Source organism: Aedes albopictus, chromosome 1, assembly GCF_035046485.1.
Source record: "Aedes albopictus strain Foshan chromosome 1, AalbF5, whole genome shotgun sequence".
In the NCBI taxonomy this organism is placed as follows: domain Eukaryota; kingdom Metazoa; phylum Arthropoda; class Insecta; order Diptera; family Culicidae; genus Aedes; species Aedes albopictus.
The window spans coordinates 42,288,605-42,360,278 of NC_085136.1; the positions used below are offsets into that span (position 1 = coordinate 42,288,605).

General features: G+C 39.8%; 5 protein-coding genes across 5 annotated transcripts in view; 4 read left to right on the forward strand and 1 right to left on the reverse strand.

Moving 5' to 3' along the window:
- Nucleotides 1-1,367, forward strand: part of LOC115256596 (uncharacterized) — an 11,964-nt gene extending 10,597 nt beyond the window's left edge. The window contains exons 3-5 of the mRNA XM_029855402.2: nt 401-806; nt 873-1,057; nt 1,212-1,367. Of these exons, the coding sequence (XP_029711262.1) occupies nt 401-806; nt 873-1,057; nt 1,212-1,263 (643 nt within the window). The 3' untranslated portion in view covers nt 1,264-1,367. The remainder of the gene's footprint in view (nt 1-400; nt 807-872; nt 1,058-1,211) is intronic.
- A 5,751-nt stretch (nt 1,368-7,118) lies between these two features.
- Nucleotides 7,119-19,959, forward strand: LOC109406599 (transmembrane protein 135). The gene is made up of 6 exons (XM_019679692.3): nt 7,119-7,508; nt 7,587-7,717; nt 7,779-7,902; nt 7,965-8,240; nt 19,208-19,516; nt 19,581-19,959. Exons 1-6 carry the CDS (start codon nt 7,152-7,154, stop codon nt 19,830-19,832), a joined length of 1,449 nt encoding a protein of 482 aa, XP_019535237.3. The 5' UTR covers nt 7,119-7,151; the 3' UTR covers nt 19,833-19,959.
- Nucleotides 19,960-20,216: 257 nt separating this feature from the next.
- LOC109406600 (uncharacterized) lies at nt 20,217-25,173 on the forward strand. Its single transcript, XM_062844411.1, has 4 exons — nt 20,217-20,544; nt 20,604-20,746; nt 20,808-21,195; nt 24,904-25,173. Exons 1-4 carry the CDS (start codon nt 20,395-20,397, stop codon nt 25,171-25,173), a joined length of 951 nt encoding a protein of 316 aa, XP_062700395.1. The 5' UTR covers nt 20,217-20,394.
- A 577-nt stretch (nt 25,174-25,750) lies between these two features.
- On the forward strand, nt 25,751-26,910 carry LOC109402650 (mitochondrial transcription rescue factor 1). Its single transcript, XM_029855326.2, has 2 exons — nt 25,751-26,261; nt 26,532-26,910. Exons 1-2 carry the CDS (start codon nt 25,873-25,875, stop codon nt 26,788-26,790), a joined length of 648 nt encoding a protein of 215 aa, XP_029711186.1. The 5' UTR covers nt 25,751-25,872; the 3' UTR covers nt 26,791-26,910.
- A 38,370-nt stretch (nt 26,911-65,280) lies between these two features.
- On the reverse strand, nt 65,281-65,889 carry LOC109402619 (uncharacterized). The gene is made up of 2 exons (XM_019675318.3): nt 65,739-65,889; nt 65,281-65,669 (listed from the first exon to the last, which is right to left on the reverse strand). Exons 1-2 carry the CDS (start codon nt 65,743-65,745, stop codon nt 65,383-65,385), a joined length of 294 nt encoding a protein of 97 aa, XP_019530863.3. The 5' UTR covers nt 65,746-65,889; the 3' UTR covers nt 65,281-65,382.
- Nucleotides 65,890-71,674: the final 5,785 nt, after the last annotated feature.

Sequence of the window (71,674 nt, forward strand, 5' to 3'; positions counted from 1 at the left end):
TAGAATCTTCTAGTCGGGTAGCTTCTAGAAGAATGTTTAATGCAAACATATCTTGACACCATTCACCTATAGCAATGATCAAGTCCCATTCAGGAATGATTTTATGCGTTTGGCCATTTTACCCCATCTTGGCATTTTGGGCTCTGTTCCCCTACCTTAAACTGATTACTTGACACCTGGTATGGGATGGGATTGGTGTTAAACACCCTTATTACCGACGCTCCATACACTAGGCGCCCCTCCGCCTTTTGCCGAAATTGAAAAAAAAAACCCTCCCTTGGCACCACTTCTGTACACGGGCCTGTTGTTACTAGTGATTGGCATTCAAATTATTTGTAGAACCATTTCAACATTTTTTAAGGAGCTCAATAAATCCAATTTATGTTCCCTTCCCTTCAAGGTTCTTCGCTCCGCTGAAGAAAAACCTCAACCCCCAGTCGGAACAGGACCGTAAGCCCTGCTATCACCGCCACGCCTGCCAAAGCTACATCCTCGAGGGTATGCGAACCTGCTTCACGTTCGGCCTACTGCTGGAACTGATCCGGAAGCTGATCAATGTCGCCCCAAGACTGAGCAAGGAACCTGTGGATGCCATACTGGAAGCATTGGCCCGACTCCGGCTGAGGTTCGTCGCTTTCCTCACGCTATACAATGGACTGTTCCGATTGACAACGTGTGCACTGGCTCGCCATAGGGGAGAAGTGGTCCAGAGCGATAGCACTCTGGCGGGTTGTGTCAGTGGGCTGAGTTATGCGCTGTCACCAAACTATAACATATTCAATCTGGGCGTGGCAGCTGTCATACAGGTTGGTGAAATTTCAGTAACAGAATTAAAGAGGCGGGAACTGACTTTGATTATGATTATCTTTTAGAATGCTTGGAACTACCTCGTCGAAAAGTACGCCAAAGTGAATTGGCTGCAGCAGTTTAACAAACTTTCCTTCAGTTCGGTCGTGTGGGTGTTTCTGATGAACTACAACATGTACGCCCGGGCCTACTATCCCTACGCTATGTCGAAGTTCGCGATGAAATTCACCGATATCTGTTCCGGATCACAGTGAGTATCCTACAAGTGTGAGGAAAGGTATAACCCAAGTAACAGAACTAGCTGAATAATAGTTTCTTAAGCTAAAGTTTGCTTAAGAACTGTTCCTTTCCCTTAGAGCTAAAATGTTTGTTGGGAATGTTCCTAATGTTTTCTTTATTTTCAGAGCACAAATCGCTGCCGAATGTCTGGGAAAGGTTGCCATGGGGTTCAGTTGAGAAGCTGAGAAATTAGTTTCCAGCTTATGCCTAAATTTTGTTAACTATTTGTGGTTGTGATAGTTTATATATGGGTCAATTATTATGTAATAAACAAAAAAAAATTGAAATTAAACTACTGGAATGCTTATTTGCTTCGAACAGATATAATTTAGGAGCAGGGATGGAAAATGTCACAAAAAAAGTAATTCGTAATTTGCTAATTTCACAGCACTTGGAGGAAATGTAAATCGACGACATCATAGATTATCCATATCTAATCAGCATTATCATCAGCAATTTACACAGAAAGTGGTGTAAATTGAAAAATGTCGTGACATTTTTATCATGAAATTCCGTTACATTTTCCATCACTGTCTAGTAGTTATTGCATCGCTATCCGTTAAAATCCTTACCAGCTGCTTTGTTGGTTTTGAGCTGGTGAATAGCATCCTTAACTTCCCTCAGCGTGGGAGTTGGTTCATTTCCATCCTCCGCTGCACTGGCGTCGTCGCTCCTTCCGTTGCCGTGGGCTCCCGTGCCTACGTTCTCCACGCCGTTCAGGTGCTGATCGAAGTGCTGCTTCCACCTTTCGATCACCTCACGTCCGTCCGTCAAGAGGCCTCCGTCTTTATCCTTGCATATTTCGGCTCGCGGCACGAAGCCGTTGCGGGATGCGTTGAGCTTCTGATAGAACTTCCGTGTTTCTTGGGAACGGCACAGCAGTTCCATTTCTTCACACTTCGCTTCTTCCAGGCGGCGCTTTTTCTCCCGAAAGAGGCGGGTCTGCTGTTTCCGCTTCTGTTTATAACGTTCCACGTTCTGTCGAGTCCCTTGCTGCAGCATTACCGCCCTCGCTGCATTCTTCTCCTCCAAAACCGTACTGCACACTTCGTCGAACCATTCGTTCCGTCGATTCCGTTCCACGTACCCGATGGTGATCTCGGCTGCGTCGTTGATGGCACCTTTAGTTGTAGTCCAGCAGTCCTCTAGAGGGGCCTCATCGAGCTTGCCCTCGTCTGGCAACGCTGCCTCGAGATTCTGCGCGTATGCTGAGGCGACATCCGATTGCTTCAGTCGCTCTAGATTGTACCGTGGCGGTCGTCGGTACTGTACATTGTTGATGACGGAGAGTTTTGGGCGCAGTTTGACCCTCACCAGATAGTGGTCGGAGTCGACGTTGGCGCCACGATAGGTCCTGACGTCGATAATGTCGGAGAAATGCCGTCCGTCAATCAAACGTGGTCGATTTGAGATTCCGTCTGCTGTGGTGATCTCCAGGTGTAACGATAATGGAGGCTGTGTTGGAAAATGTGCTACGTATGGCCATATTTTTGGAGGCGGCGAAATCAATGAGTCGTAGGCCATTTTCGTTCGTCTGCTGGTGGGCGCTGAACTTACCAATCGTCGGTCTGAATTCCTCTTCCTGGCCTACCTGAGCGTTCAAATATCCTATGATGATCTTGACGTCGTTGCTTGGGCAGCGATCGTACTCGCGTTCGAGCTGCGCGTTAAATGCGTTCTTGTCATCATCAGCACTTCCGGAGTGTGAGCTGTGCACGTTTATCATGCTGAACTTGAAGAATCGGTCCTTGATCCTCAACCTGCACATTCTTTCGTCACCCATCACTATGAAAGCTGTTCCCAGCTCGCGTGTGTTGCCGCAGCTCTGGTAGATGGTATGATTACCTCTAAACGTTCGCACCATGGATCCTGTCCAACACACCTCCTGCAGCGCTACGATGCCGAACCCGCGGTCCTTCAGTAGATCGGCGAGTATGCGGGTGCTCCCAATGAAGTTGAGCGATCGGCAGTTCCACGTACCGAGTTTCCAATCGCAAGTCCTTTTTGTTCGCTGGGGTCGTTGCCGTTGGTCTCGATTCGTATTATTCTGGATTTTCCGCTACAATGGTTTTTTACGGCTGGCTCGTAGGGCCTGACACCAACCGCCTACTTTCCGGAGGACCATAGTGCACAGTTGAGCTTTGAGTCCTTCCCTGGCACTCGGACGTAGATCAGCCGCCCCTAACATGGGGATCAGACGCTGTTGTGAGCCGCTCCTCCTGGAGAACAGACGCTCAGGTTTGCCGAAGCAAACCTCCCCCCCCCCCTTCCCTGTCAGCCAACGACCAAAGTTACCACCGGGGTTGGTTACCCGATCTTCCCTAAGGTTGCTCATAGTTTCCGGCCGGTACCACGTGGAGGTAGGGATAGGAGTTGCTGGGCAGAGGCTAGTGGATCACAATGGGATCTGAATTGCACAGCATACCCAGCCTTTACCGTGCGAGATCCTTGTTTAGAAAACGGATGTCGACCATGTTTGCCCATTGGACATATCTTGCAATCAGCCATGCTACCTCCAACGATGTAACTAGTCCTTTGGCCAGGGGGCGTTATGCATATGACAGAACAACTAATCCCCTTGATAAAAACATTTTGGTTTTAAAAATCCACCCTCTGCGTCAAAAGCTATAGGCAATACTATACAAAAAAGTTGTCCACATCCTTTCAGGGTTAATTTTTGTCAAGAAGCTCTTAGAATCTCAAATGTCATTTAAAGACATTATAGGAATATTCCAGGGCAGCCAAACTATGTAGCTTGCAGTTTAGAACTTATTTATTTATTTTTACCATTAAAATTGCCCCTTCATTGCTACCATTAAGCTGTCAACTTCAAATGGCATCAGGTATCAGGTATCAGAAGGCCGGCTCCAGAGGCACGTTATCCTCCATTTGGGACATTTGTGCCATCGCCATACATATGAGCCTATTTCATCATTTACCTGAGGGAGAATGGGACAAGGGATGGGAATTGGGAAAGGGAAAGGTGATGAAATAGGAAGGGGTGCCCTAGAAGAGGGAATGAGCGCATAAGCGCAACGAGAGCTCATAGCTCATACCACAACGGGGTTAATCAGTGCCCTGAAAAGGACACTGTAAAACGCATAAGCGTAAAAAGAGCCTATAGCTCATTGGAGGTAGCTTGCGACGTCATGCGACTTTCAATATGACATAGAAAGGCACGTCATCAAAAGCATCCTCAATATTCAAGAAATCATCCAAGCAAAAACTACGTTTGAGCGAGTGCTCTCTTGAAAACGTATACAACTTTATGTAAAAGAGTCACTGTGGACATCCCAAATTGGGAGACATGCGAGTTCACATGAACAGGCATGTTAGCCAGACGAATATCACAGATGTGATAATCGACAATGCGTTTAGAGCATTTCAGAAAGAACGACGTAACCAGATAAATCTGGAACTTATTCCTTCTTAAATACCCAATAGAAAACTACAAGAGTTCAAAACATGTTTGAAAAACTCAAATCCCTCTGGAGAAAAATAGGATAAAGCCCCATTTGCTCCAGGAGATTTGAAGTAAGCAGAGCTTTTTAGTGCTCACTAAATCGATTCTATAGCTACAATCCTCGGGGTAGAAGCTAAAGATTCGTAGCTATACAAAATACTGGTTTATCCGAAGATATTTAGAACTTGAACAGGTCCGAGTTCCATTCAGGAATACCTCTTGCGGTCCGCACAGACCGCAGAGGACAAGCTTCTTTCAAAGCAGTAGCTATGGTATACCACAATGAAGGGCGTTGTAATAACAAAACCATAATGAAACTCTCTTGGAGTAGCGATGGAAGCGAGTTATCCATAAAATGTGATCGCAACCAATTATTTCAGGTTCCCTAGCTTGTTGAGCAGGGACGCCTGAATACGCAAAGTTTGCGAAGGAACACTCCAAAGTGCAAAAAGGTCAAATGGAGAGTCCTCATCTGACACATGCCAATCAGTCAACTCATGACAAATTCTGCTCATGCAGAGTTGGGTTAGGTGCAATTCTATGTTAAGTTAACCATGAACTGTACTACCTAAGTAATCCATCCAACTGAAGCACCTCAAATTAATGTTTGAGCTACTTCAGATGCCAAATATCAGCGAAAAGATGCTGAAAACAAGAGCTTGCTTGAAGGCATCCATAAGGAAAGGTTGAAACATAATGTTAACGTTATTCTAAAATAGAGCATGCTCGAGGCACGACAGTTCATCTATAATGAAAAAAGCAAAGCTGGGTTCACAAGATAACCTAAACAGAAGTTACCCTACGAAATTGAACTTTTTGAAGTAGATCCACTTGGGCTACATACGCTTTTTACGCTGAAAATTGATCTGAGGTTTCCTTGCCGTAGCCACTACCCAAACTACCCAAGTAACAATTTTAATTTTATCAAAGTTTTTTAGCGATTCAAAAATCCTAAACATAAAACCATTGATGCCGACTTGAAAATGCTCTCGAGTTCTTGTATGCCTCAATAAGCCCACGTTCTGGCTAGTTGGCCCAGTCTTATTAGGGTCTACAGGACTTCGTATGCAAACCGGCTTAGGATTTCGGGTTGTATCATAGTTTTATCAATCTTCTAAATAAAACCATCTTCTGACTTGTCAAATCATTGTTTTGATTATTTTTCACTCTCAATGTTCGATCGTCAGAATAAATTATGCTTGGTTGTTTATCCAGCCATCAATTGGAAAGATGCAGATATGGAATTCAGATTTGTTTTCCTATTTAGTACGTGTCAGAAGACATGCCACGGAAAATTTGTGGTGAATGTGACTGTGATAATGACAAAAACTAAGTGCGCCACACAAACTATGCATAATTTGGAAGTTAAATGCATTTAATTTACTCGGTGGAATTGGGTGCAAAAAAGGTTTTTTCAACACAGCGGAGTTTAAAAGACATTATGTAATTTTTCTGACAAAATAAAATGACGGAAACGTGTTGTATGGTTTAATTTGATCTTAAGCTGTACGTGAAATCATAAAATTGAGTAATATTTTTTTCTGTATTTACATGAATTATCCCGGCTAGGCGACATATTTTTCTGATAAAACTCTGTGTTCCTGATGATTCCTCCAATAGGGCTAACCCTCCTGAGGTAGTCATAACTGAGCTCATGATAGAACTAGCGGTTTTATCACAGCATTTTTTTGGTTTATGTTACGGCCACGAAATCTTTTGATGGTTTTATGCATTGCCTCACAGTTTTGTGCATTTGTTTACAAAAAAAATCTCTCCGTCAACAAGCGCAAATGCAAGTTTTATTGAAATGGTATATTATAAGTGATAAAACCAATTCATGTCTACTTGCAAGTCTTTAACTGAAGATGTTTATAGCAGAAGTTCTATGATAGTTTTATGGAACGCCAAAGGTTCAAAGTAAAAAACTACCACATAAAACTAATTTAGAACAACTAGCTTTTTGACATGCTCGTATAAAACCAGGATAAAACATGAATAAACCTTCAAGGCATGCTGATTGTTACTTGGGTAGACAGGATTACACTCTTCACAATCACAGCACAAAAAGGAAACATCAACGACGAACCAAATCGTGGTCAATTGAAAAACGCCAATGGCGAAAACGCATTAGGCGAACCCATATAGGCAGTAATGTAAGCTAATTAACAACATTTGAATAACCCCGCCCTTATTTAGCCTCAAACTTGAGACTTAAGAAGGGCAACTGATTATCTCGGAGAAACGCAAGGTCCACTGCACCATTGCTCCGGTTAGCGCAGTAAGGGCGTAATACTGTGGAGGACGCCCTAATTCTCCACAGGCTCCGTTTGTGGTTAGGTTTTTATTAGACCCCCCTAACCATTCATTCTTTGGCACGGTAAGCATAAAGCCGCATAACACCATGAATTAGGGGTCACCTGTTTAGTGGACTCTTACCACTGGATCAGGCGGTCCGTAGTGTTATTCTTAGCCAATTATGACAATTGCTACCGACACTACACAGCTATCTAGGCTGATCGGGAAATTAGAGTTTAGAACTTATTTATTTATTTTTACCATTAAAATTGCCCCTTCATTGCTACCATTAAGCTGTCAACTTCAAATGGCATACATGAAGGCGCTAAATTCAACTCAATTCTATGCTTGTTCTAAACTGGCTCCCTTATTGCGAAAGTTCTTGCTCCAGTTGAACCCGAATGCAAATCAGTCCTCTACGCCGTCGTCGTCGTCGTCGTTACTCAATCCCCAAAAAATCCATTTCGTTGCGTCAGTTCCATCCGATCGGCGCGACGAACCACACACCATGGCTCACCTCAGCAAGTACTTCTACGAAGCGACGGCCGGCAAAACCTGCCGTGACCTTTACCATCCACAGTACGCATCCTGTTGGAAGGCACTGGCGGTGAACGTGTGCAGTCTGCTGCCCGGCAGCTACAAGCTGTTCTTCCCCCTGTTGGCGGTGATTATCACGAATCACGAAATGTTTGGTTTGAGGATTGTGACCCGTGTATGATTGATTTTTGTTGATTCCCGGTAGATTCCTCCACTGGTGAAGGGCGGCGGGTACACGCGTCAGTACTGGCGGGATCATACCCTCAGCTATAGTGAGATTTCCTTCAAGACGTATCTGATCGCGGTGATGGGACTCAGCATGCATTGCTGCATCTAGTGAGTTGGCTTTTATCCGATTTGAAAACCATTTCTCCGCTACAAGTTGAGTGTTTTACAGTCACATTTTCGGACGCCACAAGTACTACTTCATGGGAGCAACCGGGTTCATCAGTGCAACTATAATTGCGCCATTCCTGTCGCATCCCCATCTGCGCTTGCAGGGAATAACCTACTTCAATATGGTGAGTTTGTCAGGCTCGGGAACAAATAAGAATCGAAATAAATCAAACAATTTGGTTCACAGATGTTGGAGGTCATCCTGAAGAAGAGCGAAATCCGGCTGGTTCAAGTTCTGCGTGAATCGAAACTGTTCGGAACGCTGTTGTTCATGATTTTCAACACCAGGATTATGGAACTGTTGCAGCACGGAGCGGTAAATCAGTTTTGGATGATGTATCCGGCGAAGATTCGGGAGGTGGATCGGAACTCGGAGGATAATAGTCGCGTCATGGGGCGGATCTATCCACGTGGGTATAAGGCGTGCTCGCACGATAGGTCCTGCGATGCGTACATTTTGGATGTGAGTAGATATTTATAATTTCAACCTTTTACTATAAAGATTTCCGCGGACTCAAAGTTTAAATTTGGTTCAATTCTGGCTCTGTCGAACTTGATTCTCCAAAAAGTTACTTATGTATTGTTTATGAACTTGGAAGTACATGTACAAGCTTTTGACTTCTCTTCAAAACGACATTTAAGTCGAAAACAGGTTCAGAATGAACTAACGTTGAACTTTAGAGCAGAGTTCAATCAAATAAACCAAACTTGAATGTTGAACTTTTGCGTGCCTCTAAAGCTCAAATATAGTTCATTTGAACATGATCCAACAACTTGAAATGTTCCGTCCCGAACTTGTTTCGAACTTATTTTGAACTTACTACTCAAAGTTCGGATAAATATACACCGTACCAAAAGTGAACTTCACTTGAACTTCGGCGACAGCGGAGCTGGGGAGAAGTTCTCATTCAATTAAATCACTCGGAAATCGAACGCAGCAGCTACAGCTTGAATTAACTTCACAAGTACTTTGTTTCACTATAATATTTTAACGTACTTACTTGCAATCAACGCAAAACATACATATTGTGTGGTTCAAAGGCTGCCACGCCGCGGACAACTGGTAGAACACGATTCCGCCGGAGTTGTTTTCGGCTGCGGATAAAAGTCTTCCATGTTTTCAATCCCGTCGCGCGCCAGCGCGCCGGTAATCGACGCGGTATAGTCACTGAAAACTTATAAACTTTTCTGAATTATTGACACTGGTACTAATTTATTGCTTCACACTTGCTTAAATTACGAACCAAAACAAACTGAAAATGTCAAATTGTGTAAGTTCACAAAAAGTTCCACGTGAACTTCTTTCGAACCTTCGGCTTCAGTTTCAGAGAAAGTTCACACGTGAACCTGATTGAGCTCTACTAAATGATATCATCACATTGAGTAAAATCCCACAGTGCCTAACAACACATGCATGGAGTAGTTAGGCACCGGCTTTCAACGAGGAGAACCCGAGTTCAAATCTCAATAAGTAAAAACCATCAAAAAATATTTCAAGGTATTAGTCAATATGGATTCCACATGTACTAATGTGTCTTAATAACAAATTACTTTTGAGGACTAAGCGCATTTTTTTTTTCATTTTTTAAGCTTATTTTAAGCTGAATAGCGTTCCTTTCCGCGACACAAGTGTACTTTTTGTGAACTCAAGTACGGTTAATTACTTAAGAACTGAGCTGAATTGAATGCTATTCATCTTCCTTCGAATAGCTGATTACGCCCGAACATGCTATTTTATCCGAACTTTTGGTTGCTTGGGCACGCTCCGCAGAAATCGATGCACATGCCGGCGGCATGATGTTGCAATATCCGTTCGAGCGCTAGTTGCTACGTACAGAATAGCTTCGATCAAGCTGCGTTAGTTCACGCTACTTTCCAAGGGTTTGCTAACTTCCGTAGTTTTGCTATATCCAGTCTTCATGGGGGTCCTTGCACCTTTGGCATTTTTTATTTCAAATTTCTCTGCTAGCTTCTCGATATATCATTTCAACATTAAACTGTAGTTTTCTTCATTCTGCTGAGCTTCCAATCCGAGAAAATACGATAAATTCCCGAGGTCGCTTAACATGAAGAACTTTTTCAGATTATAATGAACAGCTTGAACTTCAGCTTCGGTTTCCTCTCCAATAAGTATATCATCTACATATACATACAACGAGGTAGGTGGTCCTCTAACCAGTGGTCTTGATAAATAAACAGAAGCCCATCTTGCTCTAGTGGAAATCGATTTTTACTAGGACATTACGTAGCCGCATGATTCCAACATCTTGCAAATTGCTCAAGGTCATATATACTCCTCCTCAAACTGCAAACCAGATGCTCTTGGCCCTTGACAACATGTCCAGGCGGTATGTATGCCTCTAGGAGTTTCTTGTTCCATATCCTGATCGTCAGCATTTTCCGCTGCTTCTTCTCCTGAAAAACTCTTGAAACTTTCATCATTTTGCTGGACACATCATCTCGCCCATCCAGTTCCTCACATTTGAAATCAATGGTAAATTTGTTCAACTTAACATACAGTAGTGTATCAAACAATTGTCCGTACAACAAATTGTTTGTCAAAAGAATTTTTCTTTCAAATGTTAATATCTTTTTTATACGTCAATCAAAAACGCTGAAATTTTAACCAATCATGAATCATACCGTATGCGTGATAATGTTTGCACCATCGTTAAATAAAATTCCAGTTTGACTTGTGAAGACAATGTATTGGTTTTATTTGCAAGCATTTAAGCTATAACTCATATCCTAGTAGGCTGTGAATAAAAAGTGTTGATTTTCTTAGTTTTACACTTGTATAATGACTAAGTGGCAACCTAGCTCGTGATTTGTCCACGCGCAAATGTCGAAAAGTATCCGTGGTAGTGTCAAAGCCAAGATTAACAATTTTTGAATTTATTTTTTTATTTTGACATTGCCTAATGGTGTAGACATTGACACACAAACAAAAGTTATAATAACTATTGATTCTGGAATTTGGTACGGATCGATAGTTTTTCGGAAATCGAAAAAAACGGAGGTTGCGTTCGGGCAAATTCAAGACTTTCTTATATGGCGCTACTCGTAGCTCCTGGATGCCATTGGTAATAATGTAAGTTTTTTTTCTATGGTCGAAGGATCATAAGGCCACCGTAATTTTCCTTTTCGATATGCCATGCCGTTAAGTCGCTGATTTCGCGTTTCTTTGCCATTTTTCTCATTGAGCGCATATAATTCACCCAAATCTTATTTTTGGTGGCAGCGATAGCTTTCTTAATCCATGTTAACCTTGGACGACCAGTGGACACCTTCGGGAATAGTTGCCCTTGCTTTCTTTCGGTCTAAGACTGTTTTACGGTTCTCCTGAACAGCCCTGAAATGTCTTTTTTAACATTTGCGCGTGGACAAGTCCCGACTACTGCTGCTACCCCTTCATGGTGCAAATTTTAAACTTAAGAAATCGGATTTTTTTTACCCGCAACCTACTGTGATATGAGTTAGAGCTTACGTACATGCAATAAAAACCAAGACATTGTGTGTATAGGTGATATGGGTACCATATTTGTATGATGGTGCAAACATTATCACGCATACGGTATATTGGTGCTCCATTGGTGAAATTTTGAGCGGGATCGAATAAATTTTCTGAAAGTTATAGAACCTCTAGTAAAACTTATAAGATTTTTAAACACATTTATAAAACATTATATCTCAATATGTACTCGATGAAACTTCTTTATTTTTTTGTATTAGAGCCTAAACCTAAGGCTTTCATATGCAGCTACGTTTGATGTTTTATATTCACTACAAAAAATATGAAAAATGTGCTCATGTAGTTGACGATATATAAAAAATTATCATATTTTGCACATATAATCTGCCAAACGTTTTTCACCAATAAAACATAAAAGTGCATTAACTGAACGAAAAATGCATAGAACCTACTCTTCATATGTAGTTTAGTAGGTCCTGTATAAAAATATTACATTAAGAGAGTTCAAAAAAATTGAAAACACTTGGCACTTTTATTGATCAAAATATGATAAATTTCCAAATAATTCTCTGAACATATACAGATTTGTCATATTTTTTGTAGTGAATATAAAACCTCAAACGAAGCTGCATATGAAAGCCTTAGGTTTAGGCTGTAACTCAAAAAAGAATGAAAAAGTTTCATCGAGAACATATTGAGATATAATGTTTTAACACTTAAAATACCAAAGGTCCAAAAAAAGTCGGAAGTCCAACTTTGGCAAGGCATTTCTCGACCGTTTTTCAACCGATTTTCTCCAGTTAGCCTAGTGGTTAAGGCTATGGATCGCCAATCCGGAGACGGCGGGTTCGATTCCCGTTCCAGTCGGGAAAATTTTCTCGACTCCCTGGGCATAGTGTATAATTGTGCAATTAAGAACACTAAGTTGAAGCGAGGCAGGCCTAGTTCCAATGCGAACGTCGAGCCACAAAGAAGAAGAAGAAGAAGAAGACATTGTTTTATGCAAAGTAGTCAACAAAACTAAACTTAAAACGATAGTATGTAGTTTTTTGGCCTTGAATTGTTCGTAACCGTTTGGGGGACATATTTGAAAAATAATAGTGACGTTTTTGTTACACTCAAATTTTGATTCACTCAAAAACCAACAAAAGTACCACATTTTCACACAAAGTTTTTAACAACTGAAAATGGCTTACAATGCATTGAAGTTTTTTGCCTTGAAATTATCCGTGAATGAGTACTGGACATATATGATGATGTTTTCATGACACTCTTAATTTATTTTACTCAAAAAATTACAAAAATATCATAATTTTCATACAAAATAGTCAATAAAACAAAATTTAAAGCCATAACATGTACTTGATTGGCTTTAATTTTTCCGTTAGAATATACTGGACATGTTTTTGATAAAATGTGGTGAGGATGTTTACATTACACTAAGATTTTGTATCATCTAAAAATGTACGAAAATACCACATTTTTGCACAAAAAGCCAATAAGTTAAATCAACGACATGTAGTTTTTTTTTTTTACTTTGAATTTATCGTTGTATCTTAGAGGATTTATTTGAACAATACTACTAGTGATGTTTTTATTACACACATCTTTAATTTTACTCAAAATATTAGGAAAATACTTCTTCACACACAAAGTAATCGACAAATAATAAATGGAGGCAATGCATTGTAGTTTATTACCATGAAATTTCTTGTAAGCTCACCAAATGATACGAGTTCCAGTACTCTTGAGACGAAATTGTCAACTTCTATTTACGTCTGCATGCAGTAACAATCACCAAAAATGCAGGGAAAGATTTTCAAAGTTTAGGCTAGGTTATGTGTCCTTATTTGAGAGATTTTCAGCCCGGAACCTGTCCATCGCTTACTTTTTAGAAGTTTGTCGAGTGTTTATTTCTTTCGAACATGAGCATCTACTACTTGATTCTAGTAAGAACTGTCAAACAAAAAATGAGTTTGAAGTCCTTTTGAGGCAACAAAACTCACAAACGGGTGGATCGATCAGGAACACTCTTGCATGGTTTGATTCGTATTCATGGTGACTGTGTTTATAAGTAGTAAAAGTCAAGAAAATCAATTAAAAAAGTAGGAAAATTGTGAAATTACTGATTTTTTATGATTTGGGAAGAAATTCGACACGATCGAAATAAAACCAATCTAGAGTGCGGTGCCTCGATTGTGCGATATCTGCCAGAAAACCATTTGCCAGAATACTATTTGCCCGAATTTCTGGCAAATGGTACTTTCGGGCAAATTGAAATTTTCCCCATTTTCTAAGAATTAATTTAAACTAAAGATGTGATTGTGAGAATTTGGTGGATATATTTCAGTCCATTAATATAAAAAATGTCGTCAGTTTCAGTCTTTTACAATAATCCAATATGTTCACTACTAGGATGATCTCTTGGTTTGTTTCGATAAAGGACGACTAGGGCTAGAACAACGAAAACAACTGGAAATGATTCAAAGGTTATTGAATAAATTTCAACTAAAATTAGCTAAAATTTAGGAAAGAGAAAATCAATGAAGAGAAATCGTTCACTGCAGATACGCCTGTATGATACTAAGCGCGAGACTTCGATGTTACTAGGCTATAAGACTTATAGTATAAGTGCGTAGGCGCACAATATTACGGCCCATATAGCCGAGGCGGTAAACGCACGGGTATTCAGCATGACCATGCTGAGGGTGACGGGTTCGATTCCCGGTCGGTCCAGGATCTTTTCGTAAAGGAAATTTCCTTGACTTCCTTGGGCATAGAGTATCTTCGTGCCTGCCACACGATATACACATGCAAAATGGTCATTGGCAGAGGAAGCTCTCAGTTAAAAACTGTGGAAGTGCTCATAGAACACTAAGCTGAGAAGCAGGCTTTGTCCCAGTGAGGACGTTACGCCAAGAAGAGGAGAGGAGGAACTGGCTTTAAGAATCATCTCCGAACGTTCACCCTCGATCCAGTTCTTCTGCTTCTGTCATTCATCTAGCTATTCACCTTTGAATAAGTTTTACGTGAGGTCTTTACCCGGTCTGGCTTAAAAAGCAGTCACTTGTGTTTCGTACTCTTCTGATAAGCTGCTGAACAGTATCGTAACAAACTACTGGTCGTCCAGTACCAGCGATGCCAGATGGTTTTCTGTATCACTCGTTCAAAAACGTACAAAATTTGGGTAAAAAATCTGTATTCCATACAAATGAAAAATCTGTAGGGTAAAAGCTCCCTTAGTGGAGGTAGTACCAATAGTGGTGGTAGTGGCAATTTAGCACTATTTTGACCAAAAAGCTTGCAAATGGCAATTTTAATAGATGCATCATACCTAATTAATAACATTAATTCAGTTTTGTGTTCAGGATTTGGCGGAAAACCTATTTTAAATAATTATTTTCCTTAACCTTTTTGCTCCTTTGCACCTATAGTGGTGGTAGTGTTCCTATAGTGGTGGGTCCCATAAGAGTTCAATGGGATGCGCCACTATAGGAACCAATGTTAAATTTTACCTCCATAATAGGAACCATGTACCTATAGTTTGTGCAAGTGATTTATTAGCAAAAACTGAAATAAACAATGCTTTTTACATTTTTCTTAGCAAATTTAAGTGAAAAACTATCGATTAACGTTTTCAGACCTTTTATTTTGTGGTATTATCAATTTTATTCAATTATTTTAGTACAAGGAGCTACTAATAGCACCACTATTGGTACATTTACCCTATTTCATATAAACGCAATCTGTACAGATGCTCAAAAATCTGTATAATACAGATAAATCTGTATACATGGCATCCCTGTCCAGTACTTCTCCGGCGCCAAATCGTTCAGATTTTTTTTAATAAAAAAGGTAAGGTAAGGTGCTTCTCCATACGCAACTCTAAAATCTTCCGCATCACGGAGACCTTCTTGCCCACGATCCGCTTGAGATGGAATTTTTCCAGGCTTCTCCTGCTGGCTTCGCCTTTCCAATGTAAACAAGTTGATTGTCTATAACGGCCAATCCGATATGATTGCCAACGCAAGTTCGTCTTTGTTCTTCCACGTTTCAGTAACTGGTTCCGGTTTTTCCTCCTTCAGAAACTGGTTCCGGTTTTTCCTCTTTGACGGCCGGACGCTCCAATTGTCATAGTGGAATCCGTTAAGCCTTCGGAACGATAGCAACTCCTTTGTCATGGTTGAACTATCTTGGAATTTTCTCCAAATGCAATGACAGCTTCAGTGATCCACGAAAGGGCCCATAACCTATTGAAACTTGACCAGTAGGTGTTGCGGGTATAAATATGTGTTACAGTTATAAGACACAATAATTGTTCAATGTGCTGTAAATCGAATCCCACTCCCAACAAACTCGTAAAATGTGAGTTCTTCCTTCGGAAGGGAAGTAAAGCGTGGGTCCCGAGATGAACTAGCCTAGGGCTAAAAATCTCGTTAAGACAGATAAAAAAAAAAATGTGCTGTAAGTTTATTATTCGTGCGTTTTTTGTCTTGTATGTTTTATTTTAACTTGTATACAGGGTGTTAGATTCCTGAGTGCAAACTTTGTCAAGGATGATAGAGGACCATAAATGGTGAAAAAAATGTTCTACGCATATGGTCAAATCTCAACCGTTACGTAGTTATTGAACTTCCCATGTTTTTGACTCTTATTACCTTAACTGGCTATAACTTGAAAATGGTCAAATTTATCGCAATTTTTTTACCCTTATTCGAAAGATTATTGATTTTTTTTATCAAATGGCATCTTTGAATCGATTGGTATAGTTAAACAACCAAATTTTCTAGAGCAAAATAGCTAAAAATAGTGTGTTTTAATTTGTTTTTGTAAATTATCTTCGAAACATGCTTGATAAATTAAAATTCTTTCTTTGGCAAAGTTGTGGCTCCTGTTACACTCTACAATTCGTTCTTTGACACCAAACTTCTAGCTCTTTTCGTTTTCTTGCAATTTTGATTTAAATGTGCGGCACAGTGCGCAAAAAAGTGCTTACCATAACAGTAGCAAATTTTTGATCTGAAATGCGATGTTTGAATCGAAATTGCAAGAAAACGATAAGAGATAGAAGTTTGATGTCAAAAACCGAACTGTAGATTAGAACTAAGGCCATAACTTTGCCAAAGAAAGAATTTTAAATTATTACGCTTTTTTTCAAAGGTAATTGACAAAAACTAACTTAAACACACTATTTTTGAGCTATTTGCTCTAGAAAACTTAGTTATTTAACTAAACCAATTGATTCAAAGATGCCATTTGATAGAAAATTCAATAATCTTTCGAATAAGGGTAAAAAACTGCGATAAGTTTGATCATTTTCAAGTTATAGCCAGTTAAGGCAATAACAGTCAAAAACATGGGAAGTTCAAAAACTACGTATCGGTTGAGATTTGACCATATGCGTAGAACAATTTTTTTCACCATTTATGGTCCTCTATCACCCTTTAAAAAGTTTGCACTCAGGAACCTCAGGAACTCAGGAATGCACATTTATAGGGTTCTGGACAAAATAGAGGCCCATGAAATGCAATCCCATTTTGATTGCCAACTTTCAGGCCATTTCGGGCAGCGGTCAAGTACTAGAGATGTAAACCTTTCCCTGCCACGGACTTCAAGTTATTGAGCTCAAGTATCGAACCCCGAAATGGGGTGCTCGATTATGATTAGTTTACCTAGACAAAAACAGGCTATGAATACAGCAAAAAAAAACTGTGAACTAAAAGGCATACTGCTAACTAAAATACAATTCCAGGATGACTGATGGACCCAAACCAATAAATGAAACCTCGTCATCCTGTGATCGGAACAAGCTATCCATCTGGATAACAGGGCACATTTATGTTTTGTGTTGCGCTACGTGAATTTGTGATGTTTCTTGATTGTGCATTTATAAGGTTCTATGTGTTCGTGATGTGTTGATCCTTTGTAATTGTAATTAATTTCTTTTATTTTTGTAAGATAGGATTGTGTACTCTAGTACGGAAAGCTGGGTTTAACGAATTTATCAGCTACTAGCTGTCCCGGCAAACGTCGTACTGCCTGCCTACTACGTTTCTTGACATGCAGTCCTGGAGGAAAATGACCCACAAAATGGAATTTCAAATTTTCCCGTTTTCGTTGCTTTCCCGGTCGATTTTGGCAATTATTTTCCCGTACGAACACGTCAGAGGCCTGCACGAATGCAACAGTGAAAGAATTATGTCGATCTGTTGACCCGTTCCTGAGCCTATTCGTGACATACAAACACCATTCCATTTTTATTTATGTAGATTGCTTCAAAGAAAGCTTGATAACTAATGAACTCACTGCTATGGAGCTATTGCTTTTATACCTTGCATCCATAGATCGCTGCATTTTATGATTGGTGCAAATCAAGCATTTTGGTGCCGATTTGCAATCCCTGGAGATAATGCCTTTTTTCCACACTTCTGGGAAATTTTGCTTCAATCGGAGGCACACAACTTGATACCTTGCTCGAAACAGTGGAAGTACGCCTTTGGCTGCAAATAAATTCTGAGCAGGAACACTGACTAGCCAACTCTGGTTTTTCTGACTACAGCCACCTTGTTAACCAGCGTGACTGCCCGACCTTCTCACGTGGTGCATTTAACATACACTACTGTTTAAGGGAAGCGGATGAGCTCGCATCACACCTTCTCGCTTAGGACCGCTTGGGCTAGTGCCTTGTTGGAGGTGCCTTTTTGCTGCCCCTTTTTTCAGCACCTGCATCATCTCCTCCGTCCTGTCGCGCCAGATTCTTTCTCGGCGTACGTATCGGCCTCAAACTTGAGGACAAAGCGCGTCCACTCTATCATGCTTGTTGACTGGCTTGGCTTTCCTCACCTTTTTATTCTTCTCCACCATCATCCAGATATTCTAGTCGGTTCTGGCTCGACCCTCGGCTTTGAGGGGTCAACCTTTTGCGGCTTACCTCTATCCCGGTTTCCTCTAACACGCTTAGTACTCGGCTTAGGTGCCTGTCTACTCGTGCTGGCCGTTCCCTTCGTCTTCAGTGGTCCGCTGTTCTCTGCCGGGAGGTTGTTGCCCCCAGTGGACCGCGCTTCTCTGGCAGGTTTCGGCCATTGCCCTCTTCTCTACGGCTTCGGCTAGTTGCATAGTTATGTGTGCCATCATCTGGAAGCACGACAAAGAAGAAAGTACCCGTTTAGCTGGAGCTCTCCACTTTGCGCGCAGTGCGGTCGCATCAACCAGAAGATCGTACTCTACTCATGACCGTACTCCTTCCTGGCCAGGGCAACCAACAAGTGAAGTTTCAGTAGATCTTGTATAAGGTCTTTGCTGATGTTTTTCCGACCACCGGTGTAGCCGATCAACTCGTATATCATTTCGGTAGCGTGCTCCTGTTGTAGTTTATCGACTGTGTGAGGTCTGCGCCACTCATCTACGCTTCCTATATTAGTGCTGAACCGCCGCATGCCATTTCTCACAGCTTCCTAAGGGAGTACTCCAGGTTCTACCTTCACCCTCGTGATGTCGATCTTTGCCAGTTCGCCTCTTGCGAAAGATCCCTCTATCTCACCGCTCGTGCCCTCTTCTGAATTCGATTCGTAAGAACCCATGTCTGTTACGTTCCCCTTAAAGCCGTCAATGATCCTGGTGGTAATCTATGTAAGCAGGCAGGTCATCCGAAGGTTTGCGCAGGGCTCAGAGCCGAGTCAGCGCTAATCACTGTTGAGTCACGCCTTGACTTACCACACACGAGCTACCTTAGCTCGGTCACCTTCTGGGGAAGCGCCTAAGGCGGTCAGTCTACACTGGTGTGTATATTGGATAAGGTTCGCTTAGGAATAACTTCCACCTAAGATGATTTGTAGGCAGCACTACAACCGTAGATTGATACTACTGGATACTGATTGCTGAAATTTCTAATCAAAAAGACTTGTTAACTTTAACGTAATGCACATTTCTTCTGAAAGTAACATCATAATCATCCACAGGGCATCCTGAAATACTCCTTCGCCGGATTCACCATCGAGTTCGCTCGGGCCGTGATCTCCAAGTTCCCGCTGCTGTACAAACGCCCCGACCGCTTCCTGCCAGGATTGGGCAAAATCCTCAGCTTCAAGTTGATGTTCTTCCTGGCCGCCTACATCGCCATCTACCGGATGACGGGATGTTTGCTGTGCCGCCATCATGGTCGCGACCGCCCCATTCATAACCGAATCGCGGCGTTTTTGAGCGGAACGTCGTACTACATCTACCCCAAGTACCAGGTGTTCACGTTGGCTTTTACGAAGTTCGTCGAGGTATGGGTTTCAGGAGGAGGTTGTACTAAAAACACAGAGGTTGATGATTTCAATTTGGTTTCAGATGTCCTACGATCACTGGATCAAAACGGCTAAGCAGCTTCCGGAATGGGCCACCCGGCTCAACAAGATCCCTTTCCTGCACCTGGCGTACATGGTCGGTGTCGGCTACATGTACCACGCGTTGACCTTCCATGCACACCTCTCGCCCCCGTTCAACAACAAAGCGCTGAACTACTGCTCCGGCAATCGTATCGAAAACATGAAGCGACGCATCGTCGCCTTGATGATCGAGACGGAGTGGAATAAGGTTTGAAGTATGTAGATGTAGAGGTATGCAAATCAGGCCGAGCCGACCGAAGCCGAAAGGGGAAGTGGGACAAACAAAATAATAAACTTATGTTATGATGTACTAAAAGATTGAACCGCGCGAAAACGACAATCGGTTTGCACTCAGTATGCTTCGAACGTTCCTTCGGATAACATGTCTACGCTGAGTAAGTGCTTCTACGAGGTGTCCGCCGGGAAGACCTGTCGCGACCTTTGGCATCCGGAGTTCAGCCGCTGTCGATCGTATTGGTTCGATTTGTGGAAGAGGATCCTCACCGGCAGTTTCAAGCTTTATGTTCCGTTGTTGGTTGTGAGTTGACTTGTTTTGAATCTGATTTCGAGAGTGGTGAAGATGTGTATACAACTATTCACAGCTTCCGCCTTTGGTCAAGCAGGACGGCTTGACCAAAGCGTACCTGGTGGATAGCTTCGTCGACTACGTACGACTTTCGCTGGCAACCTACGTCCAAGCGGCTTTGTCGCTCACCTTTCAGTGCGCGTGCTAGTGAGTGTATCATTTTGTTGTGTACTAAAACTATGTTTTGCTAATGAACCTTTCCCAACGCAAACAAAGCAACCTGTTCGGCTACCTCAACTACTGGTGCGTAATGTTTTGGCCCTGCCTACTGGGAGTTGCCGTCGGACCGAAACTTCCTCGACAGCATCTACGACTGGAGGGCATCACCTTCTTCAACATGGTCATATGAGAAGCTTAGTGTTTCAGAACAAATTTAGTACACTGTATTTATCATTGCAGATGATTGAAACCATGATCAGAAAAAGCCGATGGACATTCGTGCGATATCTACGGTCCTCGAGGGTATTCGGAACATTGTGCTTCATGGTGTTCAGCTCGGTGATCATGTCCAAACTCGACACCGGAATTGTGAAACAGTTTTGGTACAAACTAGCAGTGGTCTAAGTTCTCATGGAGTCTCTGTAAGAAATCCTTCCGTTTTAGGTTGATCAATCCAACGCTCCAACAATCGGATAAGAACACTTGTGTCCATAAAAACTCCTGCACTGACTATCTGATCGACGGACTTCTAAAATACGGCTCCGTCGGATTCATCTTGGAAACAACTCGGGCCATCCTTGCCAAGTCCCCTCTACTCATATCCAACAGACCACGATTCGTCAAAGAGTTCAGTGAAACTTGGGACCTAAAGCTGACGCTTTTTCTAGCATCGTACGTGGGAATCTACCGGAGCACCAGCTGTATTCTGACGCACTTCCGGTTGAATGGCTCTTCTGTGGGAACGGCTGTAGCTGGGTTTCTGGCCGGGTGGGCCTACGCGCTGTATCCGAAGTATCAGATCTTCACGCTGGCGATGACCAAAGCCGTTGAGGTGAGTTGCGATGTTTAATCTTGAAAAACTTATTATCCTTCTCAATATTCGTAACTTCTTAAAAATATTTTATCCAAGAATTCTTCAAGAATTCTTCCAAAAAATCTCCAAGAACTCTTCCAAGAATTTTGCAAAAATTCTCCCAAGAATTTTTCCAAGAATTCTCCCAAGAATTCTTCAATTATTCTTCCAGAAATTCATCTAGATTTCTCACAAGAATTCTACCAAAGTTTTTTTTCAAAAATTCTCTAAGAATTCTACCATGATTTCTTTCAAGAATTCTCAAAAAAAATCTTGGAAGAATTTTTGGAGGATTCTTAGAAGAATTCTTGGAGGATTCTTGGAAGAATTCTCAGAGAATTCTTGGAGAATTCTTGGAAGAATTCTTGGAGAATTTTTGGAAGAATTCTTGGAAGAATTCTTGGGAGGATTTCATCGAGAATAAAAAGAAGAATTCTTGAAAAACCCATGAAGAGTTCTAGTAAAAGAAAATTTGGAGAATTCTTTGAATAAATCTTGGAGATTTTTTGTAAAAATTCTTGGAGATTCCTTGGAAGAATTCTCTGAGAATTCTCGGAAGAATTCTTGGAGATTTCTCGGATGAATTCTTGAAGAATTCTTGGAGAATTCTCGAAAGAATTCTTGGAGAATTCTCGGAAGAATTCTTGGAGAATTCTCGGAGAATTCTTGGAGAATTCTCGGCAGAATTCTTGGAGATTTCTCAGAAATATTCCTGGATAAATACTTGGAGAATTCTCATAAGAATTCATGCAAAATTCTAGGAGAATTCTTGGAAGATTTCTCGGTGAGTTTTTTGGAGAATTCTTGGCAAAATTCTCGGTACAGTTCTCAGAAGAATTATTGGAGAAATCTCGGGAGAATTCTATGAAGAGTCCGTGGTGTATTCTTGGAAGAATGCTTGGAGAATCCTTAGAAGAATTCTCGTAGATTTTTCGGGAAAATTCTTGAAGAAATTCGTTGAAGAATTCTTGGTAGTATTCTTGGAAAATTCTTGGAAGAATTTTTGAAGAATGCTTGATAGAATTCTTAGAATAGTTCTTGGAGTACTACAAGAAGTATTATTGAAAGAGTTCTTGAAGAATTCTTGGAAGAATTTTTGAAGAATGCTTGATAGAATTCTTAGAATGGTTCTTGGAGTATTACAAGGAGCATTATTGAAAGAGTTCTTGGAGAATTATTGGAAGAATTCTTGGAGAATTCTTGGGGGAAGTCTTGTAGGAATTCTTGGAGAATTCTTGGAAGAATTCTTGTAGAATTCTTGCAAAAAATTTTGGAAAATTCTTGGAAGAGATCTTCAAATTCTCCAAGAATTCTTCCAAGAATTCTTCAAGAATTCCTACAAGACTTCTCCAAGAATTCTCCAAGAATTCTCCAAGAATTCTTCCATGATTTCTCCAAGAATTCTTCCATGATTTCTCCAATAATTCTCCAAGAATTCTTTAGAAGCTCTCCTAGAATTTTTCCAAAAATTCTCCAAGAAATCTTCCAAAAATCAACATGAATTCTCTGAGAATTCATCCAAGAATTCTCCAATAATTCTTCCAAGAACTGTCCAAGAATTCTCCACGAATTCTCCAAGAATTCTCCAAGAATTCTCCAAGAATTCACCAAGAACTCTCCAAGAATTCTCCAAGAACTCTGCCAAGAAATCTTCCAAGAAATCTCCAAAAATTCTCCAGGAATTCTCCAAGAACTCTTCCAAGAATTATCCAAGAATTCTTCCAATAATTCTCCAACAATTCTTGCAAGAATTCTTCCAAGAATTCTCCAAGATTTTTTTAAGGAATTTTTCCAAGAATTCTCCAAGAATTCTTCCAAGAATTCTCCAAGAATTCTTCCAAGATTTCTCTAAGAATTCTTCCAAGAATTCTTCCAAGAATTCTCCAAGATTTCTTCCAAGAAGTCTCCAAGAATTCTTCCAAGAATTCTTCCAAGAATTCTCCAAGAATTCTTCCAAGAATTCTCCAAGAATTCTTCCAAGAATTCTCCAAGAATTCTTCCAAGAATTCTCCAAGAATTCATCCAAGAATTCTCCAAGAATTCTGCCAAGAATTCTCCAAGAATTTTCCAAGAATTCTTCCAAGAATTCTGCCAAGAATTCTGCCAAAAATTCTTCCAAGAATTCTGCCAAGAATTCTTCCAAGAATTCTACCAAGAATTCTTCCAAGAATTCTCCAAAAATTCAGCCATGAATTCTGCCAAGAATTCTCCAAGAATTATCCAAGATTCTTAAGGAATTCTTCCGAGAATTCTCCAAGAATTCTTTCGATAACTCATCCGAGAATTTTCTAAGAATTCTTCCGAGAATTCTAAAAGAATTCTTCAAAGTTTTCTCCATTAATTCTTCCGAGAATTCTCCGTCAATTTTTCCGAGAATTCTCCAAGAATTCTTCTGAGAATTCTCCAAGAATTCTTCTAAGAATTCTCCAAGAATTCTTCCAAGAATTCTCCAAGAATTCTTCCGAGAATTCTCCAAGAATTCTTCCGAGAATTCTCCAAGAATTCTTCCGAGATTTGTCCAAGAATGCTTCCGAGAATTTTCCAAGAATTTTTCCTTAATTCTTAAAGAATTCTTCCGAGAATTCTCTAAGAATTCTCCCGAGAATTCTCCAAGAATTCTTTCGAGAATTCTACAAGATTTCTTCAGAGAATTCTCCATGAATTCTTCCGAGAATTCTCTATGAATTCTTCCGATAATTCTCCAAGAATTCTTCGGGGAATTCTTCAAGAATTCTTCCGAGAATTATCCAAGAATTCTTCCGGGAATTCTGCTATAATACTTCCGAGAATCTTCTAAGAATTCTTCGAAGAATTCTCCAAGAATTCTTTCAAGAGTTCTCCAAGGATTGTTCCAAAAATTCTCCAAGAATTCTTTCAAGAATTCTTCAAGAATTCTTGCAATAATTCTCCAAGAATTCTTCCAAGAATTCTTTAAGAATTCTTCCAAGAACTTTTCAAGAATTCCTCCAAGAATTTTTCAAGAATTCTACAAAGAATTCTTCAAGACTTCTTCAAGAATTCTTCCAAGAATTATCCAGGAATTTTTCCAAGAATGCTCCATGAAATCTTCCAATTCTACAAAAATTCTGCCAAGAATTCTTCCGAGAATTGTAAAAGAATTCTTCCGATAATTAACCAAGAATTCATCCGAGAATTCTCATAGAATTCTTACGAAAATTCTTCAAGAATTCTTCAAAAATCTTCCAAGAATTCTGCGGAAAATTCCCTAAGAATTCTTCCGGAAATTCTCCAAGAATTCCTCCGAGAATTCTCCAACAATTCTCCAAGAAGTCTTCCGAGAATTCTCCAAGAATGCTTCCGAAAATTCTCCAAGAATTTTTCCGAAAATTCTCCAAGAATTCTTCCAAAAATTCTCCAAGAATTCTACTGAAAATACTCCACGAATATTTTCAAGAATTCTCCAAGAATTCTTCCGAAAATTCTCCAAGAATTCTTCCGAGAACTCTCCAAGAAGTGAAATTAGTTGGAGAAATATCCGAAAACTTTCCAGTAAGGAGCTGAAAGCATTATCTGAAAAACTTGTGGAGGAACTTCTGGATGGATTCCTCAGGGAGCTACGCAAAGCAAAAACTTCAAATCTAATTACCGTTCGAAAGGTTCTGAGAACTTGCGATAGGCCAGGAATTATTTAAATATGAAGAAAATATATTCAACTTTCTCCAACAGATGTCCTGGGAACACTGGATCAAGACGACCCAAAACCTCCCACCGTGGGTGCAGCGATTCTCCCGGCTTCCGTTCGTCTATCTGGCACAAATCGTCTCCTTCGGCTACCTAGGTCACATCTACGCATTCCACCCCCACCTATCCCCATCGTTCCACGTCAAAGCGATGGACGTCTGCTCGAAGAACCTCACCCTGAACATGCGCCGAACGTTGATCGGGTGGTTTCTTGGACATCGCGGCCGCGGCGAATCTTCATCTTGGTCGTCGTAGACTCCCAGCAGACGAGTCACAGTAGACCTTGCCATTCTGTGGGTTCAAAACGTCAAAATCGACCAGTAAAGATCTTATGGAACGACGACTGTGCTAAATTTCTGTTGAGAAACACCCACCTTCAACCATGGAAGACGACATCAATGCGCTCCTATTGACGTCGGAAGATCTCCTATACTGGTGGCCTTGGACCCCGTTTCAGTTCTTCCAGTTTCCGGTTCCCATCCAGAGTCATCCGATTTTTGGCGCGCACCCGAGCACAATCTACTACCTCCCGGTCATTGCCGAGCGGGATGAACTAGAACCGGAGCTTTCAACAAACGGCGCCGCCGCCACAGAGCGGGTTCTCATCGAAGAGCTTTACGGTGAATGCGGAGAAGAGGACAACGCCGTCGAGTCGGAACAACCAGAGCATTACACCGTGGAGGAACCATCCGAGAAGGAAGAGGAACGGAATAAGCCGTCGTCGGAAAGCGTCATCGAAGCCAAGCGGAGCGACATCTGTGATGTGGTACTAGAATCCGAACGCCATGATGGGAAGCTTGATTTAACAGAGAAGTAAAGCGAAATGGGAACACTGCCTGTACCGCAGCAGGTCGACCGGCTGTCAAAATTGTTTGTTGTTGTTTTGATTCACGCACGGGCGGTGGAAGTGTTTGTTGTTTTTAATTACGAGAAATAAATTTATCCGCGCAGAAAATGTCGTTTTTGATCCGGAAAACGGTCAATCGTGGGGTTTTCTGCTTGTTGAGAAGTTGTTTTCCATCGACATCCTACTGTCGTTTGGAACAGTCGATGGGAGGTTTGAAATTGCAGCGCAGTTTCGCTTGTTTTGGTTCGGCTTCCACCGAAGTCACGTTACACAATCAGCTGGCGAATCTGCAGCTGATTCGTTGGAAGTCGAAGAAAGCAAACCGGAAGGAACAGGGACGGCAGCAAGAAGAGGAGGAAGACGATGAGGAGGACGATGAAAAGTTGGACGAGTTTGACGAATTGGCCGCGGATAAGCACGTTCGACTGGTGAAGACAAGTGTCAACTCCATGAGGGCGGATCTGCTTCTGAAAGCGGGATTGGGAATCGCCAGGAAGTAAGTTGTTGTTCATATCAATGAGGGAGATTGGGGCGATATGCTCGCAGTAGTAAAACGTCAAAAAACGCAGTAGGCAAGCCAAACCCAAGTAACATAACTAGCTGAATAACAGTTTCTTGAGCAGAAGTTCGCTTAAAAGTGGTTTGTTCCACTCTTGTACAGCAAAAATGTTTGTTGGGAAGTTTGCCGGGGACAGCTAGTATCTCTTAATATTCGTACTACAAGTAACTCACAGTAAAAACGATCAAGTATTCCTTTTTTCTATAGCAAAGTGGAAGCCCTCTTCTACGAGAGCAAAATCCGCGTCAACGGCAAAAAGCTGCTCAAAAAAAGCGCCCACCTGGACGTGGGCGACGAAATCGACGTTGTCCGTGGCATCAGCCCGACCAACCCGGACCACCTGCTAGTTTCGCGGGTGGAAATCCTGTCCGCGAACCCCAAGAGCGAAACCATCGGCGTAACGCTTCGCCGCCAGAAGACACTCGTCATCGAGGACTACGAGACGGATGCGGTCATCGATAAATAAAGCCATACGCCAGTCCTCTTATTTAAATAGAATATATTATTCTTTCTTCATTCTGTTCTCGACACTGACTGTAATATACTTTCACTATAGATAGAAGATTTAAGCGTGTGTTGTAAAATAGTTTACTTTCTTTCACTACCTTTGATCCTAATCTGTCTCTAACAAGTCTCCTCTCCGCTCAAGTACAGTATACTTCCCGTTTTACCAGGTATAGTCTTTCTTTGTTGCTCTTTGAAAGTTATAGGGGTTTCTTTCATACTATCGGACAGCTTAGGGTCGAAGGTTCATTTTAACGTTTGTTTTCATAAAATGCATCGAACAATTATTCGTACGAATAGAGGCTCTCGAGGGAAATTAAGGCGGTGCTAGAGGGAGAAAATGTAACTCCTTTTAAATCCTCCTAAACATTTGGTCAAGCTGCCAGAATCCCGTTGATTCCCCATGAAACTCCCTAAATATCTCCTTGAAACGTAATTGAAACTTTCAGAAACTCCCTTTACTTATCTCTATAACCCCCAAAGAAACACCCGTGAAACTTCCTAGAAACCACTTGAAATCATGCTATAATGCCCTTGAATTAGCCCTAAACCACCCCTGAAGCCCTCGAACTCCTCGAATCCTCCCTGAAAGCCCTCTGACTTCGTGAAACTCTCATCAAACACCCCTGGAAACCTGGTGAAACTCTACTGAAATACCCTTCGACTCCACCATAAACCTCCATGAGACGCCTCCCTCATGAACCACTTTGGGACCTCTCGCTTTTGAGCTCTCTGAGAACCCCTCTAGCTATCGGAAACTCAGAAATCTATTTGAAACCCTCAAGTAGTACCTGTAGGTAATGAGGATGGTACGGAGAAAGTAGAAAACAGGGCATACAGCTTGGTAGCGGTGTAACGCCGCCAACAAAACAAAGCATGCGAAAAAAAGGAAAATAAACGTCAGTCTTGTAAAGTATTTCTCACGAGTAGATTGCACGGTTTGCATCCTTCCTCGTTGTAAAGAGTTTCGTCTGGCCTGACTGATCCGGATTGTCACGTGTCCGTCCGGACACCACAGTACCCTTGAAATCCCATGCAAACTTCACCTGGAAACCCTCCACCCTGAAGAAGGGAATGTCGAGCATTTTCAGGAAGATTTCAGGAGGCCTTCGATGAGGTTCCAATCACTTGAAACTTTAACCACTCGAAGTTCAACTTATACTCCTTGCAATCTCTTTGAAATGGAACTTCACAGTTTTATGGGGTTTCACGGTATTTTCGGGGACTTTTAAGGTTTCAAAGGGGTTCCAGGGAGTTTCCAAAAGTTTTAACCCTCGATCAGTCGCGTCTTCGACTACCTGCAACGGCACTACCAACTATTAAGTCTATAGCACTACGTTCACGCTGCGTATCACAAGCGTGTATTTTTCATGGTGCGTGTACTCAGTACACGACGTGACCGCTCCCGGGAGGTTCCGTGAATTATTTCAAAAGAAGATTCGTTCTGCGGATTATTTAGTAAAATCATCGGTGAATTCTTTCATTGGGATTTTTTCCAAGCGCACCTTCGGGAGCTCCTTCACCAGTTCCTTAAGGGAGCTATGTAATTTAGAAGTTTCTGTGTAAGTTCTTCCAAAGACCCTGCTCGAATTTTTTTTTCAAAAATTTCATTGAAAATGCTTTTAAAACCTTCTTGTTTCCTGCAGTTCCTTAGGGTTGGGTCTGTTTCCAAGAATGCTTGAATTCTTCTTCAATTTCCCCCGGGGAGTAATCCAGAAGTTTTTTTTTCGAGATTTATCCCACGATTTCTTCCGAGAATTCATCTGGAAGTTCCTCTAGGAATGGTTCCACAAATTCTCTAGGGATTGCTTAAAAAAAATCATCCGAGAATTCTTTGGCCACTTTCATTTCTTCCAGAAGCACCTTCGGGAGCTCCTCCAAAAGTTTCTTGGTGAACTAATCTCGAAATTTCACCGTGAATTGTCCCTCAAGTTAATGCTGGAGTTTTTCCAGCAGATCATCTTGATCCTCCTTTTAAAAAAACCTTCGGGAAATCCAATAGAATTTCTTTAAAAAATTTTTTTGGCTAATTCCATGGGAAATATTTTTAAGAGTACTCCAAGAACTACCTTCGAGAGCTCCTTCGTAAGCTCCTTCTACGGGATTTTTAAAATTGCGAGTTTGAAAAAAAAATCTTCAAAAAAATCCACCGAGAAAGCCCATGAGTTAATTCTTGAAGGAAGTTCTAAAGGAACTTCCAGAGAAGCTTTCAAAACCAATTTCGTTGGAAATCTTTTAAGAACTATTGTAGGAACTATAGAAATATTTTCCTATGGATCTCCTGGTGGAATTCTCGTGGAAGTCTCTGAAAGAATTTTCGGTAGAAAATTTTGAGAAATTCTCGAAGGAATTTCTAAAATTTCTCGGGGGAATGTTTGGATGAACTTCTGGTGACGTTTCAGGAACTCACAAAGGTATGATCGCGAAAACTCCTTATCGATTTTATTCGGAGGAATGCGCAGAGGAACACAGGGAATTCCCGACGTAACTTCAGGAGGATTTTCCTGTGGAACTTTCGAAAGAATGTTCGGAAAAACTCTTCCGAGGAGAAATCTCCAAGAATCCCGCACAAATTTACGAAGGCTTGCAACCAAAGGAAATCTTGGAAGAATTCTAGGAGGAACTCTATAAAGGACTCCTGGAATACTTTCCTTTGTCACTTCTGGAGAAATGTCTGGTACAACTTCTGGATGATTACTGAAGAAACTTCTGGTTGAATTCAAAGGGTATTTTCTGAAACTATTCTTCTAAAGTTCAAACCAAATTGCTGAAGATCTTTCTGAAGAATTGCATTAAAATTTACCGTAGAAGCTTTGAAACGAGAAATCGAGGTAATTCTCAAAAAAATCACGAAATTTTCCAAAAAATTGCCGCTAGAATTCTCAAAGAACTAGCGAGTAATTCCTCAAGAAATTACTAAAGAATATAAGAAGGATTACCGAAGAGAGCTCCAAAGGAGATTCAAAAGAAAACGCTGAATCTTTTATTTTAATCATTTATGGAAAATGTTGAATGTATTAACGACAAAATAACAAATAACTGAAGTATTCCTATAGAAATTGATGTAAAAAAACCCAAAAGAATATCAAAAGCAATTGTCGATAAAAATTTCAAAAAAAAAAAAAATAAACCGAGAAATTTCTAAAGAAATTGGCAAACAATATAAATTTGCCAAAATTACCAAAATATATATTACCCAAACGAATTACCGAAGGATTTACGGAAGCAATTCCCAAAAAAATCGCTGCAACAACTACAAAACGAATTATTGAAGGGAACCTCAAAAGAAATTATAGTAGATTTTTCCGGAGAAATTCCCCAATAAAAAAGTAAAGTACAAAGAAAAGAACAAATGAAAAAAAAAAAACAAGGATTTATCAATGAATTTAAAAAAACCCTGAAGTCATTCCAAACGAATTATTGCAACGAATTATTGCAACGAATTATTACAAAAACAAACTTAACACTCTAAAAGAAATGCTGAAGTAATTTCGAAAGAAACAACAGAAGAAATAAAAAAAAACAATGAGTTATCAAATGAATTACTGAAATAGTTTCCAAAACAAAAAAATGCCGAATGAATGGCCTTAGAAATATCAAAAGAAACTACTTATGGGAATTTGCCGAAGAAATTCCCATAGAAACAACAAAAGAAAATCGTAAAGAAATTCCAAAAAATTAAATAAAGATGAAATTCTAAAAGAAATTTGTCGAGGGAATTTTCACTCGAATTATCGAAGAAATTTCCAAAGGAAATCGGTTAGAGATTTATCTACGAATTCTAAAGGAAGTTTTCGAAGGTATTGCAAAAGAAATCTTCATAGCAAGTGCCAAAAACTCTGGAAAGAGAACAAATCCCAAGCGAATTGCCACAGGATTTCTCGAAGAAATTTCCGATCAAATTCCTAAAGGAGTATCAGAACTAATTTTCAAAGGAGAAATGTTCCAAAAAATTTCTAAACGAATTACCAATTGATTTTCTGGCGCAACTACTGAAGAAATCCCCAAATAAAATCACAAATTGCCGAAGAAAATTCCAAAGAAACTGCACAGCAAACACCAGAAATAATTACTTAAGAAATTACTGGAAAAAAATCGATTAGGTTTCCAAAAGAATTTCCGGAGAAATTTCAAAGGAAATCAACGATGAAAATTCCAAACGAACTACCGAGAGAGTTTCAAAACAAAAACAAGAAATTCCCAGAATAATTACCAAAGGGTTTCTCAACGAATCAACCGAAGAAATTCTTAAAGAAACTCCAAATGAATTTACGAATAATTTCTAAAAGTATGTGTGGATGAAATTTCCAAACAAATTGCCAATAGAGGTCCCATAGGAGTTTTCAAAATAATTGCCACAAAATTTGGTCAAGAAAATTTCAAATTCTATTTTGAAAGAAGCTGTGGAAATGTTCCCAAATAAATAACCCAAAATGACCGAATGAATTTTCAAAATAATTATCAAAAGATATACCAAAACAGATTGCCATAAGAAATGCCTAACGAGTTCGGAAAAGAAAGAAAAAAAAAAGCGTAACGTAAGTAACGAAAAAATCAAAAGACCGAAGAGTGTCCCAAACAAATAGCAGATGGTATACCTGAAGGAATTTCATAAAAGTACCACCAAAATAAATTACAAAACAGTTAATCGAAGCGATTTCCATAAGAATAACCACAGGACAACCTTTAAAAATAGTCTGAAGGATTTCTATGGAAATTGGCGAAAGAAATCACAAAACAATTACAACAGCAATTGACAATGACATTTTCAAAAAATAAAGCCGATAAATTAAAAAAAGGGTCGGCAAAAATGGAAATAACCGAACAAAATAACAAAAAAAAATTGCTCAAGGAAATTTTAAATCAATATGTCTAAGGAATAACGAAAGAAATAATAAAACAAATAACCGGAAGAACCACAAAACGAGTTATTCTCAAAGAAATTTTAGTAGAAGTCTCCAAAGAAATCCCCAGTAGATAAATAAAATACTAAAAAATATCATGAATGAATTTCAGAATAAATTTGCAGAAGGCATTTCCAAACGAATTATCAAAACAAATTAGGACCATAAAAAAAACTTAAAAAATAACCCAAAAGAAACACAGAAAAAAAAATCAAAGAAACAACAGGAACTCCTTTTGTACTTTCCACGGGAATTATCGATTAAATGAACGATCACATAAGTCGAAAGAATGTTCAAATGAATTACAGAAATAATTTCCAAAAACTTGCCAAGCAGACGGCTTTAGAAATTTCCACCAAAGGAATTACTGATGGAATATCTAAAGAATATATCAAAGGAATTCTCAAAAAAAAAAACAGTAAAAAGAAATCCTGAGAAAAGGTTACAGACGAAATTCTGAAAGGAATGTGTCGAGAGAATTTTCACTCAAAGAAATTTTACCAAAGAAATTCGATAAGAGATATTTTCACGTTAGGAATACGAATTAACGTTTGGGAAGCGAATTGACGAAGGTACTACGAGGGTTCTCCAGTTGGCCTAGTGGTTAAGGCTATGGATCGCCAATCCGGAAACGGCGGGTTCGATTCCCGTTCCAGTCGGGAAAATTTTTTCGACTCCCTGGGCATAGTGTATCATTGTGCTTGCCTCACAATATACAAATTCATGCAATGGCAGGCAAAGAAAGCCCTTCAATTAATAACTGTGGAAATGCTCAAAGAACACTAAGTTGAAGCGAGGCAGGCCAAGTCCCAGTGGGGACGTCGAGCCATAAAAAGAAGAAGAAAAAGAACTACAAAAGAATTCCCGAAAAAAAAAACAGAAAAACCCTAAAAAAATAAATATCAAGAAAATTGCCGCAGGACTTTCCAAAGGTACTTCGGGGAGAAAGATCTCCAAATCAAGTTTCAAAGAGAAAAACTTCCCAAGAAATTTCCGGAGAGATTCCAGAGTCAATAAACGATGTTACTTCCAAACAAACAACCGAAAGAAATAAAAAAAAACAAAAAAATTCAAGAATATTTTCCAAAGCATTTCTTAAAATGTCAACAGAATAAATAAAAGAAGTCCAAATAAATTACTTAAAGATAAACTCAAACGAATTACTTATAGAAATCCCATAAACAAACTTAGTATCAAACAGGTTGTTATAAGAGCATTCAGAAGGTTTCAAAAGGCTTTCATGTGAATCCTGAAGGTTTCATGGAGTTTGTGGAGGTTTCATGAGGAGTTTTAGTGTACATAATTTCTGGGGGTTTCAATGGCTTTCAAGGGGGTTTTAATAGGAGTTTCAAAGGAAGGATTCAGGGGATCTTCAAGGGTTTCTTGAAACCATTAAAACCTGATTAAAAACTCTTTGAAAATCTCTGAAATTACACTGAAGCCCACCTGAAATCCTCATTAGCGTCATTGAAATTCTTTGAACCCCCTAATGTCCCCTGATCCTTGAAGCCCTCAAGAAACACTCTTGGAATCCTCTGGAAACCTTGTTAAACCCTTCTGGTAACGACCCCCTACCCTACCAAGACTCCCCGTAATAACCCTTGAAGTCTTCCGTAACCACCTGAGCGTTTTCAGCAAGGTTTCAGGCGGACCTTTAAGGATGCTACGGGAGCCATCAGGGGGTTTTCAATTCCCTCGACAGTTGAAATTCAACAGAAACTCCCGGGCAAAATCAAATCTTTTGAAACTTCTTTGAAATTAAGCTTCACAGTTTTCAGACGTTTGAGAATCAAACCTTCCCTTGGATTTCGCGGAGTTCCTGGATAATTCAAGGAGCCCATGAAAACCTGAATGGGGCATCAGGATAATTTAAGTTTGAGAAGGATTTTATTGGTTTCTAGGGGTACTCAACAGAATTTTTAGCATGATTTCAGGAGAACCTTCAAAGGTTTCTTGAAACCCCTCTAAAAGCTCTTTGAAAACCCCTAAAACTTTACAAACCATCTCTGATATCCATCTGAACATCCCTTTCAGCTCCTTATATCCCCTTGAAGCCACCTAAAACCCCCTTGAAACGTTATTGAAATCATCAGAAGCTCCTCTGAAATCTCTGAATCATCCCTGGAATCCTCAAGAAGCACACCTGAAATACTCTGGAAACTCCTTAATACCCCTCTAATCTTTCCAAAAACTCCGTGAAGCCAGGAGGCTCCCTGGAGCTATTCGAAACTCTCTCAAGAAGGAAGAGTCGAGTATTATCATGAACGTTTCGGGCCATCAGGAGTGGGGAGTTGCAATCTTCTTGAAATCCTCTGAAATCCCTTGAACCTCGACAGAAACTCTGAGGGAAAATCAAAGCCATTTAGAACCTCTGGAACCCATGGAACCAGCCTTTGGCATTAGGGTCATTTTTGACCTAAACCGTACATTACGTAAGCGAGCTGTTCCTAACGTGATGCAAAAGAAAGGTTAAAATGTAGCTACACAGTTAACGAATGCTAGGAGGCTTCAAGCTACGGAGGGCCCATATAGCCGAGGCGGTAAACGCACGGGTATTCAGCATGACCATGCTGAGGGTGACGGGTTCGATTCCCGGTCGGTCCAGGATCTTTTCGTAAAGGAAATTTCCTTGACTTCCTTGGGCATAGAGTATCTTCGTGCCTGCCACACGATATACGCATGCAAAATGGTCATTGGTAGAGGAAGCTCTCAGTTAATAACTGTGGAAGTGCTCATAAAACGCTAAGCTGAGAAGCAGGCTTTGTCCCAATGAGGACGTTACGCCAAGAAGAGTAGAGAGAGAGAGAGAGGAGAGGAGGAGGCTTCAAGCGGTTTCCAGGTTTCAAGTCAAGGGCATCATGAAGATTTCAGAATGACTTCAGGGTAACTTCAGGGAATTTCAAGGGATTCCAGGGAGGGATTCTGGAAATGTTCCAGGGTGGAGTTGAAGACTCTCTTGAACCGCTAGAAATTCCTGAAAAAGCTCTTTGAAATCCCACGAAACTCCTCTGAAATCCCCTTTACATTGTTGGATCCTCCTAAACCCCTCTGAAACCTCATAAAACTCTCTTTGAAAAGAAACTTCAGAAACTTCCCAGAAAAATCTCTGTAATCTTTCTGAAATCCTCGTGGAACACACCCGAAATTCCTTGAAAACTCATGAAACCCTCCTGAAAGCCCCTTGAAACCTCTTGAAACCTGTTGAAACATGTTTGAAGCCCCTTGCAAAAGAACACCCCCCCCCCCCCCCCTACAATTACCTGAAATCCTCTAAAGAAGCAAGTGTCGAGCGTTTTCTGGAAGGAAGGTTTCAGGGGGCCTTCAGGGAGTCTCAGGGGCAATCAGGAGCGTTCAATCTTCTGAAAACCCCTCAAACTGTACTGAAGCTCGTAGAGAAAATTAAAACCCTTAAAGCTCCCTTGAATCCTCATTGCTTTAAGGAATTTCAGAAGGATTCAAGATAAGTTCAGGAAGATTCTGGAGGTTTCAATATATTCATGAAGATTTCGGAGGGGCTTCATTGTAAAAGGGGATCTTGGGCAGGGATTTTTAGAAGGTTTCAGTAGGGTCATTCAAGACTTTTTTAAACCCCTAGAAACCCCCGTGAAAGCTCTTTGAAATCATGCAAAGCTGAAAGCCCTTCGACATCCCTTTAAGCTACCTGAATCCCCTCAAAGCCCCTGAAATTACATAAGACTCGCCATGAACAGTTTTAAACCATCAGAAACTCCCCTGAAATCTCTCTGTTATCTACCTGAAACCCTCAAGGAACACCCTTGGAATCCATGGAAAATTCGTTTTCATGAATTTTCCATGGATTTCAGGGGTGTTCCTTGAGGGTCCTGATAATCCTCTAAAACCTCTTGAAACCCTCATGAAACACCCTTGAAGCCCCCTGCAACTCTCAGAAATCCCCTAAAGAAGTGAGTGTCAAGCTGGTTCAGAAAGGTTTCAGGGGATTCAAGACCTCAGGAATCATCAGGAGCATTTCAATCACCTTGAAACCCCCTGAAACCCCTCGAACTGTACTGGAACTCTCAGAGAAATGGAAACTCTTGAAGCTCTCTTGAAACCTCATCGTTTTACGGGAAGATTCAAAAGGGATTTTAAGACGATCCTGGAGGCTTCAAGAGGTTCATGAAGATTCCAGAGGGGATTCAGAGCAATTTCAGGGTTTCTAAGGTCTTCAGTGGGTTGCACCAAGGGTTTTTCAGAAAGGTATCTCCAGCCGTAGCACACAACGATCCTTCGACCCATTTTGACCGATAGTTAAAAACCCCTCTAACCTTATTAGCCCTTATAACCCTTATCAACCTCGATGAAATCCCCCTGAATCCCCTTAAAGCCCCCTGAAACCCCCTCTCTGAAACCTTTAAGGAGTTCTCCTTTGAAATACTTTTTGAAATACCTTTGAAACCTTTAAGGAGTCCCCTTTTGAAATCACATAAAATCCACCTTGAATAGTAATTTAAACCATCAGAAACTTCCCTGAAATATCTCTGTAGTCTACCTGAAACCCTCAAGGAACACCCCTGAAATCTATGGAAAATTCATGAAAACCTCTTGATGGCCCTTTAAAACCTCTCGAAACCTTCTTAAAACACCCTTGAAGCTACAGCTCTCTCAAATCACCTAAAGAAGTGAGTGTCACGCTTTTTCAGAAAGGTTTCAGGGGGGTTTCATGGAGGAATCATCCCCTTGAAACCCCCTAAAATCCCTCAAACTGCACTGAAACTCCCAGAGAAAATCGAAACCCTAGAAGCTCTACTGAAACCTCATCGTTTTACGGTAAGATTCAAGAAGGTTTTGAGGAGATCCTGGATGTTTCAAGAGGTTCATTAATATTCCAGAGGGGATTCAGGGCAACTTCAGGGTTTCGAGGGTCTTCATGGGGTTTCACCAAGGGTTTTTTAGAAAGGTATCTCCAGCCGTAGCACACAACGACCCTTCGACCCATTTTGACCGATAGTTAAAAAATCCCTTATTACCTTACCTTACCTTATATTTAAAAGTACTCCAAAATTGAAATCACTCTCACTCTGCCTACAAAGTGTGGTCTATTTTTTTTTCTTTATTCATAAAATTGAGTAACACAAATTGAGCCAGGCTCGGATGACCTCCTACGCTAAACATACTAGATATTTGGATAAAAATTATTCTAAAAAAAGTTGAAATCATGCTTCACTTAAAGTAACTTTGACTAATACATCACACCTCTTGGACAATTCCGGCATCTTTCTTTGTCTTCAGAACTGAAATTTTTGGTTCCTTCGTCACATTTCGTACCCCTCCAATCCATTGCGACAAACATTCGTTAAGTTTCTTACAAAAAGTCTGTTATCTAGGTCTTTTTTGGTTGTTTTTTGTTTTCGTAAGGCGCCAGCATGTGACTCTCTGGTTGTTATTGTTGTATTATGTGATATCTCTTAAATGAGCATCTCATCGTCGCTGTCGGACAGCGATGCGGTTGGGTTCATCAACAGACTAGCCTCTTCGTTGCTGGTACGGACCTAGTGGTGAGGGGAAAAATTCGGATTTTCATTCATAAGATTGAAGTTATGCGAGGATTAGTTGGAAATTCACATCCGCATGTTAGTGTCAATGTTACAGTTCAGAGTTGACGAGTTAAAATCCATCTTACATCTAATATTAGTTGAAAAGTTAGTTTGAAGTGTATAAAGCTAAGAATTCACATATGACCTTCGAGACGGGTTTCATTGCGGGCGGCGGTGTAACGACACGTGGACTACAGTGAAGCACGCAATACGGCAGCGCTAAAACAACAACAACGGGGTGCAACACCACAGCGGGCAGCAATAAGCGAACTAAAAATCATCTGCCAAATTATCCTAGAAGAACAACAGAAATAAAGGTGAATGACACAAAAACAAACTGCAAACGAAGAAGTGAGACGAAAACACAGAGTGTGAAGCAAGTGATGATCTGAAAGCAGATATTGGCGGTGCACAGTGAAACTGTTAAGCGTCCTAACTTTAGCATGGAACCTTGAGGTTGCATGGCATATTTTTTTGGCCTCAATATACACCGATAGCAGTTTCACTGTATTTGAGAAAACACTAAAAACTAAGAAACTTAAAATGCTTGTAAAACATATTAAACGCACTCATGTTACTGTTTCATCTACTTATTTACCCCCAGGGGTAATCTTAACAGCAAAATTACCCCCAGAGGGTAACATCAAGGGTGACGTTACCCCCAGGGGTAAATTCTGGTTGTTCACTTGCTCTCGGGAGTACATAATTCAATCCGAAAAATCACTGTTCAGGAGAAATAACTACCAGATAGATTCTTCCTGTGAAAATACCCCGAGGAGTAATTTCGCCGAGAGTTTTGTTTTTCCAGTATGGGACGAAAATTCTAATACTAAAATACACATGCGACAAAATAAACAAGCATTTACAACTGAAATACTTACAACAAGCTACTGCACAAGGCATCATCAGTTCTAAAACAACAATCTCTACCAAAAAACTAACTCACCCTCGAATACTGAACCAGTACGTTCCGGCGGCCGAACAGTGACCGTAGCTGGTCACGCCGTTCGGGATTTCGTAACAGCATGAAGCAACCGGCTCCGGCCAGCGAGATCAGTGTCAATATAGCCAAGATGATACCTATAGGGTGACGGTGGACGCCATCGTCATCGCCACCGCGGGAAGAAACAAAATAAAACAGATTTTTAGAAACAATGCTGCTTAGCTGGTTGATATTTAGCATGGCAATAATTACGAAATTTTATAATCAAAGTCAATGACGACAAGGTGTGTTACACGGCTGATGAAGACATAAAGGCGACCGCGACCAGTGTTAAATTAGATTGGCGTGGGATGTGTCAAAACAGATGAAACTGGATGGGAGTTTCTTTCCAGATGAACTGCAATCACGCAAAGAGAAAGGTTGTCTGGTGGGAATGTTTGAAGTGTTAAACTGGAAACGCAGTTCAAATAACATGTTTTCATAAAACTTGGATTGAATGTGTAACCTAGACAATATAAGCACCTTTTAGATGAAGAAAGTGTTATTTAGGCACGTCTGCAACTTTTACACCATCTTCAAAAGAACAAAGTTTGATATACCGAGTTCAGCACAATAAGTTTAGTCAGAAAACCGTGTTTGATTTTGTATCATTTTCTTTGAAAAAAAAAAACAAGTTATTGCACAATAACTTCTTGAAAGGGCACTTGGGTTGGAGGATTTATCGACGACTCAGAAGATCCTGAATACGAAGAGATGTTTCAAGATATTTCAGGACAGCCAAATTACCTTGGAGTCTAAACATCTAATTATACTTGTAACCATAGCCATTTTCACTACATTGAGAAATGTCACATTATCAACCATGTTCACTGGTTATTTTGTTTTGTTATACATTTTTTGAGACATTCTTGATCGTCCAAATTGTCATGGAGTTCAGTCCTTGACATCTGCAGCCGTTAAGGTAGACTTTTTCGCTGTAAACTGTGGCATTACTCTTGGAGTATTCTAAACCACTTAATCTGCCATGGAGAACAGAGTTTCAGGTTTGCACTTGTAACAGCAATCATTTCGTTTATGTATACTGAAAACCGTATCATAATCAATAATGTTGACCGACCCTCTTTGATAACCAATAGATATTGCAATACATTTTGGTGACATTCCGGGTCGATGGAACTGTTTTGGAATTCGGTCATGACCATCTTCTGCCGTTATAGTGGTTGTTTTTGCTAACAAAATCATCATTACAAAACCAACTGGAATCTCACGAACCATTGTAAGATTATTTAGGGATATGAGTGAAACTGCTAGAAGATCATAACTTCAGGTATATTAAGACTGTTTGAAGTAGTTTTAGGAGAAGCCGGATCATACCAGGGTCCGGGGTCATAATGTGCCGGTCCCTATGGTGGATTTTAATGCGAAATGCCTTCTCTCCTAGGACCTCAAGACGCAGCTGCGTATTGCATGCTGCATGTCTACGCAGGGGCGGGAACGAAATCTGCAAGCCAGCGTTAGACTGGAACCCAGTAGAACATCGAAGCAAAGCCAGGCCCAAAGGTTCAAGGCGGAGCAGTCTCAACAAGGAGGTAAAGGAAGCCGACATAAATTTGACATAGCGACAAGCCTAGACAAATGCGGGCGATCGCCCAGGATGGAAATCTTTCATTCCGGCCCTCTACACCACTATGGGTGCAAAAGACTGAGAGCAAAGTAAGTAGTATACCTTCAGAAACTGCTCTCGGTGAGTTTATTTTGTTTGGTAACTCTATGGTAACAAATAAAAGTCCATTTGTCCCATGCTTATTTGCTTTTTTATTATAAGCTGTACAATGTTTTTTCTAAATAAAATTTACACACATAAACAGCTGTCCTGCAAATGATGAGGAAAAAGAAATGAACAATTAGAAGCAAGAAGTGAGCGGTGAAGAGTGAGAAGTTAGATTGAACTAAAAGGGTTAATCAATGATGAGAGATGAATGTTGAGCAGTGAGAAATGAGAATTGAGTAATGTTAAATCAAAATTTAGGAGTTTGGAGTGAGTAGTTAGAGCGAGCTGTGATGAGTGAGGAGTGAGCAATAATTAGTTAAAAGTTAAAATGAGTAGTACGAAGTAGTGAGCAGTGAGTAACGAGAAGTGATGAGTGAGCAGTGAGGAGTTAAGTGTGAGTAGTAGGATAGATCACTGCTCACTCCTATAACATACTCTTAAACCCTTAACTGCTGTTAACTAGCTAAGCGCCAGCATGCTACCGTGATGGACTCTACAAAGCAAGTCATGGATGTTCGTTGCTGCAGGCTACGCGCTAACCTTTAAGGTGCGATGTGCACTAGCCCCCCTCTGAAGCAATGCCTTCTTGGTGGTTTCGGAGAGACGAAGGGTTTGGCGACCATAAGAATGTGTTTAGTGGGTCGAAGAGAGAGTAGTCCTGGCTTTTACTTTTTTTTTTGTTGAAGATTTCCTTAACCCCCACTAACCGGACCTTCCTGTTCGGGTGTCTGTTGAGCAGATTTTCCCCTGATGGTTTAGAAGGAAAAAAAAACCTTAGCTGCTCACTCATCACATCTCACCACTGGAGTTGTGATGAGTGCACAGTGAGCAGTGAATAGTGAAATGTGAGAAGTGAGTATGGAGAACAATTTGGGAGTGAACTGTGAGGAGTGATGAGTGAGCAATGAAGAGTTAAAAGCGAATTAAGATAGATTACTGCTCTTTCCTACTATTCACTCTTAACCCCTTAATAATCACTCCTCACTACTAACAATAAGCAGAATTTAAAATTTTCATTTTCAATGAGTGAAATCAACGTGATTTTTGAAAATTCTCAACTGAGGCATCAAAATAAAATTCATTCAGATGAATATTTTTTTTCACTTAAATATTCATTCGTTTTTCTGTCACTGACAATTTTTACTGAGAAACAAAGCTAGACTATAAATCAAGATTAAACTTCCAATCACCACAAGATTTGGGTATAGTGAAGCGGTTCAAACTTTGGACCCCTTCGAATTATCTCCCATCACTAAACTCAGTTCCAACTTTGGAGTATATCTATTAATCACTTCGTAATCACGCGGCGAAGTAAAATACCGACCGGTCACTTACCCGAATAAGTGTAGACTGTCTCATCGTATCCTCTCCTCATCCATCTTCGGTAAGTATAGTAGGGTGGTCCGTTACAATATTAATAAATTGGAATACTAACCAGCTGTTCCATTTGTTCATTAAGTCAAATTTTGCATTTTTTAACAGAAATTGATTATTTTACGATGTGCAAGGAAATACTCATGACAGGGAATTGAATGAAAAACGAGAGGCATCCAGCTGACAATGAATGTGGCGAACCACGAATAAAAAAATTAGAATGTCAATTTTTATTTTGAATCTTCAATTTTTTTACTCTCTGCTACTAAGTATTGAGCAGTAAACGATGAGAACTAAAAATGAAAAAAGCATTGCATAATGAGCAGTAAAGATTGAGGTGAGCAGTTAATAATGAACAGTTATGATTGTGATGCAGTGATAAGAACTAAGTAATGAGGAGTAAGCAGCTAAGAGTGAGAAGTAAGTAAAGAAAAGTGAACAGTTGCAGCGAAGAGTGTTAGTAATGAATAGTGAAAAGCTAGACATGAGGATAGACTAATGAATAAGCAGTGTTAAAAGTGAAAGGTGAGAAATATAAATCCGTAAGGAATAGGCAGCGCGAAGAGAATAGAAGAGAAGAGAAGATGGAGAGATGTGCATTGGGGAATGAGCGATGAAAAGTGTGGGATTAAAAGTGAGCAGTGAGAAGTGGGCAGAGTGGAATGACCTGTGGTAAATGTGAAGCAGTGAAAAGTTAAGGTGAAGGTTGCTTGAGATCATAACAACAAGCTTGGATCTCGCTCTAATCACCTTCTCAACCACCCACTCAAAACAAACAAATCAGATGGCGCACAGTGAAGTGTAACCTGGTCAAACAAGCTAAAACAAATCTGATAAAATGAACCGCATTAAAATAGCGGTTATAGGGGAAATTACCTATTCTCGGCCGTTTTGTTCTCTTCGTCTAAGGGGGTTTTTTGAAACTTATTGAACTCAGAGTTGGGCTCAAATCCTTCCCAACTTTGTTGAATTATATAGCCATGTTTCAGGCAATTTGGCTGTCAAAAACCCCCCATGACGAAGAGAACAAACCTGCCGATAATACCCATTGTCACCCTATAACTGTTTTATTTTGCACCCATTGATTTATTGAATTCGCTTACCAACACATTTTTTCTTATAAAACATTTTAAAATTTATTTAAATTCATGCTTTACCCTATATTATCAGTATAAATCCCATTGTGCACCGTTTTATTTACGTTTTTTTGACAACTCTCTCCTCTCTACTCTCGCATTTTTTCTCTCTGACCGTAGAAAACTACCGTGTTATGGGGTGATATTAATGGATGCAATTTCAATACATAAACAGCAATCGATGGTCCCTTTTCCCATTGCAATTACATTGACTGTATGACATTCAAAATAGTTACAATAATTGGCAGAAACACAGCCTTGTTTCACGATAAAAATGTACAGTGGTTTGATCAATTTTACCCTACGTTAAACAACACCACTCAGTTTCACGGTACGCTTTTCCGTTCTGGCGAACCGCGATTGAAATTGATTCGGATTTTCGACCACAAAAGTGAAAATCGCGTAGGTTTTTCGCGACAAACAGTTGATTAGTTGAAAGTGTGAACAGTTTCTAATAATCGATCAACTTTTTAGAGTGCTACGTTGTTTGGAAGATTAATAAAAAGTGATTTGAGAAATGGGCGACTTTGACAAGTACGATAAAAACTTCAATGAGTGCTAACATTTTGGCACGAAATTGTGAAAATAATGTGAAAAATGCAATGTGGTGCTTCCCGATGGGCAGGAACTATACTTGGCTACAACAAGTAGCAACCTGAGTGCATTTCTAGAAGGTAAGCAAGAAAAATTTGGATAATTTGTTCGCCAATTTCCGTGCTACTCAATGGCTGTGGTAAGGGGAGGAAAGGTGTAAGGGGTGAGTGGCTGCCATACTCGCTGCCATTTTGAAACCCCTGCAACTATGTCCTTAATAAGGATGAATCAGAAATGAGCAGTGAAGAGTGAGAAGTGAAAAAAAAATCAAAGAGTATGTTTTGGGTAACAAGGTTGTTCGAAACCATTTTGAACAAGAGTCTCTCACTCCCAAAATTATGAGAATTGATTAATATTTTGACAAAATGTTGATTTTAGACTGTGTAATTGTAGTTTGTTTTGGTCCTCCCCACACATGTACAGTGTTGATCAAAGCACACTCAACAAACTCGAGCGCGATTCTAAATCATTTTCTCACGCGCGAGATTTTCCTGCAAAATCTCGCTCTCACGAGTCAAGCGCCGAAATCTCGTTCGCTTGTCAATCGCATCCAAATCAATTTGAACGGCATTTTTTGTTGTTGTACGCTAGACTTGTTTTTGTTCTATCAAACAATCCTAAAAATTTCGATGTAAATAATACGAACACCAAGAAATGAAGCAATGAGTCAAATCATGAGTCAACTCATGCACGATTTTTTCGGCCGTGAGTTTGGCGAGTGAAGAAATGACGCATGAAACAACTGAACCATGAGATTTGAGAATTTGAGTTTTTACCGACACTGCACATGTATTAGAATTGCAGTGAAGTAGAATTCGGTCTCCTATTATGAGGCGTAACTAGATTTATATTGAAGATGCTTTGGTAGGTCTCGATTATCCGAAGTCGAGTTCTGAAACTTCCTTAATATATATCTAGAGAACTGAATGCGGCATAAAGCTTAAATTTTGGCATTTTGTCATATTGATTAGCAACTAGTAAAAATTTCAGCTTTATATAGCATTCCATTGTTGGACATATGTTTGGGATGCTGCAGAACAGAGATGCCAGATATACAGATTTTTCTGTATTTTACAGATTTTTGACCTTCTATACAGACAAGATAAAAAAATACAGATTTTTTTAAATGTGATACAGATTTCCCCAGAAAGCATAAAATTTGAAGTTTTTTTCAATAAATTTGATGAACACTTTAAATAATTGCTGCTTAAACTTAAAAGAATTTATGCAAATTTGTTCATTTTCTCACAAGTTTTAAACAGTAAAAGTTAAAAACCGTCAAAAAGTAGTACATTTTTGTTAGTTTCTTTTGAAATCTATGACTCTATGACTGTCTGCTATACCCTCAAATACGACGATACAGAAATATCTGTATTTATACAGATTTTTGATAAAATAATCTGGCATCTCTGCTGCAGAACCCGACTCCGGATAATCTGTATGACCAGTATATCATTTTGCAAAAAAAGATTTGGAAATTATATTTTTCACATAGTGGGCCAAATGTTCGAATTTTGCGGCAAGACTCCGATTCATGTAGTAACTCCAGATAAAAACCTAAAACTCTCCAAAATGTACATATTATCTCAAAATAAGAAAAAAAAACTACTGAGATCGTGCGATCAAAATTTTAAAAGTTTGCCGGTTTTCCTAAATTTTGCGAAAAACTGTATAAAATTTCGGTATGTTAAATTTAACTTTACTGGGAAAATCCAGATCGAACTTAAAAATGTATTACATATCCAATATCAAATTATTATCTATCCACCATCCACCATAAATACGAATCGAACCGTGCAAGAGTCTTGCTGATCGGTTCATCCGTTCGTGAGTTTTGTTGCCTCAAAGAAACCTCTAACTCATTTTTATATATATAGACTAGCTGTACCCGGCAAACTTTGTCTTGCCTACTACGTTTTTTGACGATTCAAGACCAAGTTCCCCAATATCATGGAAAATCAGTTTTCAAAAAAAATCTGTTTCTCCATGTTTTTTGCCTCATAAACCATCCTTGAGTGAAAACTAACAGAACAAAACTAAGATGACCCAAATCGGACTTTCCGTTCGCAAGTTATGCGTGGTCCCACGTATGCCGCTGCTTTTTTATATAGCAGCCATTCCATAGAAAAACGATATAGTGCATCTCCAATTGTCGTGAAACTTGGTGGGCTTGTAGTTCTTCGGAAATAATAAGACCCGTATTTTTTATTTCGTCATTAGGGTGACTAATTTTCATATAGGGTGGTCCAAAAAATTAAGGTTTTTCAAAACTAAAAATTTTCAAAAAATCGTAACTTTTGAACCATTTGACCGATTTTTAACTTCTTTTTTTTTGTTTGAAAGCTATTGAATTGTAGTTTTCAGGAAAAATACGTTAAAGGGGCTAAAATGTAAAGAGTACTATAAAATATGCAAATATATTAGTTTTTTCACGTTTTCATGGTCTCGAGACCAAAGAGGTACCCTGGTTTTATATTTTTATCAGAAAATTCAGGAAATTTGGCGTAACATATCAAGAAATCAGAAATGTATGTTGTTTTGTTTTTGAGATATGATTTTTTGAATATAGAGAGTCATTTATTTTAGTACTAGCTACTCTAAAATTGCTTGAAATTGCAAATTCTCATAAAACTATGCATAGTATTGCTTTTTAAAGTGATTCCTGGTGGTTTTGGTATCCATAATATTATAAGGAATCAAAATATAATCAAATTTAAAAAAGTGTCTTGTATGGGAAAATTTGACCTTTTATTTTCAAAAAAATAGTTACCTAAACCAAGATTTCTATAGAGTTACCGAACAAAATTCTAAAGGAATAACTGAAGCAGTTTTCAAAAAAAATCTCTAGAAAACACAACAAATGATAATCCCAAAAATTGTTAGCAGAATGTCCTAATAAATTGTCGAAAAAATTCCTGCAGTCACAGCGAATTTGCGAATCTATTTCTGGAAGGAATGCAGAAGGAATGCAGGATCTAACGTTTTGGGTAAATCTGAAACTAAGTTGTTTTCTATGTGACAGATTAAAGTCTTCTGAGCTGAAGTTTGCTGGTAGCTCATAACAACACTAGCGCCACGTAGTGAGTGAATCTCTTACTAAATTGTTTTTATTTGAAAGTTCTTTGTCTTCTGAACAACTTTGCCGAAAACAATATCCTTCTAAATGTGCTCCCTCTTACAATCGTCCCTGAACAACATAACCAACTGGAACATTACAAGCCATTGCAAGACACTTTTGGGATACCAGTTTAACTGCCAAGTGTCCCTCACGAACCACTTTTGCGTGAGCAAACTTGCGTGCGATTTTGCATATTTTTTTTCTCATTCGCAATATGTTCATACGAAATGACACTCTCACGAGCCAATTCGCCGAAATCGAGGTCAAGTCCATTTGAACGACATTCATTATTATTATTCGCTAGATTTGGTCTTTATCTGTCTTATAAACCTTAACAATTCGCTAAAATAAAGAAAACAAGCAATGAGGCAACTCATGAGCAACTCATGCGAGGCTTTCCGACGATGAGTTTGTCGAACAAGAATCGCGCGTAAAAAGTCTAAAACATGAAATTTGAGAATTTGAGTTTTCACCAAAAATGATGAAGAGTGAGGGGCGAGCAGTATAGAATATGTAGTGAGTAGCGAAGAGTGAGAATTGAGCTGTGTGGAATGATAGTTCAGAAGTTTGGAGTGAGTAATTTGGAATGTGCTGAGATTAGCGTAAGGTGAGCAATGAATGAGTGAGATGTGAGTAGTGAGAAGAGGTGGGGAGTGAGGAGTGATCATTGGGGAATGAAGAGTAAGGAATGACGAGTGAGAGGTGTAGAGTGAAAAGTATTCAGGAGAGAGTATATTGAATAGTAAAGAGGTAGGGGTGTTGATAAGTAAGTGATATTTGAGGAGAGAGGAGTGATTAGTGAGCAGTGAAGTGCCATAAATGAGTAGCAAGAATAAGAACACTCACTTGATATTATCTCAGCTCAGAAGCATGCTATCAAACACAGAGATCTTTTATCTTTTAACACTCGATCGATCGCGCTGTTGTATTTTGAACAACACGTTGAAAAAATCTCGCTTTTTGTACTCAGCATTAGTGTGGTGCTGACGGTGGTGGCCAACCGCGCGAGTTACGGAAGGTTAATAATATCTAAAAGTTTGCCGAATAAAGTACATGTTGCAAACGCAGACCGCACACGCTATGTCAAAAGGGAAGTATTATGAAAATCGAATGTACCTCAAATGTTATTCTCTAGGATCGTAGCATTGGACATCTAGTTTCAGAATCTGTGCGGTTTAAAATATTTCATCTTAGGTTTTTTGATATTTTTTTATTTTTTTTTCTTATTTCCCCTTATCGACCCTTACTACATTCGGCAAACTTTCAAATAAAACTACATGGAAATGTCGTCCATACACTGTTCCAAGCTGATATACTATCAAGTGAGTGAAACTCTTCCCGTTTCAAAAATTCCCATATTGCATGAGTATCACGAATTTTCAAAAATACTCATATTTGTATAAACATTGTTCCAAACGTTACACTCCTCCCTGGCTTATTCCCAAAATATTCTCAAATTCTAACAATGCTTCGTGGGTTCCAAAAATTCCTCGGGAATGCCGATGGTTTCTTTGTGAATCCAGAACAATAACCGGAAATCCTGACAGCATCCGTGAAATTCAGCGTGAGACAATATGCTGAAAAATTCTACATGAGACAATGTGGCATGCATGCCATGGGAACAGTTTCGTGATGGTCGATATGCAAAAGCGCGTATTCGGTTGAGGATCAAGTGCCATATAATCAACGTTCACAGCCCACACTCAGGAAGTACCGTAAACGCACCATACTTAGCACATCTAGGGCCTAACTTTGGGCACTTTTCAAAAAATCGTTAAACAATATTGCCTAATGCATTACGCAAACTTCTTTCCACGAAATACTAGCTAGTGATTGTAGGCATGTGTGAAACATATGAATGTAGACAAATAAAGACTGCCCCAGAAAGTATGGACGCACCTAGTCTTCAGTTGTCTGGGCCTGATCAATGGTTCTTGTTTCGGGCTCCATTTTGTCTGTTTCTGCTTACTATAGGATCGAAAATTCAAACGTTCCTTGTCACGATAAACATTGGAATTGGAAATGGTAACTTTAATGGTCATACCCCGCTCTGTGTTAGTTGGAAGTTTTTTTGTTGTGCTCAAACACCTTCATTATTTGTTTATCCAAACAAGGGTTAGCAGGATCTTTTTTTATCCAATTTTTGCCTATGCTTTAACGTGTTATTCCCATCGTGGTTGCTAATTGCTGGTTGACCAACAGGATGTAGCTTTCAGAAAGAACTTGTCATCAATAGTTTTGAAATGCCAGTATTTTCTTACTGCGTCCATACTTTCTGGACCGGTCTTTATTATCTTTGAAAGAGTGGTTATCATCCAAATGCGTATTGTTTGGCACTGCGCAAAGTTTGGTGCCTACACGGTATTGATAAAGAGAGGAGAGGAGCAAAGAACGGGCGGTTATGCTGCAGCAAGGAACCCGGCAGAACGTTACAAACAGAAGCGTAAACAGAAGACCCGCCTCTTTCGGGAGAAAAAGCGCCGTCTGGAAGAAGCGGAAAGCGCAGAAATGGAACTGCTGTGCCGATCCAAAGAACCAAGGAACCTCTACCAGAGGCTCAACGCGTCCCGCATCGGCTTCGTGCCGCGAGCAGAAATATGCAGGGATAAGGATGAGAGCTTTTTTACGGGTGGACGTGAGATGATTGAAAGGTGGAAGCAGTACTTCGATGAGCACCTGAATGGCGTGAAGAATGTAGGCACGAGATACAACGGCAACGGAGAAACAATGCAATGCCAATGCAGCACAGCACGGAAATGATCCAACTACCACGTTGAGGGAAGTTAAGGTGAAGATATGACGAAGCCACAGCTCAAAATTTCAAGAGCACAAATCTGAAGAATCGAATGTCGTATTGCGTTGAAAAGTTGATCGATTTGTCACCACCAGCGGGTTACCAGTCGACTAACTTTTCAGCGTAATCCGATGTTTGGTTCTTCAGATTTGTGCTCTTGAAATTTTGAGCTGTGGCTTCGTCATATCTTCACCTTAAAGATGCTATTCACCAGCTCAAACCCAACAAAGCAGCTGGTAAGGATGGTATCGTACCTGAACTCATCAAGATGGGCCCATAAAAGTTGGTCACCTGCCTACACCGGTTGATAGTCAGGATCTAGGAAACTGAACAGCTACCGGAGAAGTGGAAGGGGTAATCTGCCCCATTCCCAACAAAGTGACTACCTAAAACTAATGAGTTCGTGGGTTATCAAGCCGGTTTCATTGACGGCCGGTCGACAACGGACCAGATCTTCATCGTACAGCAAATCCTCCAGAAATGTCGTGAATACCAGGTCCCAACGCATACCCTGTTCATTGACACTGCAGCATACGACAGTATCGACCGCACAGAGCTATGGAAAATCATGGATGAAAACGGCTTTTCTGTGAAGCTTTGACTAGGGTGAACTATCCAGTTCATACGGATCTCGTCGGAGACTACGACAAGGTGACGGAATCTTATGCCTACTAGACTGGGTCAACAAGGTCGGTTTTTTGGAACAAAGCTTTTTCGATTCCTTTAAGTGTAGAAAATGACTGGGAAAAAATTTTGGAGCGATTGGCTGCGTCCTCGTATTTCCATTGCGCATTGCGATTGAAATTTGTATGGAACAACATACTTTTTAGCAAATTTCGTGAACCGTAGTTCAGTTCGCCATACTTCAGTGGGCTGGTCACGCCACGTATCAAACTTTTGATTTCTGATTTTTTTTTTCTAAAACAATGTAAATAATGTCCTTGAAGACATGTTGATTCGCTAAGCTGCTAGGTTCATCAGTAACAATTCAACCAGAAAACTTACCCACTGCACCACCACCGGAATCAGTGCTCCCATCGCTAGGAACTTTACCATTCTGGTCGCCGGACTTATCAGCAGCCGGCGTCGTCGGATTGCTACTGCCCGTCGTCGACGAGACGGGACTCTTCGTTGGTGTCACTATACTGGTGGGTCCCGGTGGTGGCCTGACCGTCGTACTCACGCCCCCCGCTCCATCGTTGCCACCCGCAGCAGCAGCAGCACCGACCAGGGCACAAACATCCGGCGACACTTGTTTCAGTATCAGATGGCAGGGGCTTTGCTGTAACGAGAAAAGAGGTGCAAAGAAATGGGTGAGAAACGATGACTCTGGTCGGGGAAATGAAGTGGTAACGACAACGATGCAGTCCTTTTTGGTGGTTTGAATTAATTGATGCCATTTAACGATGCAAATGGAATCAACTACACCAGTGCTGGTTTGATATGAATGAAGGTGGTGACGAGATTTCTCGTTGCGAAACCCGGCTGTTGTGTCGGCATTGAAAGGGAGAGTGCGGTCTTTTGGTGAGGTAGTAGAAAAGGTTGACCAGGCACGCTGACGGTATGATTGAAGTACATGGGAAATGACCGCGGAGCGTGTGCCCCTGAGATAATGAGTATTGTGCCGGGAAACGGTGAAACCGTACAAATTTAGCAACGTCAATAGGAATTACACGAAAGTCATGAAGCGGATTTGAAAGTCTAATTGTTCGCTAGTTACATATCGATGCGATAAGATTACGGTGACAATTTGACAATGTTTTTATCAAACAAGCTTAATAGGAAGCAACCAGTGAAGTACTAGATTGAAAGTAGTGAGCTGGATTTTTGTATGGTGAGATGATCAGTTCTCCATTTCTGTAATGAAATGGTACAAACAGCGTAGGTTATATGATTTCTTGACTAATTTTATGCTATTTGAGCAGAAGTTTGGGTAACTGTGTTCTTGTATTATTTATTTCTTGCAACTTCAACAACACAGTTACCCAAACTTTTGCTCAAACAGCATTAAATTAGGAAAGAAACCATATAACCCACGCTGTTTGCACCATTTCATTGCAGAAATGGAGAACTGATAATCTCACCATACAAAAATCCAGCTCACTACTTTCAATCTAGTACTTCACTGATTGCGTCCTATTGTTTTTTCATCAATTTCTCTGACAATTGGTTTTAACAGATTATGTTAGAAAAACATAATGTTGGCAAGATATAATTCCTTTTGCTTTGTATTGGCAGGAGATAGCCAAACGAACTGAAAAAGAAAATGTTTCATTAAAAAACCCAGATTAATCCACCTAGTGGTGATAGTGCCTTTCTCGTCGAATATGTACTCATGAACTTTTCGTCGACGTTAGCCAAAATGTTCCTGAATCCTGAAAACACTTCACATAGGAAAGCAACAAAAGCCATCATCGATTTTCAAAACTTATTGATGATACATATTCCGATGTTATATTCAACAGCAAAACAGAGCTGAAAAATATCAGACCTCTCACTTGACTGCTTGACCACCTTTTATTTTATTCCTGTTCGGGTCTGCCACTGCGACCAGTTTTTAGATCTGTTGTGACATTACCCGTATCTCTAGTATAGTGCATGTCGCATTACTCAATTGCCATTGAAGCGCAATAAAGTATCGATTTTGATACAGTTTTTGTTTTGTTTTCTTATGTGCTTCAGGAGCAATATAGAAAACAAAACAAGAGTACTGATAATTGGCCATGCATCGGAAACCTAGCATCACCCTTGTTTTACTGTTAAATTCTCCCCAGTAAGAAGTTTAGAACCCGGGTTTTAACATTAGCAGCAATACCATTCCATTATGACCCCATTCCATCCACTACGGCAGCGGGGTGAGCGTCAGCTAATGCATGAAGAAGGTTAACTTTATTCACAATCACAGATCACTTAGTGATCTTCGCCAATGTTAATTTCAGCACACTTTAGGCTATAAGGAGTGTTTCTCGTAAAGTAGTTAAAAATGTTTACAATAGCCTCAGAAATAGTTTAATACAACTGTTAAGTAATTTTATTTTCGGAGATACTGTATAAATCCTTGAAAAAAGAAATGACTTTTATGATTTTCTAAAAATGCTATTTTAACTGGGTTTTTAATTAGATTACTAAACACATGTTTTTAAAATTTTGCACACCTTCCAAAAAATTGAAATTGCGAAAAAAGTTCGATAACGTTCGAAAATTGTTATTTTTTGTGCAAATATAATAAGCTCCAGAATCCTCATGATATAGGCAATTTTTTTTTTCAAGAAAAATCTCCACTGCATTTAAGCGCAATTCTTAAAAATGAAAAAAGGGCCATTTTTAAGGAGCCCCTTTTTTCTATGCTCCACCAAATCATGTTAACGCAAATAAAAAATACATAAAATGAAAAATTCGCATTTTTTAAATAGGGTATGTTTTTTTTAAATTTATGGACGAGTAAGTTAGAGCAAAAAATGGAATTTTATAACCATTTATGATATTAAAAGCATAACTTCAAAGTTTGACCAAAAAACAGACGTTTTTTGGAGTGGACCATTTTGTAGATATAGAAGATTTTTCTATCGAAAATATGAATTTTGAAAGTCGGTGTTGAATGATATGTTATGTGTACATAACTGTTAACAAACAACAATATTGTCCAGATTTTTTATGGTACAAATTTTATTCGCTAAAGATTTTTGAAATGTTGAAAAGTCTTAACAAAATTGCATCTTGTGCAGATTTTAAATTTGTAAGGTGTATTCATTTAACCATATTTTCAACAATACTAAACATTTTCCAAAGTTTTCCAAGCTGTTCTAAACTTAACTATATTATGAAGATTTCATAGAAGAACCGAAATGAAAAGACCAACCCAGCTTCGAGATAGAGCATCCTGAACATTTTCAATTACTTTCCGATTCACTCCTTATTTTATTATCGTTGGTAATATGATTCATGTAAAATTTGATCTTCCTACGAGAAAAATGCAGAAAATGTAAATTTTCCATTCGAATTTCAATCGCAATGAGAAGAGTGAGGGCACAATCAGCCGCACCCAAATTATGAGCAGTAATTTTAGAAGCATAAGGAGATTGAAGATTGAAAAACTGTATAAAGTGTTGATGCGATTAAATTATATTTTTTCCATAAAACGTTGATCTATCCTACTATAAATTTACACCGCAGGAATCTGAAATGGTGTGATTTGTAGAGATCGTTTTGGTCACGATTTTGTTCTCTTGCATATATAAAGACTTTGGCCATTACTTCACTTATAATCTTACCCAACGTTTGCTATCAAAAAAGCCACAATTTGATTTATCGCTTTGACATTTATTTTGTTCACCTTTATAATTCCGCTATTTGATGTGCAGCTTGCATGGGTTTTGTTAAATTTTACGTTTGACCACTTCCGGCGGGACACCTGGAACCGATTCCGGTTGTCTCAAATATGGTCTGAGACTATGTTTTTGTCGACTGTTCATCGGGTTACCTGAAAAGCCGAAAATTATTATGATCTGAGGCTTTTTTCTTGCTAACCGTTCGGCAAATTTTTGAAAAAGCCGCGATTTTATGCATCGCATGCATGATTTTTTTCACTTCTATTAAATCACACCCGCAACCGATTCCGAAATATTATTACAAATTCTAGATGTGGCCTCAGACTATTTTCTAGCTGACAGTTCATCAGATTATCAAAAACGCCGCTATGGTTTAGTTCCCTTCTATATTTTTCCACTTCCGACGCGTTACTCGTCTTGTCACAAGTTCTGGAACACTACCGGTTCTACCAAATATGGTCTGAGATTATTTGTTGATTAACCGTTTATCTTGTTACTGAATAAGTCATTGATATGTCGCATGTATTGGTTCTCTTTTACATTTGACCATTTCTAGCGGGACACCCGTAATCGGTTCCGTAACACACTGATATGGCTTGCGTCTTTTTTCTTCCAACTGTTCATCATGTTACCTAAAAAGCCGTGATTTGAGCTATCGCATGCATGGGTTTGGTGTCACTTCCGGCCCGGAACCGGTTGCGGAACACTACCAATAGTCTCTTAAATAATCTGAGCCTATTTGCTTGCTAAAGTTTATAAGGTTATCAAAAAAAAACCATGGGTTTAATTCAATTTTATATTCAGCCGCTTTCGGAGAGAAACCCGGAACTAGTCTCGGCACTACTGACAGTCCATAATGTGGTCTTAGCCTACTTCCTCAATAACCGGTCATCAAGTTGTCGAAAAAGCCGTGATTTGATGTGCCGCATGCAAAAGTTTTGTCAACTTTTATATACGGTCACTTCCGGCGGAACACCCGGAACCGGTTCCGAAACACTATGTATTCAGATATTGTCTGAAACTGTTTTCTTGCTAACTGCTCATCAGGTTATCGAAAATGCCGCAGTTTGATGTGTCGCATACATGAATTTGGTTCACTTCCGGCGGGACATCCGGAACCGGTTCCGGAACACAACCGGTTCAGATATGGTCTTGGACTGTTTTCTTGCTAACTGTCCATCAGGCTATCGAAATTGCCGCAATTTGATGCATGGATTTGGTTTACTTTTATATTTGGCCACTTCCGGCGGGACACCCGGAACCGGTTCCGGAACACTACCGGTTCAGATATGGTCTGAAACTGTTTTCTTGCTAACTGTTCATCAGGTTATCCAAAATGCCGCAGTTTGATGTGTCGCATGTATGTGTTTGTTACATTTTTATGTATGGCCCCTTCCTAGGGTACTGGTCCGGAACACGTAAATGGCCATAACTCCGGAACGGCTGAACCGATCCAATTAATTTTCAATAGGAAACAATGGGACCAGATTTTGCGTCGAATGAACCGTTGGTCATTAAAATCGGTTGAGGTTTACTGCCAAAAAGTGATGTGAGTTTTTTTGTACACATACACATACACACACACACATACACACACAGACATCACCTCATTTCGTCGAGCTGAGTTGATTGGTATATGTGACTTGACCCTCCGGGCCTTCTATCAAAACGTCGTTTTTGGAGTGAACATATAGCCTTTCCAGTACACTTAGTGTACGAGAAAGGCAAAAACCAACTTGCTGTAACTTTTTGTGAAGTGCACAAAAAACTCGCAAATTTTAGCACTTTACTGATTAAAAAGTTGTGATGATCCATTTTTTGGTCCAAATATACCATCGTTCTGAAAATTTGGAACGCCAGAATTTTTTGACTTCTTGTCAACGATGTTTTAAAAGTGGCTCCTTGGAATAAGAAGTGAATAAGGCTCCTTCGTGGCCGTGCGGCTAGCTGGACAACACTCGCTTGGGCCTATTGTGAGTTTGGCACTAAGAAATCAACAATAACATATGTATAACAAAATTAGCTATGATTTCAAAATTAGACACGAGTTAGTAGAGTAGTTACAATACAAATTTTTGAATCATTTACCAAATGGCTTATTTTGATACGATATCATATTATGTTATTGACACGCTGTTTTCAGCTCTTCATGAAGAACTCATGAATATCAAAATTCGTTATGGCTATGAAATATGTTATTATGTTATGTTGTGTTATTATTGATTATCTTGTTTGCCATTTACATCTGCCTGGAAAGGAGTGAGGACTCGATTCCCGCTCCAGTCGATGGAAACTTTTCGTCACTGGATGTACAACCTCTGGTTGAAGAAAGTGTAGTGTCTTTGAAAAATCTGATATCGTGATTTCGGAGATAACGAAGATAGCTCATGGTTACGAAAAAAAACCTGGAGAATCCAATGATTCCAAAAAAAAAAACAATTTCATGAATTTATTTGAAATTTATGCCAGTTTTACAGAAGCTTCGCCGGAATCCTGCCAGAAGTTCGTCATGGGATTCTTCCAAGAGATGCTTCGAGAATTTTCCACACATTTCTCCGAGGATTCATCTACAAGTTTATCCGGGATTCTCCTGTAAGTTTTTTCCCCTGTTGGGGAAATTAAGCCACTGCGTCCAATAGGCTGAACTTTTGTGCCATGTCCCGTTTTGATATTCGCATCTAGCCCGCTAATTACCATGTGCCAAGAAATCAGCTACTGCCACGACGCGTCGTCTCCCAGTCAGGTGCAATGGAAGTTACATCGGGATTTGTGGCAGAAGCTCTTTCGGAAATTCATTCAAAATTTCCTTCGGGACATCTTTTATGGAAGTACCTTTGAAAATTGTTCCAAAATTTTATGCACGGATCTAGAAGATCCACTGAAAAAATCGCCAAAAAATCATTCGAAAATTCATTCAAAAAATTTGTTCGGTAAATCTTTTGGAAATATCTTCAGTATTTCCTCCGGAAATTTAACGGGAAATTCATCCAGGTATTGTTTCGGGCGATTCGAAAACCCGGGAGTAAAATTCATCAGGAAACTCCTTCAGATTTTTGTTTAATAGTCCACCGAGAATTTTCTGCAAATGTGGCTTTGGGAATTCTTCAAAAAGATACTTGGAGTTCTTTGGAGAATTCTTTCGAACGTTTCTCCGGGAAATCTTTCGAAATTTCCTCCGAAAATTTAAGATGGAAACTCATCTCTGAGTACTTTTGAGATTTCATCCCAAAAGAGAGGGTCTCAACCGTCCAGCATCCAGCCTAGATAGGTAAGCATGTGGTGACGCCCCATCCTGCCTGGAAGAAAAAATCGCTCCGCAAAGCTCCACCATAAATTCATCCGTAAATTCTACCTGGAGTACCTCCGGGAATTTCTCTAAAAATACCGCCAAAAACTCCTTCAAGAGGTCATACGGAAGTTTTTTCAAAAGTACTTTTGGAATTCCTAAAGGAGCTTATCTTGAAATTCTATCCAGACAATTCTCCAAAAGGTTTTCTTTCTTCGTAAATTCCATGAAAGATATAAGCAGGAATACCGTTCATAAAAAATCTTACATTTATCCATAAATTATTTAAATGTATCTCTTAATTCGTCCACGATTTGACATTGACCTCTGTAAAAAAAATGAAAAAATTGGAAATTATCCTAAAGAATACTTTTTTTAAAAAAGCCGGAATTCTGTAAAAAAAATCTATAGAATGAAATGCTACTAAAATGTTACTTGAGTGATAACTAAAGGGATTTTCCACAAAGACCAGAAAAAATGCTTGATGAAATTTCGGAAAAGTATCCTTATGGAATACTTTTTTAACAAATAATCTTTAAAAAGTATCAGGGGATAAAAAAACTTCTAGAAATTTCTGATAAAACTACTAAAAGAAATCCCGGAACAACTCTTGGAAGAACCCAGAGTAACTTAGTAAAAAAAATATTGGAGGAACTTCGAAGAACTTCCTGAAAAAATCCTCCTGAGGAATTCCAGAAGAAACCTCAGGAAATTTGTTGGCAAAAAATATAAAAAAAAATACGATCGCCTTTTAGAATTTTCTGGCGAACTCCAGTAAGGTTCCCAGAGTAACTTCAGTTAAAACCATAGTAGGAATCACTAAAAAAAACCTTTTCCTCTAGGAATCTCTAAAACAAATCTAGGAATCTCTGAACAAAATCCTGGAGGAACTCGTTCCTGAAGGAGCTGCAAGAAAATCAAACATTAACTACTAAAAAAATCCTCAAATAACCTTTGAAGTACCCAGAGTAGCTTCTGAAAAAAATTAGTAACTCCGAAGAAATTCCATCTGAAACTCAAAGAGCATTCACAAAAGACCTCTCTGGCAAAATTTCTGTATTTCTTTCAAATCCTAATAAGAATTCCCAGAAAACAACTTCTGCTAAATTTCTCTTGAGAACTCCTGGAAAATTTACCAAAGAAATCCCTGAAAAATATCGCAGTGTAACTTCCGTAGAAATGCTCGGAGGAACTCGTGGAATAATTCCCGGAAGATAAATAACTTTAGGAAGAATTTCTGAAGGAACCCTCAGAACAACTTCTGCTCAAAATCCAAAGGAACTTCTAAAAGAATCATTAGAGGAATTCCTGTAACGATACTCGTAAAACTCAGTGAGAAATTTTTTGTCAGAACCCTGAAATAGTTCACAGAACAACTACAGTAAAAAACTCTCAGATGGATTCCTGGTCCTACTGGAAGAATTATGAAACTCCCTGGGAAAATTCGTTATGGAACTCTTAAAAGAATCCTTGGAGTTCTGAAATAGCTTCTGTTGTAATTACTAAAAAATAATTAAGAAGGAGCTGCTGGAAAAATCCTCAGCGAAATTTGTGATGAAAATCCAGAGGAACTCCCAAAAAAGCCTAGCTGGTATATTTGAAAAAAAAAAATAATCGTGAAAAAAACGGCAGAAAGGTTATCCCTGAGGAATCTTGAGCTAATTCCCAGAGCAACGTCGGTGAGAATTACCAGAGAAACTCTTGGTAAATTTTTCGGAAGAATTCCTGGAAGAATCACTGCAAGAATGACCGGAAAAATATCTGAAAAAAGTAATTGGAGAAGCCTTCTGGTGAAATTTCCGGAGAAACTGACGGAACAATTCCTAGAGTAACTATTGAAATAATTTCAAAGAGAAACTGCGGAAAGGATCTCAGACAAATCGAGCGAAGCTATTGAAAAAGAAAATCCTCTAGGCATTTGTGAAATAATTCCTGGAGAATCTCTAGACAGGATTGCCGCAAGAATATCCGGGAAGACTCATGGAATAATTCCCAGAACAACTCCTGTAAGAAATCCTAGAGAAAATTTCGATGAATTTCTCGGATAAGCTCCTAGAAATACGGCCGGAGGAATCACTACAAGAATTTGAATAAAAAATCGCAGTGAAACTCCTGGAGGATTTCCCGGAAGAACTACTAAAATAATTGAAGGACGAACTAATGGTAAAAATCCAGATGAATTTCTTAATAAATTCCTGGAGGAAATCCTTTAAGAATTCCCGAAGGAGTTTTTGGAGGAAATCCCAATGAAATTACTATAATTATTTCGAACGAACTATACAACAACGAAAAACTGAAAATCCTGAGATATGTATGAAAGAATTCCTGGAGGCAATCGTAAAAGAAACCTTGGAGAATCTTCTGAACGGATTCCTGAAGGAGCTCTTGCAGGTATTTTCGGTGGGACTCCTTAGAGGAATTCCTAGAAGATTTTCTAATAGAATTATCCATAGAATTTCTAAAAAAAAATGCTTGGAAGAATCTCTGCAAGAAGTCTCGGAGGAATTCCTGGAAAAATTTCAAGTGGATCTCTTGCTTCCATGAGAAACCCGTGGAAAGATATCCTGAAGAATCAGTGCCAAATTTTCGGGAAGACCTGGAACGGATCGGTTTCCGTTTCAAAAGCTGAGCGAGATAGAACAATGCGTAGTACAGTTTCATTTTGTTTAGACCAGGACTGGTAGGAAATATAATGTAGAACTTTTCGGTGGAAATGTAAAATTTGGATTTGTTTTAGGATTCCTACCAGGATTCATATCTCCAAGCAATCCTGTAGGGATTTCTTCATCACTTCAAGAGTTCTTCCAAGGATTCCTTCAAGAGTTCCTCCAGAATTCATTCAAGGATTCCTCCCGAGATTGCTTCAAATATTTATCTCGGAATTACTTCCGGGATCCTCCCAGGGATTCCACCTGGGTTTCTTCCATTGCTTTTTCACGGGATGCCTTTAGGGATTTCAACAAAAATGTCCCTGGGTTTCCTACAAGAATTCTACTTGAGATTCCTTCAGAGATTTCTTCCAGGATTTTTCAGCGATTTTGCCTCGGGATTTCACCTAGGATTCTTCATGGGTTCCTCCATTGGTCGTTCTCGAGTGTCTTCAAGTATTTCTTCTGCAATTCCTTCAAGGATTCCTCCAGGTTTTATCTGAAATTCCGCAGGGAGATCATCCCGAGATTCTTTCATTGATTCCTTCCGGGATTTTCGCAGGGATACTCTTCGGCATTCCATCAGGGATTTCTTCATAGATTCTTCATGGGATTGCTTGAGGGATTTCTTCCGGAACACTTTCACGAATTAGTTCAAAGATTGTATCAGAGATTCCACAAGGATCCTTACTGAATTTTCCGGGATTCCTTCAGGTATTTATTTAGGATTCCTTTAGGCATTTATTTCTACCGGGATTCCTTCAGGGATTACTCCCGGGACTTCATCGTAGGTTTCACCCAGGTTTCCTTGGGAGATTTCTTCCGAGATCCCTTCAGGGATTCTTTTAAGGATTCTTCCCGAGCTTTCATCAAGTTTTTCTTTTTGAAATTCCTTCTGGCATTTATTCATTGACTTCCTCCGGGAATTTTTCCTGGAATATCTTTATAGGTTCCTCCAGTGATTGTCCCAGTGCTTTTCTCGAGGATTCTTCCAGGAACTTCTCCAGGGATTCCCAAAGGAATGAGAAAAGAAATTCTTTTAGGTATTTCTGCAAGTGTTCCTTCAGAGATTTCATCTGGGGTTTCTCTATATATCCCTTCAAGAATTCCACTAGAGATTGCTCCAATTATTCAATCTAGAATAATTCAAAGTATTTCAGCAGGAATATCTTCCAGAAACCTTAACAGGAATTTTACCAGGGAGGAGCTAAAAATTTATCCAGGAGTTCCTTAAAACATTCTAAAAAACATTCTTTTGGGAGTCCATCCAAAGATTCCAACAATAACTCGTCCAAAAACTATTGCAGACATGAATTCCTTCATATTATTTTCCTTCAGAAATTCTTCCAGGAATTTGTTAAGAAAGCTTTCCTGGGATTTCCTGTGAAATTCCTCATGGGATTGCTTCAGGAACTCCTCCAGGTTTTCCTTCAAGAATTCGTCCAGGGATTCACCTGGGGATTTCTTCTGTGTTTCCTTCAGGAACAACTCCAGGATGTAATCCAGCACTTCCTCCAAGGACTGTTTAGGAATTCCCTTAGAAATGCCTCCAGAAAATGCTTCAGGGATTCCTCCTGGGGATTATTCAGGAACTCCTGCAGGGATTCCTTCAGGAACCGCTACATGATTTTTTCACAAATTCTACCTGGGATTCCTCCAGCAATTCTCTCAAGGGATTCCTCCACGAATTTCGTCAGAGATTCCTCCAGGAATTATTCCAGGGATTGTGGGAATTGCTGCAGGGATTTCCCTAAACATTCATCCAGGGATTCCTTCAGAAATTCCTCCAGGAATTCCCCAGGAGGTCTTCCAGGAATTTCTCCTGGGATTGCTTCAGGAATTCTTCCTGGGGTACCTCCAGAAATTCATGCAGGTATTCCTTTCACCCAGGAAATTCTTCAGGGTCTCCTCGAGGAATTCTTTCAGAAATTTCTCCAGGAATTAATCAGGGAATTACATCATAAACTATTTCAGCAAATCATACAGGCAATTCTCCAGGAAATCTTTCAGGAATTCCTTCAGAAATTCTTCCAGGATTTCCTCTTGGCATACCTACCCCAAGAATTTCTTCAGGAATTCCTCCAGCAGTTTCTCTAGAAATTGATACAGGCATTGCTTCTGGACATCCTTCAGAAATTATGTCACCAATTTCTCCAGGAATTTTTCCAGAAAATCTACTGGGATTTTTTTCAGAAATTCTTCCTGTTAATTCTACTGGAATACGCTTTGGAAATTTCCAAGGATTCCTGCAGGCGTTTCTCTAGGATTTTTTTTTTCTGAGATTCCTTCGTGAATTGCTTCAGCGATTCCTTAAGGGATTTCTCCACGAATTTTACCAGGGATTTTCCCAGGGATTGCTCCAGAAAGTCCTTCGTAGATTCCTCCAGGAAATCCTCCCGAATTTCCTCTAAGGATTCTTCTAGGGACTTCTTCAGAAATTCTTCCAGGAATCTCTCCAGGAATACCTTCAGGATTTTTTTAGAGATTTCTCTAGGTATTCCTCCAAGAATTCCTCTTGAGATTCCTCCAGGGATTTCTTCACAAATATCTTCAAGGATTCCCCAAGGGATTCCTTCGAAGAATTTTCCAGGAATTCCTCCAGAAAATCCGCTAGAAATTCCTCCAGGATTTTTTTCAGAAATAGTAAAATAATAGGTATAGAAATAGACAACTTCCAGAATTCCTCTGGAGAATCCTCTAGAAATTCATCCAGTAATTCTTTCAAGAATTTCTCTAGAGATTCATCCAGCATTTTCACAGGAATATCTCTAGGAATTCCTCCAGGAATTCCTCCAAGCATTCCTCCAGGATTTTATCCAGGAATTCCTACAGGGACTCCTCCAGGAATTTATTCAGGAATTCCTCCAGAAATTGCTTTTGGACATCCTTCAGAAATTATGTCAGCAATTCCTCTAGGGCTTCCTCCAGGCATTTCTCCAGGAATTTCTCCTGAGATTCGATCAGGAATTGTTTCAGGGATTCCTCCAGAGATTTCTCCACGAATTTCTCCAGGGATTTTCTCAGGGATTCCTCCAAGAAATCCTTCGAAGATTCCTCCAGGAAATACTCCAGAAGTTCCTGCAAGGATACCTCCAGGACATCCTCTAGGGATTTCTTCAGAAATTCTTCCAGGAATATCTCCAGGAATACCTTCAGAAACTTTTCAGAGATTCCTCCAGAGATTCCTCCACAAATTTCTTCAAGGATTCCCACTGGGATTCCATCAGGAATTCCTTCGAGGATTTCTCCAGGAATGACGCCAGAAATTCCGCTAGAAATTCCTCTAGAAATTTATCAGAAATAGAAAAATAACAGAAATAGAAATAGAAATCTCCCACAATTCCTCTGGAGATTCCTCTAAAAATTCATTCAGTAATTCTTTCAACAACTTCTCTAGAGATCCCTCCAGCAATTCCCACAGGATTACCTCTAGGAATTCCCTCAGGCATTCCTCCAGGATTTTATCCAGGAATTTTTCCAGGAAATTCTCTAGGAATTCATCCAGGAATTACCCCAGGAACTTCTTCAGGAAATGCTCCTGGACATCCTTCAGAAATTATGTTAGCAATTTCCCCTGGAAATCCTTTGAGGATTTCTTTAGAGATTCTTCCAGGAATACTTTCACGAATTTTTCAGCGAATCCTCCAGACATTCCTCCAGAGATTCTTCCAGGAATTGCTTCAGGGATTCCTCCATTGATTTCTCCACGAATTTCTCCAGGGATATTCCCAGAGATTCCTTCAGGGAATCCTTCAGAGATTCCTCCAAGGGTTTTTCCAGGTTCCTCCTGGAATTTATCAAGGGTTTTTTTCAGAAATTTCTCCAGCAAATCCTTCCAGAACTTCTCTGGAGATTTCTCCATGAATTCATCCAATACATTTCTACAGGAATTTATCCAGGAATTTCTGCTGGATGTCATCCAATAATTCCTCCAGGAAATACGCCAGGAATTTGTTCAGGAGTTTCTCCAGGCATTCCTCCAGGATTCTCTCTAGATTTTCCCAGGAATTTCTTCAGAGATTCCTCTAGGAATTGTTTCAAAAATTAATCTAGATTTCTTCTAGGATTTCCTCATGCGATCTCTTCAGAAGCTTCTCTAGGTATTCTTCCCATAAATTATATAGGAATTCCTCCAGGTATACTTTCAATTACTCTTCCGGGAATTCCTCCAGGGATTCTACAGGGCTTCTGCCAGACATTCCTTTAGCAATTGCTCCAGGGATTCATCCAGTTGTTTCCAGGGACTGCTCCAGGAATTCTTCCAAGGAATGCTCCAGGAATTCCTCAAGTGATTTCTTCAGAAATTACTCTCAGGTTCTCTTAGGAATTGGTCATCACGTTGATTTGTGTAGATCAGGTGAACTGTTATAACTTATTGCACAAAATACAACAGCGCGACTGCTGAAAGATTAAAAAATGCTTTAAGAATATAATGTTATTATATTCAATTTCATCGTGTTGCGGTTAGTTATAAAAGCTAGTAGGTTCAAATTTGCTTAGGGTGCTTAACTATGCTGAGAATGACGGATTCGATTCCCGGGTGGTTCAGAAACTTTTCATAAAGGAAACCTTCTTGTCTTCCTTGGGCATAAAGTACCTTCGTACCTGTCACACGATATATATACACTCCCGTTCAAAAGATTGGGGTCACCCCCTCACAAATATGTCATATTTTTAGGCCCATATCTCCGCCAATTTGCGTCCGATTTCAAAACCCTAGGTTTCATTCAAAAGATAATAAGTCAAAGAAACTTTGAACATCATTTAAAATAAACTTTTTCAAAAAATTTTGTATGTAAACTTAACCCAAAGTTGCCAAATTTTCTAAAATATGAATAAACACTTACGGCAGTGTCGCTGGAAGTTGGGTTGACCAAATTTTAAGGTGAGAGCGGTAATATGACCCATTTTCTATTAGCTTTCAACTGCTTTTTACAGAACTTAGCTAAAAAATCTAGAAAAAAAGTTATTAAGTAAATTTATCCTTGATGTCATCGACCAAAAGTTTGGGGTCACCCCTCAAAATGCTGTATCGGCCAAAAGTTTGGGGTCACTATCGTAAAATATGGAAAAGTGATTTGTTGATATCTTTGTCATCTTTCATTCAATTTTAATTCTTCTTGGCTTATTTGAAACAAAATGAATGATACTTACTGCATAGACATTGAACCACACATATTTGTTGAAATTTACATACTAAAACTTAACGTAAAGTTGCCTCATTTTTTGAAGCGTGGTAAAATGTGCTAACTTTACATAACATTTTTATATACAAAAATCGTTAAATACGTTAAGTTGAAGACATCAAACGTAAATTTAGTTAATTATCTTTGAAATAAGCCAAAAATAATTAAAATTGAACTATAGATGACGAAGATATCACCAAATCACTTTTCCATGTTTTACGAAAGTGACCCCAAACTTTTGGCCGATACATCATATTGAGGGGTGACCCCAAACTTTTGGTCGATGACATCAAGGATTAATTTACTCAATAACTTTTTTTCTAGATTTTTTAGCTAAGTTCTGTAAAAAGCAGTTGAAAGTCAATAGAAAATGGGTCATATTACCGCTTTCACCTTAAAACTTGGTCGACCCAACTTCCAGCGACACTGCCGTAAGTTTTTATTCATTTTTTAGAAAATTTGGCAACTTTGGGTTAAGTTTACATACAAAATTTTTTGAAAAAGTTCCTTTTAAATCATGTTCAAAGTTTCTTTGACTTATTATCTTTTGAATGAAACCTAGGGTTTTGAAATCGGACGCAAATTGGCGGAGATATGGGCCTAAAAAAATGACATGTTTTTGAGGGGGTGACCCCAAACTTTTGAACGGGAGTGTATGTATACATGCAAAATGGTCATTGGCAGAGGAAGCTATCAGTTATTAACAGTGAAAGTGCTCATATAACACTAAGCTAGGAAGCAGGCTTTGACCCAGTGAGGACGTTACGCCAGGAAGAAGAAGAAGAATAAGAGATCAATAAACTTGCAAAACACGATTCACTTGTGTGAAGCTTAAATTTTATTCAACCATCTTCCACCGCACCGCACTACAGTACCAACCCACCGTGCGTCATATGTAATCTACACGCTATTCGCTCTTAAACCAGCATGCTCGGTGGCTTGCAGGTCGGTGTCCAGACCCACAGGTCCCAACGGATGCAGGTCAGCGTCGCGGAATCGAACATGCCCTCGGTCGGGCAACGGCGAGCAGTGGCGGCAGTTCCGGCCGTCACGCACTCCCAGTACGCGGTGGGGTCCCAGTTGTTGCGCCAGAAGCGTTGGGTCATTTCTTCGGCATTACAGGCGGGCTGTCCGTTGGAGTCGTCGCGAACACACAGCGGCTCGCCCATGGCGAGCGCCAGCAGGGCGAAGAAGACGAAGATGGCTGGAAGGAGGCGGGAGGGGTGAGTTGTTTCAGTTGAAGTTCTGTCGAACCTCCGGGAGAACTACTTACTTTTCATGTTGATGGTTTTCGGGGAGAGAAGGCAAGGTCCGTGTATCCGAAGAAGGTGCGTTCAGGAGTGATATCTTCTTCGGCACTGGGGGTCCGTTTTATATGTAAACGTTATCGAACTCTCCCGGACTCCGATAAGGGACGTCATGTTCGAGCAGAACGGTGTGTTGCAAAGGTTTCGTTGATTGGGAGATAGGCGATGTCCAAATCGCATTTTGCGATAAGACGTGATGTTCTAGCGCTTGGGAAAGGATTTTTTTTTTACTTACACCGCGATAGCGATAAGAAGTTTGCCATTTCTTTCCGCGTCAGGAATGGTGGTGATGGAAGTCTTGCAAAAATAAATCAAGCGCAAGTGCAAGCAGTGATGACGACACTTTGTCTCGCAGCTGGAAATTGATAAAGGGGAGCATAGTACAAGGATTTGAACACGGATGTTGCCATCTGATATGCATTGGAAGCATGGTGTTCTCGAGGTTATCAAAATGTTGGGGCATTGCTCGACTGAGTAACGAACCGGCACATGTGCACCTTGTCACAATATGATAAGGTTTTTACCCATGGAAATTTTCGCTTCCTTTCATGGTTTTTTTTTTTTGCGAAATGAAAGGAATGGAACATATTCATAGTAAAAAAATGTATCAAAAAAATGTCAATGTGTTCTACAGAGTAAAGTCAAACTTTGATTTAATTTAACTTAAATTTAAAAAAAAAAGTTGATGTTTGTAAGGAGAATTCACTTCATTAGAATAAATCATGCGGAGATATCGGAAGAATATGATCACATCAATTCTCAAAATACAGTCAAACTTCCATATAAGCAGGAATCATTTTAGGACCATCTTGAAAATGGTCGCCACAATGGCCGACTTTTGCGCCTACTCACGATTTTAGGCGTACAAAACCAATAAAACATTTAACCGGCTTCTGATTTTATATTTATTTCGAGTGAGCAAGAAAAACAAATTTCTTTTTCTTAATTCGTTTTTATTTGTGAATTTTAACTATGCTAATTCTTCACACAAAATTAAATTCTAATATTACAATTGGTAAAAGCTTACTTCATGAGATTTTTGCTTTTGAGGTTCTGGTGGGTCCACCCCATCACCCCGAACGCCAGTACCCCGAATGGGTCATTACCCCGAAAGCCATTACCCTGAAAGCCTTTTCCCCGAAAGCCATTACCCCGAATGGACCATTACCCCCAATCATCCAGAAAATCACCCAAATAGTACTGGCCGTGGAAAAGTTATTAGAAATTGAAGAAGATGGTTATAAGTTCATTCGATTCTAAAACAGACAGATACCGATTATTCCCGTTCTTTTTTATCATGCATGCTCATTGCTCACTCGTGAAAACGATAGAAGCAAAAGCAATCAGATTATAGAGACACATTCATTCAATTTGAGTGATACTCAGTCTTTATGTCCGTTGGCTAACGACGATTCACGTGTCTACTTATTCAACTATTGATCCTGAAGAGCTCGGTAAGCTTAAGCTAATATAATTATCTAATCGGCCCTAATTTAAGTTTTTTTTTATTTGCTTCAAAGGTTGTTGGCCATTCTGGCACGGTAAAGACTGGGTATGCTGCGCAATTCAGATCCCATTGTGATCCACTAGCCTCTGCCCAGCAACTCCTATCCCTACCTCCTGGCGGTACCGGCCGGCAACTATGAGCAACCTCAGGGAAGATCGAGTAATCAACCCCGGTGGGAACTTTGGTCGTAGGCTGACAGGGAAGGGGGGGGGGGGGGTTTGCTTCAGCAAACCTGAGCGTCTGTTCTCCAGGAGGAGCGGCTCACAACAGCGTCTGATCCCCATGTTAGGGGCGGCTGATCTACGTCTGAGTGCCAGGGAAGGACTCTAAGCTCAACTGTGCACTATGGTCCTCCGGAAAGTAGGGGGTTGGTGTCAGGCCCTACGAGCCAGCCGTAAAAAACCATTGTAACGGAAAATCAGCAACAGAATCAGCTTGAACGCGAGTACGATTGCTGTCCAAGCCACGACGTCAAGATCATCATAGGAGATTTGAACGCTCAGGTAGGCCAGGAGGAGGAATTCAGACCGACGATTGATAAGTTCAGCGCCCACTAGCAGACGAACGAAAACGGCCTCCGACTCATTGATTTCGCCGCCTCCAAAAATATGGCCATACGTAGCACCTTTTTCCAACACAGCCTCCCTTATCGTTACACCTGGAGATCACCACAGCAGACAGAATCTCAAATCGACCACGTTCTGATTGACGGACGGCACTTCTCCGACATTATCGACGTCAGGACCTATCGTGACGCCAACATCGACTGCGACCACTATCTGGTGATGGTCAAACTGCGCCCAAAACTCTCCATCACCAACAATGTACGGTACCGGCGACCGCCACGGCACAACCTAGAGCGACTGAAACAACCGGATGTCGCCTCAGCATACGCGCAGAATCTCGAGGCCGCGTTGCCAGACGAGGGCAAGCTCGATGAGGCCCCTCTAGAGGACTGCTGGAGTACAGTGAAAGCAGCCATCAACGACGCAGACGAGAGCACCATCGGGTACGTGGAACGGAATCGACGGAACGAATGGTTCGACGAAGAGTGCAGAACGGTTTTGGAGGAGAAGAACGCAGCGAGGGCGGTAATGCTGCAGCAAGGGACTCGACAGAACGTGGAACGTTACAAACAGAAGCGGAAACAGCAGACCCGCCTCTTTCGGGAGAAAAAGCGCCGCCTGGAAGAAGCGGAGTGTGAGGAAATGGAACTGCTGTGCCGTTCCCAAGAAATACGGAAGTTCTATCAGAAGCTCAACGTATCCCGCAACGGCTTCGTGCCGCGAGCCGAAATATGAAGGGATAAAGACGGAGGCCTCTTGACGGACGGACGTGAGGTGATCGAAAGGTGGAAGCAGCACTTCGATCAGCACCTGAACGGCGTGGAGAACGTAGGCACGGGAGCCCACGGCAACGGAGGAAACGACGACGCCAGTGCAGCGGAGGACGGAAATGAACCAACTCCCACGCTGAGGGAAGTTAAGTGTAGAAAGTATACTTTACAGTTCGGGGTATTAATGAACAATGACTTTATTTACGCATCATATCTGACAGTCCCTTGGACGCAGCCTACTCTGACTCAATCTGTTACACAATACTACATCTCTCCTTCTTTCTAATAAAATTACAAATATGATTTTTACTTCTACATGTTCCTCGATCTCCTCACTGTTTAAAACATTTGTTCAATTATGATTATATATTTTCCATACATGTCTTCACTCATAGTTCAGATGATAACAACGTCAAAGCAGGTAAATGTTGGGTTGACCATCCATGTACAGCGTCATTCATCATTCCCGGGTAGTCGTCCTGTTCACCTATTTGTTTGGGTATATACTTCAACAAAAATTAGAATAAACTATATGTTATTTTATTGTTACTTATCTTTTACATCAGCCATTCTCTTCCTTTTTCAACAGATTTAAAATCTTACCTAATCCATTTCCAACCAGCATGTGGTTCTTATTGTGCGTTCACCTTCAGCAGCAATGTTCAACATCATGCATGTTCCTATAGGAGACTTATAAAAATATTATTAAAAAACGTGTTTCTCTTTCTCTTATTAGCACTAAATAATTTGAATGAAAGATTAAGGTCCCCTGATCTACTAGTAAAGGAATTGCCAAATGGACTAGGACGAATCCCCTTCATTTGGTCTTGTTAATGCAGACTGAAACAATTTTGTTTCCTATGCGCATCCCTTTACCATAGATGGACTGAAGTAGAACTTCCTACACCTCATGGTAGACTGGACTGCCAAATGGACTGAGATGGATCTCCTACATCTGGTCTTTCATTGCAGACTGAAACATTCCGTTTCCTTTGCATATCCCTTTATCACAGATAGACTGAAGTCTTACTTCCTTCATCTCATGATAGACTGGACTGCCAAATGGACTGAGACGAATCTCCTACATCTGGTCTTTTATTGCAGACTGAAACATTCCGTTTCCTTTGCGTATCCCTTTATCATAGATGGACTGAAGTTTCACTTCCTTCATCTCATGATAGACTGGACTGCCAAATGGACTGAGCCGGACTCCTACATTTGGTCTTTTCTTATGCAGACTGAAACTTCATGTTTCCTTTGTCATATCCCTTTACCATAGATGGACTGAAATTGTACTTCCTGCATCTCATGGTAGACTGGATTTGGGCCAAATTGATTAAAATCAATCTTTGTCTTATTTGATCTTCAATGGACTAGAGTTCATCCAAATAACCTGAGATTACTTCATCTCCTATACAGAAATGGACGTTTCTCGCAAGAAATCAGGCTGAAGTTTCTTGATCTTCTTATAATTCCTTCATACGGGATAGAATCTTTCACCCTCACTCTAGGATATATTACTTGTTTTACGCATTGTTCACCTCCAAATAGACTAGGATAATTATATCTTTTATATTTGGATGCGAAAGAAACGAACTAGAACTTTCGAGGCATTTATCTAGACACCTACGTTTCTGAACAAGTTTCTTTCAACTTTCATTTCATCCGTAATATGTCCTTGAGTACTTGGACTAATTTAGTTTCACTGAACCAGTGCTCAAAACTTCTCACACTGTATCATATTTCATTCACCGCGTTCATGGAAATTTAGTAAATTTTTAGTATATACCATCATAAAGTTTGTCACTTTACATTAAGTAAAACGTCCATATAAAATTTCCACAAACTTGTGAACTTTCTGAACTGGACTTTTTTTAACTATTTCGACTACTAAGTACTATTTTTTTCCAAGTTTTCTACTCCATCAATGAAATTATTTTTAGTATGGTAACTTTGTTAAAAAAATATAAGGCTTCATGCTTATTTACATGTTTTTTTTTTTATTATTTTGGTTGATAAATAGGAAGATCAAATAGTCGGCATTCAGTCAGAGTGGACTACGCGATTTTTCGGGCAGGTAAAGATAAGCTTAGGAATTAGTTAAACCTGAACTTTTCGACGTTATTTTGATGCAGATGTGCCATTACATAAAGGAATAATAGTATTTCTAAAAACATACCAGGTATTTGAAATTTCAAGTGCCTGCAGGACATTTTCTCGAAATCATTGAAAAACAGATGGTCCGGTCTGACTTAACGCCGACCAAATGTGGTCCAAATGACGCTTGGTTCTATGTGACTTTCCAAACTATTTTTTTTTTCAGTAATAATTTTGAAAATACTTTTACTAGAGCGATTGCCCCACAAGCTGTTGTACAACTACTTTTGTTAGTAGGGTTAGCGCTAGCCAATTGCTCTGTATTTTTTTTTTCTAATACATTGAAAAATAACATTCCAAAAGTTGATTGATTGCTTCAGTGTTTTGTTTCGGTTTCCAAAAGGAAATAATTTGAAATGTTTTTTTTTTCAAATTCTTGAGGCATATACACATTTACACGGCTTGCTAACAATAACTTAATCATAACGTGAACTTAACAGTTCAAACGAGATCTGAAACGACTTTTAGAAGTACCCATATATGTACAAGTTATTGAAATTTGTATTTGGTTTAAAAACTTGTCTTACAAAGTTATCAATTCATAAGAAATATTATCGCACACTAAAACGGCAAAATCTAGCAGTAGCCAATATCTCAAAAGCAATGATTAAAACCCATCAGAGTCTTAGATAACAGAGATAACAATCAATCTGAGTAGCATGTTATACTATTAGGTTTCCAAGTCGCAAGAAATGTAAATTGTTCTTCAAAAGTAGTGTAATTATGCTATGTAACTATGTCGTTAAATAAGGATTATAGTTACAATTTCTTGAAATAAGTCATACACTGATAAAGATCTTGTCATCTGCTAATGCATTTGTACACCGTATTTGTACAAGGTCTAAGCAACTTATTTTCTATTAGTAATACCGTTACTTAGCAACCTTTTGTCTTCCGACAGC

Excerpts from the sequence above, each read along its gene's own strand:
- LOC109406599 (XM_019679692.3), top strand. The coding sequence starts at position 7,152 with ATGGCATACATGAAGGCGCTAAATTCAACTCAATTCTATGCTTGTTCT. Across the intron at positions 7,509-7,586 it reads TGTTCTTCCCCCTGTTGGCG|ATTCCTCCACTGGTGAAGGG; the intron begins GTGATTATCACG and ends GATTCCCGGTAG. Across the intron at positions 8,241-19,207 it reads GCGATGCGTACATTTTGGAT|GGCATCCTGAAATACTCCTT; the intron begins GTGAGTAGATAT and ends AATCATCCACAG.
- LOC109406600 (XM_062844411.1), top strand. The coding sequence starts at position 20,395 with ATGAACCTTTCCCAACGCAAACAAAGCAACCTGTTCGGCTACCTCAAC. Across the intron at positions 20,747-20,807 it reads GGAATTGTGAAACAGTTTTG|GTTGATCAATCCAACGCTCC; the intron begins GTACAAACTAGC and ends CTTCCGTTTTAG. Across the intron at positions 21,196-24,903 it reads CGATGACCAAAGCCGTTGAG|ATGTCCTGGGAACACTGGAT; the intron begins GTGAGTTGCGAT and ends TTTCTCCAACAG.
- LOC109402650 (XM_029855326.2), top strand. The coding sequence starts at position 25,873 with ATGTCGTTTTTGATCCGGAAAACGGTCAATCGTGGGGTTTTCTGCTTG. Across the intron at positions 26,262-26,531 it reads GGATTGGGAATCGCCAGGAA|CAAAGTGGAAGCCCTCTTCT; the intron begins GTAAGTTGTTGT and ends TTTTTTCTATAG.